Source organism: Phyllobates terribilis, unplaced genomic scaffold, assembly GCF_046119375.1.
Source record: "Phyllobates terribilis strain yellow unplaced genomic scaffold, ASM4611937v1 Scaffold_11__3_contigs__length_659146591, whole genome shotgun sequence".
Classification (NCBI taxonomy): Eukaryota; Metazoa; Chordata; class Amphibia; order Anura; family Dendrobatidae; genus Phyllobates; species Phyllobates terribilis.
The window spans coordinates 142,483,274-142,554,982 of record NW_027362771.1 but is presented as its reverse complement, the minus strand read 5'-3'; positions in this window follow the sequence as shown (position 1 = coordinate 142,554,982).

The following is a 71,709-nucleotide window of genomic DNA, read 5'->3' as shown; positions in this document are numbered from 1 at the left end:
TAAGCTACTGCAACCTCTACCACTTTTCCCAGGGACATTGATATTGTCTTTTTATACCACTGCGACCTCCACCATTCTTCCAAGGGTCAATAAAACCATCTTGTTAAGCTACTGTGACCTCCACATCTCTTCCAAGGGGCATTGATATTGTCTTTTTGTTCCACTGCGACCTCCACCATTCTTCCAAGGGTCATTAAAACCGTCTTGTTAAGCTACTGCGACCTTCACGTCTCTTCCAAGGGACATTAAAACCATCATGTTAAGCTACTGCAACCTCTACCACTTTTCCCAGGGACATTGATATTGTCTTTTTATTCCACTTCGACCTCCACCATTCTTCCAAGGGTCATTAAAACCATCTTGTTAAGCTACTGTGACCTCCACATCTCTTCCACGGGGCATTAAAATCATCTTGTTAAGCTACTGCGACCTCCACCACTTTTACAATGGGCTTTGATATTGTCTTCTTTTTCCACTGCGACCTCCACCATTCTTCCAAGTGGCATTAAAGTCATCTTGTTAAGCCACTGCGACCTCCACATCTCTTCCAAGGGGCAAGAAAACCGTTTTGTTAAGCTACTGCAACCTCCACCCCTTTTCCCAGGGGCTTTGATATTGTCTTTTTCTTCCACTGCGACCTCCACCATTCTTCCAAGAGGCAATAAAACCGTCTGCTTAAGCTACTGTGACCTCCACTTCTCTTCCAAGGGGCATTAAAACCGTCTTGTTAAGCTACTGTTACCTCCAACACTTTTTCCAGGGGCATTGATATTGTCTTTTTATTCCACTGCGACCTCCACCATTCTTCCAAGGGGCATTAAAACCATCTTGTTAAGCTGCTGCGAACTCCACGTCTCTTCCAAGGGGCATTAAAATCATCTTGTTAAGCTACTGCGACCTGCACCACTTTTCCAAGGGGCATTGATATTGTCTTTTTATTCCACTGTGACCTCCACCATTCTTCCAAGGGGCATTAAAACCATCTTGTTAAGCTACTGCGACCTCCACGTCTCTTCCAAGGGGCATTAAAACCGTCTTGTTAAGCTACTGCGACCTCCACGTCTCTTCCAAGGGGCATTAAAACCATCTTTTAAGCTACTGCGACATCCACCACTTTTCCCAGGGGCATTGATATTGTCTTTTTATTCCTCTAAGACCTCCACCATTCTTCCAAGGGGCATTAAAACCATCTTGTTAAGCTACTGCGACCTCCACGTCTCTTCCAAGGGGCATTAAAACCATATTGTTATGCTACTGCGACCACCACGTCTCTTCCAAGTGGCATAAAAACCGTCTTGTTATGGTACTGCGATCTCCACCACTTTTACAAGGGGCATTGATAATGACTTTTTATTCCACTGCGACCACCACCATTCTTCCAAGGGTCATTAAAACCGTCTTGTTAAGCTACTGCGACCTCCACCAATTTTCCAATGGGCATAGATTTTGTCTTTTTACTCTACTGCGACCTCCACCATTCTTCCCAGGGGCATTCAAACCGTCTTGCTAAGCTACTGCGACCTCCAACACTTTTCCAAAGTTCTTTGATTTTGTCTTTTATTCCACTGCGACCTCCACCCTATTTCCAAGGGGCAATAATACTATCTTGTTAAGCTACTGCGACCTCCACGTCTCTTCCAAGGGGCATTGATATTGTCTTTTTGTTCCACTGCGACCTCCACCATTCTTCCAAGGGGCATTAAACCATCTTGTTAAGCTACTGCGACCTCCACGTCTCTTCCAAGGGGCATTAAAACCATCTTGTTAAGCCACTGCGACCTCCACGTCTCTTTAAATGGGCATTAAACCGTTTTGTTAAGGTACTGCGACCTCCACCACTTTACCCAGGGGGCATTCATATTGTCATTTTATTCCACTGCGACCTCCACCATTCGACCAAGGGGCATTAAAAATATCTTGTTAAGCTACTGCGACCTCCACGTCTCTTCCAAGGGGCATTAAAACCGTCTTTTAAGCTACTGGGACCTCAAACACTTTTCCAAGGGGCATTAATATTGTCTTTTTATTCCACTGTGACCTCCACCATTCTTCCAAGGGGCATTAAAACCGTCTTGTTAAGCTACTGCGACCTCCACCAATTTTCCAACGGGCATTGATTTTTTCTTTTTAATCTACTGCGACCTCCATCATTCTTCCAAGGGGCATTCAAACCATCTTGTTAAGCAACTGGGACCTCCACCACTTTTCCAAAGTTCATTGATTTTGTCTTTTTATTCCACTGCGACCTCCACGCTATTTCCAAGGGGCATTAATACCATCTTGTTAAGCTACTGCGACCTCCACGTCTCTTTCAAGGGGCATTGATATTGCCTTTTTGTTAAACTGCGACCTCCACCATTCTTCCAAGGGGCATTAAAACTGTCTTGTTAAGCTACTGCGACCTCCACGTCTCTTCCAAGGGGCAATAAAACCATCTTGTTAAGCCACTGCAACCTCCACGTCTCTTCCAATGGGCATTAAAACCGTTTTGTTAACCTACTGCGACCTCCACCACTTTTCCCAGGGGCATTGATATTGTCTTTTTATTCCACTGCGACCTCCACCATTCTTCCAATGGGCATTAAAACTGTCTTGTTAAGCTACTGCGACCTCCACGTCTCTTCCAAGGGGCATTAAAACCGTCTTGTTAAGCTACTGCGACCTCTACCACTTTTCCAATGGGCTTTGATATTGTCTGTTTGTTCCACTGTGACCAGCACCATTCTTCCAAGGGGCATTAAAACCGCCTTGTTAAGCTACTCCGACCTCCACGTCTCTTCCAAGGGGCAGTAAAACCGTCTTGTCAAGCTACTGCGACCTTCACCTCTCTTCCCAGTGACATTAAAACCATCTTGTTAAGCTACTGCGACCTCCACCACTTTTCCAACGGGCATTGATTTTGTCTTTTAATTCCACTGTGACCTCCACTATTCTTCCAAGGGGCATTCAAATGGTCTTGTTAAGCTACTGCGACCTCCACCACTTTTCCAAGGTTCATTGATTTTGTCTTTTTATTCCACTGCGACCTCCACCATTCTTACAAGGGGCATTAATACCATCTTGTTAAGCTACTGCGACCTCCACGTCTCTTCCAATGGGCATTGATATTGTCTTTTTGTTCCACTGCGACCTCCACCATTCTTCCAAGGGCATTAAAACCGTCTTGTTACGCTACTGCGACCTCCACGTCTCTTCCAAGGGGCATCAATTCCATCTTGTTAAGCCACTGCGACCTCCACTTCTCTTCCAAAGGGCATTAAAACCATTTTGTTAAGCTACTGCGATCTCCACCACTTTTCAAAGGGGCATTGATATTATCTTTTTATTCCACTGCGACCTCCACCATTCTTCCAAAGGGCATTAAAACCGTCTTGTTAAGCTACTGCGACCTCCACGTCCCTTACAAGGGGTATTATAACCGTCTTGTTAAACTACTGCGACCTCTGCCACTTTTCCAATGGGCATTGATATTGTCTGTTTGTTCCACTGCGACCTCCACCATTCTTCCAAGGGGCATTAGAACCGCCTTGTTAAGCGACTTCGACCTCCACGTCTCTTCCAAGGGGCATTAAAACCGTCTTGTCAAGCGACTGCGACCTCCACCATTCTTCCAAGGGGCATTAAACAGATTTGTTAAGCTACTGCAACCTCCACCACTTTTCCCAGGGGCAATGATATTGTCTTTTTCTTCCACTGCGACCTCCACCTTTCTTCCAAGAAGCAATAAAACCATCTTCTTAAGCTACTGTGACCTCCACTTCTCTTCCAAGGGGCATCAAAACCGTCTTGTTAATCTACTGTGACCTCCACCACCTTTCCAAGGGGCATTGATATTGTCTTATTGTTCCACTGCGACCTCCACCATTCTTCGAATGGGCATTAAAACTGTCTTGTTAAGCTACTGCGACCTCCACCACTTTTGCAAGGGGCATTGATATTGTCTTATTGTTCCACTGCGACCTCCACCATTCTTCCAAGGGGCATTAAAACCATCTTGTTAAGCTACTGCGTCCTCCACCATTTTACCAAGGGGCATTGATATTGTGTTTTTGTTCCACTGCGACCTCCACCATTATTTCAAGGGGCATTAAACCGTCCTTTTAAGCTACTGCGACTTCCACGTCTCTACCAAGCGGCATCAAAACCATCTTGTTAAGCTGCTGCGACCTCCACGTCTCTTACAAGGGGCATAAAAACCATCTTGTTATGGTTCTGCGATCTCCACCACTTTTACAAAGGGCATTGATATTGTATTTTTATTCCACTGCGACCTCCACCATTCTTCCAAGGGGCATTAAAACCATCTTGTTAAGCTACTGCGACCTCCACCACTTTTTCAAGGATCAGTGATATTGTGTTCTTATTCCACTGCGACCTCCACATTTCTTCCAAGGGGCATTAATACCATCATGATAAACTACTGCGACCTACACGTCTCTTCCAAGGGGCATTAAATCCGTCTTGTTAAGCTACTACAACCTCCACCACTTTCCCATGGGCATTAATATTGTCTTTTAATTCCACTGCGACCTCCACCATTCTTCCAAGGAGCATTAAAACCATCTTGTTAAGCTACTGCGATCTCCACGTCTCTTCCAAGGGGCATTAAAACTGTCTTGTTAAGCTACTGCGACCTCCACCACTTTTCCAAGGTTCATTGATTTTGTCTCTTTATTCCACTGCGATCTCCACCATTCTTCCAAGGGGCATTAATACCATCTTGTTAAGCTACTGCGACCTCCACCTCTCTTCCAAGGGGCATTGATATTGTCTTTTTGTTCCACTGCGACCACCACCATTCTTCCAAGGGGCATTAAAACCGTCTTGTTAAGCTACTTCGACCTCCACGTCTCTTCCAAGGGGCATTAAAACCATCTTGTTAAGCCATTGCGACCTTCACGTCTCTTCCAAGGGGCATTAAAATCATTTTGTTAAGCTACTGCGACCTCCACCACTTTTCCCAGGGGCACTATTATTGTTTTTTTCTTCCACTGCGACCTCCACCATTCTTCCAAGGGGCATTAAAACCATCTTGTTAAGCTACTGCGACCTCCACCACTTTTCCAAGGGGCATTGATTTTGTCTTATTGTTCCTCTGCGACCCCCAACATTCTTCGAAGGGGCATTAAAACTGTCTTGTTAAGCTACTGCGACCTCCACCACTTTTCAAAGGGGCATTGATATTGTCATATTGTTCCACTGCGACCTCCACCATTCTTCCAAGGGGCATTAAAACCGTCTTGTTAAGCTACTGCGACCTCCACCACTATTCCAAGGGGCATTGATATTGTATTTTTGTTCCACTGCGACCTCCACCATTATTCCAAGTGGCATTAAACCGTCTTGTTAAGCTACTGCGACCTCCACCACTTTTACCAGGGGCATTAATATTGTCTTTTGTTCCACTGCGACCTTCACCATTCTTCCAAAGGGCATTAAAACTGTCTTGTTAAGCTACTGCGACCTCCACGTCTCTTCCAAGGGGCTTGAAAACCGTCTTTTAGAGCTACTGCGACCTCCACCACTAATCCAAGGAGCATTGATATTGTCCTTTTGTTCCACTGCGACCTCCACCATTTTTCCAAGAACCATTAAAACCGTCTTGTTAAGCTAATGCGACCTCCTCGTCTCTTCCAAGGGGCATTAAAACCATTTTGTTATGCTACTGCGACCTCAACCACTTTTCCAAGGAGCATTGATATTGCCTTTTAATTACACTGCGACCTCCACCATTCTTCCAAGGGGCATTAAAAACATATTGTTAAGCTACTGCGACCTCCACGTCTCTTCCAAGCTGCATTATCACCGTCTTGTTAAGCTGCTGCGACCTCCACGTCTCTTCCAAGGGGCATTAAAACCGTCTTAATAAGCTACTGCGACCTCCACCACTTTCCCAAGGGGCATTAATATTGTCTTTTTATTCCACTTTGACCTCCACCATTCTTCCAAGGGGCATTAAAACCATCTTATTAAGCTACTGCGATCTCCACGTCTCTTCTAAGGGGCATTAAAATCGTCTTGTTAAGCTACTGCGACCTCCACCACTTTTCCCAGGGGCATTAATATTGTCTTTTTATTCCTCTGCGACCTCCACCATTCCTCCAAGGGGCATTAAAACCGTCTTGTTAAGCTACTGCGACCTCCACGTCTCTTCCAAGGGGCATTAAAACCATCTTGTTAAGCTACTGCGACCTCCACGTCCCTTCCAAGGGGTTTAAAAACCGTCTTGTTATGGTACTGCGATCTCCACCACTTTTACAAGGGGCATTGATTATGTCTTTTTATTCCACTGCGACCTCCACCATTCTTCCAAGGGGCATTAACACCGTCTTGTTAAGCTACTGCGATCTCCACCACTTTTCCAACGGGTATTGATTTTGTCTTTTTATTCCACTACGACCTCCACCATTCTTCCAAGGGGCATTCAAACCGTCTTGTTAAGCTACTGTGACCTCCACCACATTTCCAAGGTTCATTGATTTTGTCTCTTTATTCCACTGTGATCTCCACCATTCTTCCAAGGGGCATTAATACCATCTTGTTAAGCTACTGCGAACTCTACCTCTCTTCCAAGGGGCATTGATATTGTCTTTTTGTCCCACTGCGACCTCCACCATTCTTACAAGGGGCATTAAAACCGTCTTGTTAAGCTACTTCGACCTCCACGTCTCTTCCAAGGGGCATTAAAACCATCTTGTTAAGCCACTGCGACCTCCACGTCTCTTCCAAGGGGCATTAAAACCATTTTGTTAAGCTACTGCGACCTCCACCACTTTTCCCAGGGGCACTATTATTCTTTTTTTCTTCCACTGTGACCTCCACCATTCTTCCAATGGGCATTAAAACCATCTTGTCAAGCTACTGCGACCTCCAAGTCTCTTCCAAGGGGCATTAAAACTGTCTTGTAAAGCTACTGCGACATCCACCACTTTTCCAAGGGGCATTGATATTGTCATATTGTTCCACTGCGACCTCCACCATTCTTCCAAGGGGCATTAAAACCGTCTTGTTGAGCTACTGCGACCTCCACCACTATTCCAAGGGGCATTGATATTGTATTTTTGTTCCACTGCGACCTCCATCATTATTCCAAGTGGCATTAAACCGTCTTTTTAAGCTACTGCGACCTCCACGTCTCTTCAAAGGGGCATTAAAACCATCTTGTTAAGCTACTGTGACCTCCACGTCTCTTCCAAGGGGCATTAAAACCTTCTTGTTAAGCTACCGCGACCTCCACCACTTTTCCCAGGGGCATTAATATTGTCTTTTTTTCCACTGCGACCTCAACCATTCTTCCAAGGAGCATTAAAACCATCTTGTTCAGCTACTGCAATCCCAAGTCTCTTCCAAGGAGCATTAAAACCGTCCTGTTAAGCTACTGTTACCTCCACCACTTTTCCCAGGGGCATTGATATTGTCTTTTCATTCCTCTGCGACCTCCACCATTCTTCCAAGGGGCATTAATACCATCTTGGTAAGCTACTGCGACCTCCACGTCTCTTCCAAGGGGCATTGATATTGTCTTTTTGTTCCACTGCGACCTCCACCATTCTTCCAAGGGGCATTAAAACCGTCTTGTTAAGCTACTGCGACCTCCACGTCTCTTCCAAGGGGCATTAAAACCGTCTTGTTAAGCTGCTGCGACCTCCACCACTTTTCCAAGGGTCATTGATATTGTCTTTTTGTTCCACTTCGACCTCCACCATTCCTCCAAGGGGCATTAAAACCGTCTTGTTAAGCTACTGCGACCTCCATGTCTCTTCCAAGGGGCATTAAAACCATCTTGATAAGCTACTGCGACCTCCATCACTATTCCAAGGGGCATTGATATTGTCCTTTTGTTCCACTGCGACCTCCACCATTGTTCCAAGGGGCATGAAAACCGTCTTGTTAAGCTACTGCGACCTCCACCACTTTTCCAAGAGGCAATGATATTGTCTTTTTATTCCACTGCGTCCTCCACCATTCTTCCAGGGGGCATTAAAACCATCTTGTTAAGCTACTGCGACCTCCATGTCTCTTCCAAGGGGCATTAAAACCGTTTTATTAAGCTACTGCGACCTCCACGTCTCTTCCAAGGGGCATTAAAACCATCTTGTTAAGCTACTGCGACCTCCACCACTTTTCCAAGGGGCATTAACATTGTCTTTTTATTCCACTGTGACCTCCACCATTCTACCAAGGGGCATTAAAACCATCTTGTTAAGCTACTGCGATCTCCACGTCTCTTCCAAGGGGCATTAAAATCATCTTGTTAAGCTACTGCGACCTCCACCACTTTTCCCAGGGGCATTGAGATTGTCTTTTTATTCATCTGCGACCTCCACCATTTTTCCAAGGGGCATTAAAACCGTCTTGTTAAGCTACTGCGACCTCTACGTCTCTTCCAAGGGGCATTAAAACCGTCTTGTTAAGCTACTGCGACCTCAACATCTCTTCCAAAGGGCATAAAAACCGTCTTGTTATGGTACTGCGATCTCCACCACTTTTACAAGGGGCATTGATAATGTCTTTATATTCCACGGCGACCTCCACCATTCTTCCAAGCGGCATTAAAACCGTCTTGTTAACCTACCGCGACCTCCACCACTTTTCCAACGGGCATTGCTATTGTCTTTTTATTCCACTTCGACCTCAACCATTCTTCCAAGGGGCATTCAAACCGTCTTGTTAAGCTCCTGCGACCTCCACCACTTTTCCAAGGTTCATTGATTTTGTCTTTTTATTCCACTGCGACCTCCACCATTCTTCCAAGGGGCATTAATACCATCTTGTTAAGCTACTGCTACCTCCACGTCTCTTCCAAGGGGCATTGATATTGTCTTTTTGTTCCACTGCGACCTCCGCCATTCTTCCAAGGGGCATTAATACCGTCTTCTTAAGCTACTGCGACCTCCACGTCTCTTCCAAAGGGCATTAAAACTATCTTGTTAAGGTACTGCGTCCTCCACCACCTTTCCCAGGGGCACTGATATTGTTTTTTTATTCCACTGTGACCTCCACCATTCTTCCAATAGGCATTCAAACTATCTTGTTAAGCTACTGCAACCTCCACGTCTCTTCCAAGGGGCATTAAAACCGTCTTGTTAAGCTACTGCGACCTCCAGCACTTTTCGCAGGGGCATCAGTATTGTCTTTTTATTCCACTGCGACCTCCACCATTCTTCCAAGGGGCATTAAAACCGTCTTGGTAAGCTACTGCAACCTCCACCACTTTTCCAAGAGGCATTGATATTGTCTTTTTGTTCCACTGCGACCTTCACCAATCTTCCAAAGGGCATTGAAACCATCTTGTTAAGCTACTGCGACCTCCACGTGTCTTCCAAGGGGCTTGAAAACCGTCTTGTTAAGCTACTGCGACCTTCACCACTATTCTACGGGGCATTGATATTGTCTTTTTGTTCCACTGCGACCTCCACCATTCTTCCAAGAGGCATTAAAACCGTCTTGTTAAGCTACTGCGACCTCCACGTCTCTTCCAAGGGGCATTAAAACCATCTTGTTAAGTTACTGCGACCTCCACCACTTTTCCAAGGAGCATTGATATTGCCTTTTTATTACACTGCGAACTCAACCATTCTTCCAAGGGGCATTAAAACCATCTTGTTAACCTACTGCGACCTCCACGTCCCCTCCAAGGGGCATTATTAAAACCGTCTAGTTAAGCTACTGCAACCTCCACGTCTCTTCCAAGGGGCATTAAAACCTTCTTGTTAAGCTACTGCGACCTCCACCACTTTTCCAAGGGGCATTGGTATTGTCTTTTTATTCCACTGCGACCTCCACCATTCTTCCAAGGGGTATTAAAACCATCTTGTTAAGCTACTGCGACCTCCACGTCTCTTCCAATGGGCTTTAAAACCGTCTTAAGCTACTGCAACCTCCTCGTCTCTTCCAAGGGGCATTAAAACCGTATTGCAAAGCTACTGCGACCTCCACGTCTCTTCCAAGGGGCATTAAAACTTTCTTGTTAAGCTACTGCGACCTCCACCACTTTTCCAAGGAGCATTGATATTGCCTTTTTATTCCACTGCGACCTCCACCATTCTTCCAAGGGGCATTAAAACAGTCTTGTTAAGCTACTGCGACCTCAACGTCTCTTCCAAAAGGCATTAAAACCATCTTGTTAAGCTACTGCGACCACCACCACTTTTCCAAGGGGCATTGATATTGTCATTTTATTCCACTGCGACCTCCACCATTCTTCCAACTGGCTTTGCATTTCCTCCTAATTTTAGTTAGCTTTTGCTTCTCAGTGCATATGCGAACACTAAGGGAGACCCACTCCCCAATAATGGGTAGAAGGTTTTTAGTATGCTGTAATCCACGTCTGTTTCCAGGGGCATTGCAGTGCCTCATAATTTTTTGAAAGCCTTCCATTCACTGCTTAGGCCAACAGTGCACAGGAGAACCAGTTTCTATAAATGGAAAAAACGGTTTAGTTAAGGCCCTCTGACCTCCATGTCAGAAGGCCTTAACATTGGAGTGCCTCGAAATTTTTGGTTGGCATTGCACTCACTGCATGCCCTATAACTGTGTAGGCAAATCGCTCCTTTTGGTACAGAAACATATCCTACAAGACATTTGTGGTTGACTGGCCTGATATTGATATGAATGGTCCGTGTTCCTCCGGCTCTTTCTCCTTTGCCACCACCTCATCCATCATTCATCACCTGAAGCTTTGTTTTAACTGGAGTCATAGAACTGGATTCATAGAACTGTGATAGTAGCAGGAAAACAGGAGGTAGGATATGCGCCAAAATTCTGACCACCTCAGGCCTAGCCGCTACTACATACATGCGCTTGCATTCCAAGAAAACAAAGCAGACGCTAACTTCTATCATTATCTTCATGCTCCTCACCTTGTCACTCTCAAGTCCCCTGATGGAGAAGCCAGGGCCCACCGGAGGAGTCTGGTTCTCTGGTGGGCTTTTCCAATGCTGCCCTAAAGCAGGCCAGGCTAAGAAATTTTTTGGGGAAGTTCCAAGGAGAAATTGGGGCGGCTGGGGACCGTTTATGGACACCCGGCCTGCCCCAGGCGGATGGGAAGCGTGTGTGGACAGGTATGAGACTCTTGACTAGAGGTAGCCAGAAGTGACACTTTTCCCCAACCTCACAGGAACCCTCTGGTACCTGATCTTGGTCAGTAATGGGTCCTGTTATCCCATTGGATGATGAGGGTCTAGAAGGCAGGGCTTTACCTAAGCACTCTGGCTGAGGGTGACAGCGGCTTCGTAAGCTGTCTCCACAAGGAATAACAACTAGTGTTGAGCGAGCACTGAAATGCTCGGGTGTTCGAAGCTCGGGCCGAGCTCGCCGTGATACTCGGGTGCTCGACCCGAGCTATGAGCCCAAAGTTAGTCTATGGGATACCCGAGCATTTTTGCGGCGGCACCCCCGGCAGTCTTTTAAAAACCTAACAAGTGCCCAAAACTATAGCGACAGTGCTCAAATGTCATGGGGAAAGCATGGGGATCGCCCCAGGAAGCATTTCTGACACCCAGGTCACTGCTGTCAACAACGTGGTCAGAGGAATTAAGCCACTTTTAAGGGCTCACAATAAAACATTCAAAAACGAAACTGAAACTGTTTTCCGGTGAAATATGTTAAGGAAGTTCCTTTAAGGGTAAAGACTTGTGTATAAGGTAAAATAAATAACCAAACAAAAAATACTCCTCCACACCTTGGGCTATGTTCACAAGTAGCATTTTTTATGCGTTTTTGCACTTTTGTATTGCTTTCAACCGTGACAAATGCATTCACCGGGAAATGTCATTTTAACATTTTACAACCTTATCTGGCCATGTGCTGTGTGACACATGCATACAGTGCTGAAAATACATGGGAACAGCATGGGGAAGACCCCTGGAAGCATCTCTGACACCCAGGTCACTGCCTAAAAGTGTGCCCATCAGAAGTCATCCTTGCCGCATCAGAAGATGCAGACTTGCAACTATCCCCGTGCAAGTTCTTGTCCCAGGGCAGTGTCAATTGTACCTCCCATATTCCTTGCAATGCAAGCACAAATATGCAGCCAACAACCCACCCACCCCCAGGCTGCAATACCATACTGCTTGCTTGAACTTGAAATTGGGCCTTTTAGGCATGTGGAGGCGGAATCTGGCCACCACGTCATGGCTGTGTTGGCGGCCTGGAATCCATACTCAGTCCCCAGCCGCCCGGTGGCCGGGTGTCCATACTCTGTCCCCAGCCGCCCGGCGGCTGGGTGTCCATACTCTGTCCCCAGCCGCCCCGGGGCCAGGTGTCCACACACGGTCCCCAGCCGCCTGGGGACGGCCGGATGCCCATAAACGGTCCCCAGCCACCCCTATTTCTCCTGTCAACTTGCCCCCACACACTTTTCTTAGCCCGGCCTGCTTTAGGGCAGCATTGGACGAGCCCACCTGAGAACCAGACTCCTCTGGTGGGCCCTGGCTTCTCCATCAGGGGAGTTGAGAGTGCCAAGGTGAGGAGCATGATGATGATAGTAGTTAGCATCTGCTATGTTTTCTTGGTGCATGTATGTAGTAGCGGCTAGGCCTGAGGTGGTCAGCATTTTGGCGCATATCCTACCTCCTCTGAGAATTGCTGGATGTTTTCCTGCTACTATCCCAGTTCTATGACTCCCGTTAAAACAAAGCTTCAGGTGATAAATGATGGATGAGGTGGTGGCAAAGAGAAAGAGCAGGAGGAACAGGGACCATTCACATCAATATCAGGCCAGTCAACCAAATATGTCTTGTAGGATATGTTTCTGTAACAAAAGGAGCGGTTCGGCTACACAGTTATAGGGCATACAGAGAGTGCAATGCCTACGAAAAATTTCGAGGCACTCCAATGCCCGTTGGAAATGACATGGAGGTCAGAGGGCCTTAACTAAACCATTTTTTCCATTTATAGCAACTGGGTCTCCTGTACACCGTTGGCCTAAGCAGTGAATGCAAGTCTTTCCAAAAATTATGAGGAACTGCACTGCCCCTTGAAACAGACGTGGATTACAGCGTACTAAAAACCTTCTACCCATTATTGGGGAGTGGGTCTCCCTTAGTTTTCGCCTTTGCATTGAAAAGAAAAATCTGACTAAAATTAGGAGGAAATGCAATGCCCGTTGGAAGAGTCTTGGTGGTTAGAGGTAATTAAAAACAACATTTCAATGCCCATTGGAAGAGCTGTGGAGTTCAGAGTGGCTTAAGAAGACGCTTTTAATGCCCCTTTGAAGAGACGTGGAGGTCACAGTAGCTTAGCAAGATGGTATTAATGTCCCTCGGAAGAGACGTGGAGGTCCCAGTATCTTAACAAGATGGTTTTAATGCCCCTCGGAAAAGTGGTGGAGGTCGCAGTAGCATAACAAGACGGATTGAATGCCCCTTGGAAAAGTGGTGGAGGTCGCAGTAGCTTAACAAGACGGTTTGAATGCCCTTTGGAAGAGACGTGGAGGTCCCAGTAGCTTAACAAGATGGTTTTAATGCCCTTTACAAGAGCCATGCAGTACAGCATATTACAAACATTATTCCCATTATTGGGGAGTGGGTCTCCCATAGTCTCTGCTTATGCCTTCCAAGCAAAGCTGCCCAAAATTAGGACAGAGGAATTTGCAATGCCCCTTACAAGAGCCATGCAGTACAGCATATTACAAACATTATTCCCATTATTGAGCAGTGGGTCTCCCATAGTCTTTGCTTATGCCTTCCAAGCAAAAGCTGCCAAAAATTAGGACGGAGGAACTTGCAATGCCCCTTACAACAGCCATGCAGTACAGCATATTACAAACATTATTCCCATTATTGGGGAGTGGGTCTCCCATACACTTTGCTTATGCCTTCCAAGCAAAAGCTGCCAAAAATTAGGAGGAAATGCAATGCCCGTTCGAGGAGTCGTGGAGGTTAGAGTTAATTAAAAACAACATTTCTCTTCCCCTTGGAAGAGCTGTGGAGTTCAGAGTGGTTTAACAAGACGCTTTTAATGCCCCTCAGAAGAGAAGTGGAGTTACCAGTAGCTTAACAAGACGGTTTTAATGCCCCTCGGAAGAGCTGTGGAGTTCAGAGTGGTTTAACAAGACGCTTTTAATGCCCCTCGGAAGAGATGTGGAGGTCCCAGTAGCTTAACAAGACTGTTTTAATGCCCCTTGGAAAAGTGGTGGAGGTCGCAGTAGCTGAACAAGACGGTTTTAATGCCCCTCGGAAGAGATGTGGAGTTCCAAGAAGCTTAACAAAACTGTTGTGATGACCGTTGGAAAAGTGTTGGAGGTCACAGTAGCTTAACAAGACTGTTTTAATGCCCCATGGAAGAGATGTGGAGGTCCCAGTAGCTTAACAACATGGTTTTAATGCCCCTTGGAAGAGCTGTGTAGTTCAGAGTGGTTTAGCAAAATGATTTTAATGCCCCTTGGAAGAGATGTGGAGGTCCCAGTAGCTTAACAAGACGCTTTTAATGCCCCTTGGAAGAGATGTGAAGGTCCCAGTAGCTTAACAAGACGGTTTTAATGCCCCTTCTAAAAGTGGTGGAGGGCGCAGTAGCTTAACAAGACGGTTTTAATGCCCCTTGGAAAAGTGGTGCAGGTCACAGTAGCTTAACAAGATGGTTTTAATGCCCCTTGGAAAAGTTGAGAGGTCCCAGAAGCTTAACAAGACGGTTTTAAAGCCTCTTGGAAGAGCTGTGGAGTTCAGAGTGGTTTAACAAGGTGCTTTTAATGCCCCTCGGAAAAGATGTGAAGGTCCCAGTAGCTTAACAATATGGTTTTAATGCCCCTTGGTAAAGCTGTGGAGTTCAGAGTGGTTTAACAAGACGCATTTAATGCCCCTTGGAAGAGATGTGGAGGTCCCAGTAGCTTAACAACACGGTTTTAATGCCCCTTGGAAGAGCTGTGTAGTTCAGAGTGGTTTAACAAGTCGCTTTTAATGCCCCTTGGAAGAGATGTGAAGGTCCCAGTAGCTTAACAAGACGATTTTAATGCCCCTTGGAAAAGTGGTGGAGGTCGCAGTAGCTTAACAAGATGGTTTTAATGCCCGTTGGAAAAGTGGTGAAGGTCACAGTAGCTTAACAAGATGGTTTTAATGCCCCTTGGAAAAGTAGAGAGGTCCCAGTAGCTTAACAAGACGGTTTTAAAGCCTCTTGGAAGGGCTGTGGAGTTCAGAGTGGTTTAACAAGACGCATTTAATGCTCCTCGGAAGAGATGTGGATGTCCCAGTAGCTTAACAAGACGGTTTTACTGCCCCTTGGAAAAGTGGTGGACGTCACAGTAGCTTAACAAGACGGTTTTAATGCCCCTTAGAAAAGTGGTGGAGGTCACAGTAGCTTAACAAGACGCTTTTAATGCCCCTTGGAAGAGATGTGGAGGTCCCAGTAGCTTAACAAGACGGTTTAGATGACCCTTGGAAGAGTGTTGGAGGTCACAGTAGCTTAACAAGACTGATTAATGCCCCTCGGAAGAGACGTGGAGGTCCAAGTAGCTTAGCAAGATGGTGTTGATGCCCGTCGGAAAGTGGTGGAGGTTGCAGTAGCTTAACAAGATGGTTTTAATGCCCCTCAAAAAAGTGGTGGAGGTCACAGTAGCTTAAGACGCTTTTAATGCTACTCGGAAGAGATGAGGAGGTCCCAGTAGCTTAACATGATGGTTTTAATGCCCCTTGGAAGAGCTGTGGAGTTCAGATTGGTTTAACAAGACAGTTTTAATGCCCCTCGGAAGAGAAATGGAGGTCCCAGTAGCTTAGCAAGGCGGTTTTAATGCCCCTTGGAAAATTGGTGGAGGTCATAGAAGCTTAACAAGATGGTTTTAATGCCCCTCGGAAGAGATGTGGAGGTCCCAGTAGCTTAACAAGACGGTTTTGATGACCCTTGGAAAAGCGTTGGAGGTCACAGTAGCTTAACATGACTATTTTATTGCCAATTGGAAGAGATGTGGAGGTCCCAGTAGCTTAGCAAGAAGGTTTTAAATCCCCTTGGAAGAGCTGTGTAGTTCAGTGTGGTTTAACAAGATGCTTTTAATGCCCCTCGGAAGAGATGTGGAGGTCCCAGTAGCTTAACAATACGGTTTTAAAGCACCTTGGAAAAGTGGTGGAGGTCACAATATCTTAACAAGACTGTTTTAATGCCCCTTGGAAGAGCTATGTAGTTTAGAGTGGTTCACCAAGATGCTTTTAATGCTCCTCGGAAGAGATGTGGAGGTCCCAGTAGCTTAACAAGACGGTTTTTCATGCTCCTTGGAAGAGCTGTGGATTACATAGTGGTTTAACAAGACGCTTTTAATGCCCCTCGGGAGAGAGTATGGAGGTCCCAGCAGCTTAACAAGACGGTTTTAATGCCCCTTGGAAAAGTGGTGGAGGTCACAGTAGCTTAACAAGATGGTTTTAATGCCCATTGGAAAAGTAGAGAGGTCCCAGTAGCTTAACAAGACGGTTTTAAAGCCTCTTGGAAGAGCTGTGGAGTTCAGAGTGGTTTAACAAGACGCTTTTAATGCCCCTCGGAAAAGATGTGGAGGTCCCAGTAGCTTAACAATATGGTTTTAATGCATCTTGTTAAACCACTCTGAAGTACACAGCTCTACCAAGAGGCATTTAATGCCCCTTGGAAGAGATGTGGGGGTCCCAGTAGCTTAACAAGACGGTTTTAATGCCCCTTGGAAGAGCTGCGTAGTTCAGAGTGGTTTAACAAGACGCTTTTAATGCCCCTTGGAAGAGATGTGAAGGTCCCAGTACCTTAACAAGACGGTTTTAATGCCCCTTGGAAAAGTGGTGGAGGTCGCAGTAGCTTAACAAGACGGTATTAATGCCCCTTGGAAAAGTCGTGGAGGTCACAGCAGCTTAGCAAGACGGTTTTAATGCCCCTTGGAAGAGCTGTGTAGTTCAGTGTGGTTTAACAAGACGCTTTTAATGCCCCTCGGAAGAGATGTGGAGGTACCAGTAGCTTAACAAGACGATTTTAATGCCCCTTGGAAGAGCTATGGAGTTCAGAGTGGTTTAACAAGACGCTTTTAATGCCCCTCGGAAGAGATGTCGAAGTCCCAGTAGCTTAACAATACGGTTTTAAAGCACCTTGGAAAAGTGGTGGAGATCACAGTATATTAACAAGACGGTTTTAATGCCCCTTGGAAGAGCTATGTAGTTTAGAGTGGTTCACCAAGATGCTTTTAATGCTCCTCGGAAGAGATGTGGAGGTCCCAGTAGCTTAACAAGACGGTTTTCATGCTCCTTGGAAGAGCTGTGGATTACAGAGTGGTTTAGCAAGACGCTTTTAATGCCCCTCGGGAGAGAGTATGGAGGTCCCAGTAGCTTAACAAGACGGTTTTAATGCCCCTTGGAAAAGTGGTGGAGGTCACAGTAGCTTAACAAGATGGTTTTAATGCCCCTTGGAAAAGTAGAGAGGTCCCAGTAGCTTAACATGACGGTTTTAAAGCCTCTTGGAAGAGCTGTGGAGTTCAGAGTGGTTTAACAAGACGCTTTTAATGCCCCTCGGAAAAGATGTGGAGGTCCCAGTAGCTTAACAATATGGTTTTAATGCATCTTGTTAAACCACTCTGAACTACACAGCTCTACCAAGAGGCATTTAATGCCCCTTGGAAGAGATGTGGAGGTCCCAGTAGCTTAACAAGACCGTTTTAATGCCCCTTGGAAGAGCTGTGGAGTTCAGAGTGGTTTAACAAGATGCTTTTAATGCCCCTTGGAAGAGATGTGGGGGTCCCAGTAGCTTAACAAGACGGTTTTAATGCCCCTTGGAAGAGCTCCGTAGTTCAGAGTGGTTTAACAAGACGCTTTTAATGCCCCTTGGAAGAGATGTGAAGGTCCCAGTAGCTTAACAAGACGGTTTTAATGCCCCTTGGAAAAGTGGTGGAGGTCGCAGTAGCTTAACAAGACGGTATTAATGACCTTTGGAAAAGTGGTGGAGGTCACAGTAGCATAGCAAGACGGTTTTAATGCCCCTTGGAAGAGCTGTGTAGTTCAGTGTGGTTTAACAAGACGCTTTTAATGTCCCTCGGAAGAGATGTGGAGGTACCAGTAGCTTAACAAGACGGTTTTAATGCCCCTTGGAAGAGCTGTGGAGTTCAGAGTGGTTTAACAAGACGCTTTAAATGCCCCTCGGAAGAGATGTGGATGTCCCAGTAGCTTAACAATACGGTTTTAAAGCCCCTTGGAAAAGTGGTGGAGGTCACAGTATCTTAACAAGATGGTTTTAATGCCCCTTGGAAGAGCTATGTAGTTTAGAGTGGTTTACCAAGACGCTTTTAATCCTCCTCGGAAGAGATGTGGAGGTCCCAGTAGCTTAACAAGACGGTTTTTCATGCTCCTTGGAAGAGCTGTGGATTACATAGTGGTTTAACAAGACGCTTTTAATGCCCCTCGGGAGAGAGTATGGAGGTCCCAGCAGCTTATCAAGACGAGATTAATGCCCCTTGGAAGAGCTATGGAGTTCAGAGTGGTTTAACAAGACGCTTTTAATGCCCCTCGGAAGAGATGTCGAAGTCCCAGTAGCTTAACAATACGGATTTGATGACCCTTGGAAAAGCGTTGGAGGTCACAGTAGCTTAATATGACTATTTTAATGCCAATTGGAAGAGATGTGGAGGTCCCAGTAGCTTAGCAAGAAGGTTTTAATGCCCCTTGGAAGAGCTGTGTAGTTCAGTGTGGTTTAACAAAACTCTTTTAATGCCCCTCGGAAGAGATGTGGAGGTACCAGTAGCTTAACAAGACGATTTTAGTGCCCCTTGGAAGAGCTATGGAGTTCAGAGTGGTTTAACAAGACGCTTTTAATGCCCCTCGGAAGAGATGTCGAAGTCCCAGTAGCTTAACAATACGGTTTTAAAGCACCTTGGAAAAGTCGTGGAGGTCACAGTATCTTAACAAGACAGTTTTAATGCCCCTTGGAAGAGCTATGTAGTTTAGAGTGTTTCACCAAGATGCTTTTAATGCTCCTCGGAAGAGATGTGGAGGTCCCAGTAGCTTAACAAGACGGTTTTTCATGCTCCTTGGAAGAGCTGTGGATTACAGAGTGGTTTAACAAGACGCTTTTAATGCCCCTCGGGAGAGAGTATGGAGGTCCCAGTAGCTTAACAAGACGGTTTTAATGCCCCTTGGAAGAGTGGTAGAGGTCACAGTAGCTTAACAAGATGGTTTTAATGCCCCTTGGAAAAGTAGAGAGGTCCCAGTAGCTTAACATGACGGTTTTAAAGCCTCTTGGAAGAGCTGTGGAGTTCAGAGTGGTTTAACAAGACGCTTTTAATGCCCCTCGGAAAAGATGTGGAGGTCCCAGTAGCTTAACAATATGGTTTTAATGCATCTTGTTAAACCACTCTGAACTACACAGCTCTACCAAGAGGCATTTAATGCCCCTTGGAAGAGATGTGGAGGTCCCAGTAGCTTAACAAGACCGTTTTAATGCCCCTTGTAAGAGCTGTGGAGTTCAGAGTGGTTTAACAAGATGCTTTTAATGCCTCTTGGAAGAGATGTGGGGGTCCCAGTAGCTTAACAAGACGGTTTTAATGCCCCTTGGAAGAGCTGCGTAGTTCAGAGTGGTTTAACAAGACGCTTTTAATGCCCCTTGGAAGAGATGTGAAGGTCCCAGTAGCTTAACAAGACGGCTTTAATGCCCCTTGGAAAAGTGGTGGAGGTCGCAGTAGCTTAGCAAGACGGTATTAATGCCCCTTGGAAAAGTGGTGGAGGTCACAGTAGAATAGCAAGACGGTTTTAATGCCCCTTGGAAGAGCTGTGTAGTTCAGTGTGGTTTAACAAGACGCTTTTAATGCCCCTCGGAAGAGATGTGGAGGTACCAGTAGCTTAACAAGTCGGTTTTAATGCCCCTTGGTAGAGCTGTGGAGTTCAGAGTGGTTTAACAAGACGCTTTTAATGCCCCTCGGAAGAGATGTGGATGTCCCAGTAGCTTAAAAATAAGGTTTTAAAGCCCCTTGGAAAAGTGGTGGAGGTCACAGTATCTTAACAAGATGGTTCTAATGCCCCTTGGAAGAGCTATGTAGTTTAGAGTGGTTTACCAAGACGCTTTTAATGCTCCTCGGAAGAGATGTGGAGGTCCCAGTAGCTTAACAAGACGGTTTTAAAGCCTCTTGGAAGAGCTGTGGAGTTCAGAGTGGTTTAACAAGACGCATTTAATGCCCCTCGGAAAAGATGTGGAGGTCCAAGTAGCTTAACAATATGGTTTTAATGCCCCTTGGTAGAGCTGTGTAGTTCAGAGTGGTTTAACAAGACGCATTTAATACCCCTTGGAAGAGATGTGGAGGTCCCAGTAGCTTAACAACACGGTTTTAATGCCCCTTGGAAGAGCTGTGTAGTTCAGAGTGTTTAACAAGACGCTTTTAATGCCCCTCGGAAGAGATGTGGAGGTCCTAGTAGCTTAAAAAGACCGTTTTAATGCCCCTTGGAAGAGCTGTGGAGTTCAGAGTGGTTTAACAAGACACTTTTAATGCCCCTTGGAAGAGATGTGGAGGTCCCAGTAGCTTAACAAGACGGTTTTAATGCCCCTTGGAAGAGCTGTGTGGTTCAGAGTGGTTTAACAAGACGCTTTTAATGCCCCTTGGAAGAGATGTGAAGGTCCCAGTAGCTTAAAAAGACGGTTTTAATGCCCCTTGGAAAACTGGTTGAGGTCGCAGTAGCTTAAGAAGACAGTTTTAATGCCCCTTGGAAAAGTGGTTGAGGTTGCAGTAGCTTAACAAGATGGTTTTAATGCCGCTTGGAAAAGTAGAGAGGTCCCAGTAGTTTAACAAGACGGTTTTAAAGCCTCTTGGAAGAGCTGTGGAGTTCAGAGTGGTTTAACAAGACTCTTTTAATGCCCCTTGGAAAAGATGTGGAGGTCCCAGTAGCTTAACAATATGGTTTTAATGCCCCTTGGTAGAGCTGTGTAGTTCAGAGTGGTTTAACAAGTCGCTTTTAATGCCCCTTGGAAGAGATGTGAAGGTCCCAGTAGCTTAACAAGACGATTTTAATGCCCCTTGGAAAAGTGGTGGAGGTCGCAGTAGCTTAACAAGATGGTTTTAATGCCCGTTGGAAAAGTGGTGAAGGTCACAGTAGCTTAACAAGATGGTTTTAATGCCCCTTGGAAAAGTAGAGAGGTCCCAGTAGCTTAACAAGACGGTTTTAAAGCCTCTTGGAAGGGCTGTGGAGTTCAGAGTGGTTTAACAAGACGCATTTAATGCTCCTCGGAAGAGATTTGGAAGTCCCAGTAGCTTAACAGACGCTTTTAATACCCCTTGGAAAAGTGGTGGACGTCACAGTAGCTTAACAAGACTGTTTTAATGCCCCTTGGAAGAGATGTGGAGGTCCCAGTAGCTTAACAAGACGGTTTAGATGACCCTTGGAAAAGTTGTGAAGGTCACAGTAGCTTTACAAGACTGTTTTAATGCTACTCGGAAGAGACGTGGAGGTCCAAGTCGCTTAACAAGACGGTGTTGATGCCCCTCGGAAAGTGGTGGAGGTTGCAGCAGCTTAACAAGATGGTTTTAATGCCCCTCAAAAAAAGTGGTGGAGGTCACAGTAGCTTAACAAGACGCTTTTAATGCCCCTCGGAAGAGATGTGGAGGTCCCAGTAGCTTAACAAGACGGTTTTAATGCCCCTTGGAAGAGCTGTGGAGTCCAGATTGGTTTAACAAGACAGTTTTAATGCCCCTCGCAAGAGATATGGAGGTCCCAGTAGCTTAGGAAGGCGGTTTTAATGCCCCTTGGAAGAGCTGTGGAGTAGTGTTGAGCCACCCCCGTAGTGTTCGAGTTCGGTTCGGTTCGTCGAACACCCGTGTGTTCGCCGAACTGTTCGTCGAACTGTTCGTCGAACACCTTCGAACACCGTTAAAACCAATGGCAGGCAAACAAAAACACATAGAAACACATAGAAAACACCTTCAAAGGTGTCCAGAAGCTGACAAACCGCTCAGAAGACATAACTAACACATGGAAAAGTGACAAGTACATATAGTCATGCGAAAATAAAAGAGGTGGAGGACTAAAAGGAGGGGGAGACACAGATATAGGCATGTCATGCCCTTCTAAAATCCAAAAAGTGAGAAGACGACACGGCCAGTCCGCTCCTGCCCGTGCCACCTCCGTGTCGCCGGGTTTGTGCCAGAGCCGCGGTGAACCCTGACGGCCAGCCCCCCTCTCCCAATACTGGTGCCTGTCCGCTGGTGGGTCGAGCGAGCCCCCCTGTGGTGGAGGCAGCTCTAAGCTTTTTAATTTAAATTGTCTCTCTAATTTGAATGAATACACTTTAAATCCATTTACAAGGATCTATTGGAGGGCAAGTCTCATGCCAGCAGCCGCGGTAATTCCAGCTCCAGTAGCGTCCACTAAAGCTGCTGCAGTTAAAAAGCTTTTATAAGGATCGAGCTCGGCTGTCCACCGCAAGGCATCCTACTGCCAGTCCCAGCCCCTATGCCTTGGGGTGCCTCCTGATGCTCTTCACTAAGTATCCCATGGTCCCGAAGCATTTCCTTTGAAAAAATTAAGTGTCTAAACTACAGGTGGTGCAGCTTGCTTAACAGCCGGGATAATCCGCTCACTAGCAGACACTGCTACTAGGCACAAAGTATTTCCTGGGCTAGATGCAGTTAAAAATTTGTAATTAGATACTCTCGTTGGATGCTGAGAAAGCATTCCATAGAGTCTCCTGGCACGCCATATATGATTCTCTTAAAAAGCTTGGGGTAGGGGTCTAGGGGACCCTTTTATAGCCAAAATCACGGCCCTGTATCGCAATACGTCACCTAGGCTGAAGATAAATGGAACTGTAGCACCCTGAGGGCTCGGTTGCTACAGACGTATTGCACCTCACCCAGAGGTGTGATATCTCACTCTCAGGTAAGGATGGAGTGTGGATCAGGACCCGACACCTGCATGCATTACACCACATTGCCGTGGGGCAGGGCGACCAATATGCCCCTGAGAGGGGCACGACAGTCCCTGTCCCTGGCTGGAGTGGGGGGAGGGAACACTGAGGAAGGGGAACCCTGTAGTGCAGGAGCAGGGAGGAAGCAGTTCCTGGGTGCATTGAGAAGGGAGTATAAAAGGTGGGCATCATCTTAGTTCAGTGCAGAGAAGTCTGAGCAGAAGTGGCAGGGAGCAGGGGCTCTGCATGAGCTCTGCTCCGGAGGCGGGCCTAGTAACAGAGGCCCAGGCCTGGAAGAGGGAGAAGGAAGGAAGAGGAGCGGAGAACGCTCCAGGAACGAGGAATGAAGGGATCCCAGGGGTGCGGATGGGCGAGTCGCCACCGCACGCCCGAATCCACCTGCGTGGAGGGGTCAGGCCAAAGGGGGAGACCGGTCCCCGAACTAGTGGAGGCAGGAAACGACCCTCAGCTAGAAACCGGAGGCTCTGACATTTTATGTGGCGCAGCCCCTCGCTACACCCGCTAGGAAGGCACCACATAGGGTCAGGGAAACTGGCGCCAAGTTTACCAAGAGGAGGCCTGAGGCAGCCGGACAGAAGTGTTGGTAAGAAAGGCCAGACAAAGGACACACAAAGGGGGTCCTGTGAAGTGCTCCAAAGTTATCTGGGAGTTGTCTGAGCCCCTCACCTGGTGAGCACAGTACGACGTGGGCAGCCGTTACCTGCAGACGTGGTCTGGATAATAAGAACTGTGAGTAAAGGCCCTGAACTGCATCACTGACTCCGTGTCGTTACTGCTGCTGCCCTGCACCATCACCCCCATCCTCCGCATACACTGCCCTGAGGCTATACTCCTCCCGTGGGGAGTTATGCTACGCTCTGCTGCACCCACAACACCAGCCTCAGTGGTCTGCCCTGTAGCGGCGGTTCACTCTGACGGCAATCCACGGGTGGCGTAGTCGGACATTTAAACATGAAAACCACATAAATAGTTCCGCCACTGGTTTGACTGCCCTGAGCCACGGAACTGGGTCGCCGCCACGAAGACTACAACCACTAGCATCCACCAAAAAGGGTCCGGCTCCGGGTGTCCCAAGGCCCAGGGGGTGCGTCAGAACATTTTCATCACCTTTCACAATCACCAATGGGACAAGGCAGTGATGTCCTCTGTCCCCTCTCTTATACATCCTAGTGACGGAGCACCTGCTCTCATCAATGCGCCATAACCCCAATATTAGGTGGATTGAGGTGGGAGGCACCGAGTACAAGTGCTCTCTATTTGCTGATGATGTCCTAGTATATATCACTCAATCACATATATCCATCCATGCTGTTATGGCTGAAATAGATCACTTTGTTACATGGTAAAATTTTAAAATCAATGCAGCGAAGTCTGAGGCCCTCGATGTCTCCCTCCCCAAATCCATATAGGATTCCATCCAGTCCAACTTTCCCTTTGCCTGGCCCTCACAGGGTATCAAATACTCAGGAATTCCTATTCATAGAGACCTCTCCCATCTATGTTATCTTAATTTTGGGCCCTTTATTGAACAACTCCATACAGACCACGGTTGGCAAGTTAGAACTGTAAGATTCACTACGTGAACCACTGGTGTTTTGTGGAAAAGCACATGTACACTGCGTTCCAAATTATTATACAAAAAGTGTTTAGGAGTGATAAGGGAAGAATTTGTTTGTTTGTCAGTTAAACTCATTGATGGTGATGTGTGTCAGGGCTCTTTATATCACTGTAAGCAATTGCAGACACCTGTGCTAATTAGTTTGGCAGGTGTGTCCAATGAAAGGCAAGACTACTTAAGAAGGCTCTCTCACATTATTAAGCAGCCTACATTTTCTGCCAAAATGGGAAAGAAAAAGGATGTGTCGGCTGCTGAGAAGCAACAAATTGTGGAGTGTTTAGGTCAAGGCATGACTACAATCAACATTGTGCGATGATCAGGATGAAGTGTCTTGGCAATCAAGAAGTATGTAGCTGATTCACAGTACACACGTGTGCGTGCTGATAAGGGCAAATTGAGGACTCTTTCCTACAGGAAATTACGTCAGGTTGAAAGAGCAGCGGCAAAAAAGCCTTGTCATAGCAGCAGACAAGTTTTTGAAGCTGCTTGTGCCTCCAACGTCCCCCGAACAACAAGATGCAGGGTCCTTCAGAGGTTTGCAGCTGTGCATACGCCATCCTGTCGACCTCCTCTATCCACTTCACACAAGCAGAAACGGCTCCAGTGGGCCAAACATTACATGAAGACTGATTTCAAAACTGTTTTGTTCACGGATGAGTGCCGTGCAGCGCTCGATGGTCCAGATGGATGGAGTGGAGGATGGCTGGTTGATGGACACCCCACGCAAACACGGCTACAGCGCCAACAAGGAGGAGGTGGAGTAATGTTTTGGGCTGGAATCATGGGGAGAGAGATTGTCGGCCCCTTTAGGATCCCTGAAGGCTCTAAAGATGAACTCCATAATGTATGTGGATTTTCTCAAACAGCACTTCCTGCCATGGTTCAAGAAGAAGAACCGTGTATTTCACAGCAAGATCATTTTTCTGCATGATAATGCACCATCTCATGCTGCACATAAAACATCTGCATCTCTGGCTGATATGGGCATAAAAGGGGACAAACTTATGGTGTGACCCCCATGCTCCCCTGACCTCTACCCCATTCAGAACCTTTGGAGCATCATTAAAAGGAGTGTCTATGATGGCGGGAGGCAGTTCACATCTAAGCAACAGCTCTGGGAGGGTATTCTGTCCTCATGCAAAACAATTGAAGCAGAAACCATCCAAAACCTGACAATTTCAATGGACGAGAGAGTTCAGAAGCTCCTTTCGAACAAGGGGTCCTATGTGAAAATGTAACATCACCTAGAATAAAGTTTTGAGTTGAAAACTGTTTGATTTCAGTTTCTAACAACCTGCTAATGCTTATAATTTCAAAAATGACCATTTTTTTGGTCTTTATTAAAATGAAAAGGTTGATCGAAAAGTTTGGGGGATCTAAGAGTGTGGCAACCCAGTAGTCATGATTACTTCGAATTCTGACAATATGAGGGTCATGCTGCAGGTAGTGCAGCAAGAAGGCACTTATGTGCCTTGCGCATCTCGGAGCCCCAAAATTATTTTCCGGGCTAGATGCAGCTAAAAATTATTTTTAATTTTAAATCTGGTGAAGCTTTAGTATAGATGGCCTAATAGGATCAGTGCTGCACACTGCTACAAAGCCCAAATTATTTTCCAGTCAAGATACAGATAAACATGATTAGTAATTTGAAAGCTTAAAACGGTTGGTAGGGTGATTTTAACCAATCATCAAGCTTTTACTCTCCCCAGGATGACACAGGGGTAGAAAAGTCATTTTGGATCCATGATTTGTTCATCTTTATGAACGTGAGTCTGTCTACATTATCAGTGGAGAGCCGCGTGCGCTTATCTGTCAGCCCACCACCAGCAGCGCTGAACACACGTTCAGACAGAACGCTGGCTGCGGGGCATGACAAGATCTCCAAGGCGTAAGTGGCTAGCTCCGGCCATTTATCCAGATTGGAAGCCCAAAAAGAGCAAGGGTCCAGTGACACAGTCGTGGCTTCAATGTTTACTTGGAGATACTCCTGTACCATCGTCTCTAGGCGTTGACTATGTGTCAGACTTCTTGTCTCCTGTGGCCTTGCAAAGGATGGGCTAAAAAAGTGGTGAAATGATTCCGCAAAATTGATGTTACCAGCAGATACTGTGGTTCTGTTACGGTTTGAGTGCTGAACACTTAACGGTCCCACGGTTGGCAAGTTGGAACTGTGAGATTCACTACGTGCACCACTGGTATTTTGTGGAAAAGCACATGTAAGATTCTGCAACAGTCTCTGCTGATACTCCTGCATGCGTGCATCCCTTTCTATGGCAGGAATAATTTCTGCAAATTTACTTTTGTACCGGGGATCTAACAGTGTGGCAACCCAGTAGTCAGGATTATTTCTAATTCTCACAATTCGAGGGTCATGTTGCAGGTAGTGCAGCAAGAAGGCACTCATGTGTGTTGCGCATCCAGGAGCACCAAGTCCCTGTTGTGTTGGTGGCGAGGTAACAATCATGCTTCCTTCCTCTGTCCTCTCCCCCCAACCTCGCACAACAGAAATGTGATCAAGGTCTCCCTCATCTGATGAGTCTTCCATCAGTTCGTCCTCCACTTCTTCCTGGGCTCCTGCACCTTCCTCACTAGTTTGGCTGCTACCATGCGCCCTGGTAAAACCATCTCCCCCACCCTCACATGCCTGCCGCCTTGGTGCTGCCGACCGTCTGGACCTTGCAGATGTTAGCCCTTCCGCATACAACTCCTCCTCCTCTACTTCCTCCACCTCCTCTTGTGCCACCACCTGACTCCGAATTCTGTTTAACATGTGCTCCAGCATGTAAATCACCGGAATAGTCATGCAGATAATGGCATCGTCAGCACTAAACATCTTCGTCGCCATTTCAAAACTGTGCAGAAGGGTGCATAGGTCCCTGATCTGAGACCACTCCTCCAGCGTGATTTGCCCCACCTCTGAATCTCGTTGGCCCAGGCTATACGTCAGAACGTATTGCACCAGGGCTTGTCGGTGCTGCCACAGTCGCTGCAACATGTGCAGAGTTGAATTCCACCGGGTAGGCACATCGCATTTTAGCCGGTGAAGTGGCAGGCCCAACGACTTCTGTAGAGATGTAAGTCGCTGAGCTGCGGGATGCGAACGGCGGAAGTGAGCACACAGCGACCGTGCCCTCTGCAGAAGGCCATCTAGTCTGGGATAGTGGGCTAAAAATTGCTGGACAACCAGGTTCAACACGTGAGCCATACAAGGCACGTGTGTGACATTGCCCCGGCGAAGGGCCGCACCCAGGTTTGCAGCATTGTCGCACACGGCCTTCCCTGGTTTCAGGTCCAGTGGAGACAACCATTCATGAAATTGGTTCTCCAGAGCTGACCACAACTCCTCAGCTGTGTGACTCACATTTCCCAGACATTTCAATGTAAAAACCGCCTGATGACGTTGAGCCCTACTGCCAGCATAGTAAGGAGGTGTGCAGGATCCCTTCTGCGCAGTTAGAAAGCTTGTGGCATGACCAGACAGGCTTTGGGTGCAGGTGGAAGACCGAGAGGAGGTTGAGGAGGCAGAAGCAGTGGAGGAACTTTGACATAAAGAGGATTGACGCACAACTCGTGGGGACGGCAAGACTTGGACAGCAGCCCCTTGTCCTGCTGTTACCATAGTTACCCAGTGCCCAGTCAGCGACATGTAACGCCCCTGTCCATGCCTACTCGTCCAAGTGTCTGTGGTGAAATGCACCCTGTCACACACAGAGTTTCTCAAAGAAGCGGTGATGTTGTGTGCGACATGCTGGTGGAGCGCAGGCACACCTTTCTTTGAGAAGTAGTGCCGACTGGGCATCTGGTACTGGGGCACTGCGACGGACATAAGGTCTCGAAAATCCTCTGTGTCCACCAGGCGGAAAGGCAGCATTTCTGTAGCCAAGAGCTTGCAGATGGTGAAATTCAACCTCTTAGCTTTCTCATGGCTAGGAGGAAATGGTCTTTTACTTGTCCACATCTGAGGGACCGAGGGCTGGCTATTGTGCTTAGACGGGGTTGATAAGGGTGTCCCCGGCAAACTGCCGGTCTGTGAGGAAGATGCAGGCGGACATGTTAGGTTGCCTTGATCCAAAGGTGGTGCTATCGATGTCGGACAGCGCTCAACACCAGCTGGTGTTACCACCTCCAAAGAAAATGATGACCTGCCAATCACGCTGGCTGTTGCGGGTAAAGAGGTGGCAGGTCTGCGCCCCAAAACAGGTGTGACTGCTGTCCCCCCAGTCACAGAGGATGAAGAGGCCGCGGATGCACAAGATATGGCAGACGGTGATTGGCCCGGCCGGCTAGGCCGCATTGTAGCACACTGAGCTTCCCACTGCAACTTATGCTTCATGTCCATGTGCCGGTTCATGCATGAAGTACTCAAACTGTGTATTTTTTGGCCTCTACTTAGCTTTTGCTGACAAATGTTACAGATAACACGAGTTGGGTCATCTTTATCGATCTGAAAAAATGCCCAGGCTATGCAAGGCTTAGCACCCATGCGACCTGAAGAGCCACCACGACTTGTGGTGAGAGGCAGAGTTGTGTTTGAGGATGCAGTTGTTGACGTGCTTCCAGTACTACGTCTCTGTCCAGGAAGGCGCAACCTGACCTCGTCGTCAATAGCATCTTCCTCCACCTCCTCTGCTGACCTCATCTCTTGGCTGACTGTGGGTTGACAGTAAGTGGGATCTCCGACCTCATCATCATCACCCTGTGCGTTATCACACCCGTCGTCCTCAGAGCCAACCTGTTCCTGCCCTGACAAAAAACTAAAGTTGTCGCTCCAATCAGGTATTTGAGTCTTATCATCGTCTTCCTCATTGTCTCCACCAACAGGAGTTACAGTTTGGGAATGAGGGTCTACATTATGGTCAGAACCTTCTGCGTCTGGTCCTGGATCCGACTCATAAAGATTCTGGGCATCAGTGCAGATCATTTCCTCGTCTGGATTCACAGAAGCGCTGGAGTCGACCTCTGATTCCCAGGCTATAGTATGAGTAAACAGCTCTGCAGACTCAACCATCTGTTCTACCTCATACTCAGACGGGCAGCTGGAGATTTGGGAGCTGTGAGGAAGCAAGTGCGATTTGGGTGACACCTTTGAGGACTGGAGTATTTGTGATGTTGAAGTTGATGTGGAGGAGAGCCCACTTAAAGGAGCACTTGATATCCATTGAAGCACCTGCTGTTTTTGTGCCTCATCTGGAATTTGTAGCGATTGGCGTGGCCGTAAGAAAGGGATCTTATCACATTGTCCGCTAAAAGAAGTAGACATTTTAGTTTGGCTGGAAGATGGTCTTTCTTCTGCAGATGTTACTGTTGCTTTAACACCTACCCCACGGACACAACCTTTTTTCCCCTTCCCAACACGCCTATTCCCCTTTCCACCAGCAGCAGGCCTTTTTCCACTCATTTTGGTGGTTAACTAATTCACAACTCTGGAGTTGTTTGCACAAAAAAACAATGGATGGTAACCGAGCAGAGCTGAGTGGCCAAACTGTGGTATTAGGCCAAAACTATTGGCTGGGTTAGATGCAGAAAAAAATTATTTTGAATTTGCAACCTGATGGAGGTCAGTATAGATGGACTAATACAAATAGTCCCACACACTGCTAGAAGCCCAAATATTTTTTCAGAGGTACTGTAGATGCAGATAAAAATTATTTTTAATTTGCAACCTGATGGAGGTCAGTATAGATGGACTAATAGACCAAGTCCCACACACTGCTAGAAGCCCAAATATTTTTTCAGAGCTAGATGCAGAAAAAAATTATTTTTAATTTGCAACCTGATGGAGGTCAGTATAGATGGACTAATAGACCAAGTCCCACACACCGCTAGAAGCCCAACTATTTTTTCAGAGCTAGATGCAGAAAAAAATTATTTTTAATTTGCAACCTGATGGAGGTCAGTATAGATGGACTAATAGACCAAGTCCCACACACTGCTAGAAGCCCAAATATTTTTTCAGAGCTAGATGCAGAAAAAAATTATTTTTAATTTGCAACCTGATGGAGGTCAGTATAGATGGACTAATAGACCAAGTCCCACACACCGCTAGAAGCCCAACTATTTTTTCAGAGCTAGATGCAGAAAAAAATTATATTCAATTTGCAACCTGCTGGAGGTCAGTATAGAAGGACTAATAGAACAAGTCCCACACACTGCTAGAAGCCCAAATATTTTTTCAGAGCTAAATGAAGAAAAAAATTATTTTTAATTTGCAACCTGATGGAGGTCAGTATAGATGGACTAATAGACCAAGTCCCACACACTGCTAGAAGCCCAAATATTTTTTCAGAGCTAGATGCAGAAAAAAATTATATTCAGTTTGCAACCTGATGGAGGTCAGTATAGATGGACTAATAGAATGATGCTATGCCCAAAAGATTTTACTTCACTAGGTGCAGTAAAAAAATTGGTATTCTATACACAGGTGTTATATCTTGCAACACAGATAGGCTACTCCACTGACTAACACACTCTGCAATAGGCCAAAAAGGATTAGCTTTGCTAGATTCAGCCAAATGCTGTGAAAAAAACTTGCACAGCACTGGCACAGACCTGCCTGGCAAAAACTGATAGGAACTCATGTAACCTAGTCCTGAAAAGGACTCCAATTACAATTAGTCTTTACTCCCACAACCTATCTATTTAAGAGCACAGACCTCCCTGATAAAAGTCGTAGGAAATGCTGTAACCTAGTCCTTAAAAGGACTGCAATCACAACTATTCCCTACTCCCAAGCTATCTGTATATTTGTGCGAAAATTGGCTTGAAATTAACAAGGTATAGCGCACACAGCAACAGCGGTGCCGTCTAACACGCAGCTGCAGCAGTGAGAAAATGGTGGCGACGGGGAAAATGGCTTGGTCTTATAGGGCAAGGACATGTGACATACACTGCCAATGACACATGCCCTTGCTTGTGTGAAAAAAAGCACTTCGCTCCGTGTGTGCGCTGCTGATAGGCTGACAGATTGCACCTCCCCACTGCAAATGCGGGAAAGAGAAAAAAAAATGGAGATCTTCATTGTTCCTGCAGAGATCCATCCCCTGCCCCTCCCCCCACCCCGCTGTACACTCAAACTGCGTATTAACATTAATTTTCATCATTACTGAGAAAAAATCCAGTTATGATTTTGGTGCACGAACAGTTATCGAACATGACCTCGAACAGCCGAATTTTTCTCAAATTGTTCGTGTTCGCCGAACGGCTCGAACACCGCCCAAAACAGCTCGAATTTGAGATTGGCGAACAGTTCGAGTAGAACAACGCTCATCTCTACTGTGGAGTTCAGAGTGGTTTAACAAGACGCTTATAATGCCCCTTGGAAGAGATGTGGAGGTCCCAGTAGCTTAAAAAGACGGTTTTAATGCCCCTTGGAAGAGCTATGTAGTTCAGAGTGGTTCAACAAGACGCTTTCAATGCCCCTCGGAAGAGATGTTAAGGTCCCAGTAGCTTAATAAGTCAGTTTTAATGCCCCTTGGAAAAGTGGTGGAGGTCGCAGTAGGTTAACAAGACGCTTTTATTGCTCCTCGGAAGAGATGTGGAGGTCCCAGTAGCTTAATAAGATGGTTTTAATGCTCCCTTGGAAAAGTGGTGGAGGTTGCAGCAGCTTAACAAGACGCTTTTAATTCCCCTTGGTAGAGATGTGGAGGTCCCAGTAGCTTAACAAGATGGTTTTAATCCCCCTTGGAAGAGCTGTGGAGTTCAGAGTGGTTTAACAAGAAGCTGTTAATGCCCCTCGGAAGAGATGTGGAGGTCCCAGTAGCTTAATAAGATGGTTTTAATACTCCCTTGGAAAAGTGGTGGAGGTTGCAGCATCTTAACAAGACGCTTTTAATTCCCCTTGGTAGAGATGTGGAGGTCCCAGTAGCTTAACAAGATGGTTTTAATGCCCCTTGGAAAAGTGGTGGAGGTCGCAGCAGCTTAACAAGATTGTTTTAATGTTGCTTGGAAGAGCTGTGTAGTTCAGAGTGGTTTAACGAGATGCTTTTAATGCCCCTCGGTAGAGATGTGGAGGTCCCAGTAGCTTAACAAGACGGTTTTAATGCCCCTTGGAAAAGTGGTGGACGTCACAGTAACTTAGCAAGACAGTTTTAATGCCCCTTGGAAAAGAGGTGGAGGTCACAGTACATTAACAAGACGGTTTTAATGCCCCTTGGAAGACCTGTGGAGTATTACAAAGTGGTTTAACAAGACGCTTTTAATGCCCCTCGGAAGAGCTGTGTAGGTCCCAGTGGCTTAACAAGACGGTTTTAATGCCCCTTGGAAGAGATGTAGAGGTCCCAGTAGCTTAACAAGACGGTTTTGATGAACCTTGGAAAAGCGTTGGAGGTCACAGTAGCTTAGCAAGACGGTTTTAATGCCCCTTGTAAGAGCTGTGTAGTTCAGTGTCGTTTAACAAGACGCTTTTAATGCCCCTCGGAAGAGATGTGGATGTCCCAGTAGCTTAACAATACGGTTTTAAAGCCCTTTGGAAAAGTGGTGGAGGTCACAGTATCTTAACAAGACGGTTTTAATGCCCCTTGGAAGAGCTATGTAGTTTAGAGTGGTTTACCAAGACTCTTTTAATGCCCCTCGGGAGAGAGTATGGAGGTCCCAGTAGCTTAACAAGACGGTTTTAATGACCATTGGAAAAGTGGTGGAGGTCACAGTTACATAGCAAGACGGTTTTAATGCCCCTTGGAAGAGCTGTGTAGTTCAGTGTGGTTTAACAAGACGCTTTTAATGCCCCTCGGAAGAGATGTGGAGGTACCAGTAGCTTAACAAGACGGTTTTAATGCCCCTTGGAAGAGCTGTGGAGTTCAGAGTGGTTTAACAAGACGCTTTTAATGCCCCTCGGAAGAGATGTGGATGTCCCAGTAGCTTAACAATACGGTTTTAAAGCCCCTTGGAAAAGTGGTGGAGGTCACAGTATCTTAACAAGATGGTTTTAATGCCCCTTGGAAGAGCTATGTAGTTTAGAGTGGTTTACCAAGACGCTTTTAATGCTCCTCGGAAGAGATGTGGAGGTCCCAGTAGCTTAACAAGACGGTTTTTCATGCTCCTTGGAAGAGCTGTGGATTACATAGTGGTTTAACAAGACGCTTTTAATGCCCCTCGGGAGAGAGTATGGAGGTCCCAGCAGCTTAACAAGACGGTTTTAATGCCCCTTGGAAAAGTGGTGGTGGCCACAGTAGCTTAACAAGATGGTTTTAATGCCCATTGGAAAAGTAGAGAGGTCCCAGTAGCTTAACAAGACGGTTTTAAAGCCTCTTGGAAGAGCTGTGGAGTTCAGAATGGTTTAACAAGACGCTTTTAATGCCCCTCGGAAAAGATGTGGAGGTCCCAGTAGCTTAACAATATGGTTTTAATGCATCTTGTTAAACCACTCTGCACTACACAGCTCTACCAAGAGGCATTTAATGCCCCTTGGAAGAGATGTGGAGGTCCCAGTAGCTTAACAAGACCGTTTTAATGCCCCTTGGAAGAGCCTTGGAGTTCAGAGTGGTTTAACAAGATGCTTTTAATGCCCCTTGGAAGAGATGTGGGGGTCCCAGTAGCTTAACAAGACGGTTTTAATGCCCCTTGGAAGAGCTGCGTAGTTCAGAGTGGTTTAACAAGACGTTTTTAATGCCCCTTGGAAGAGATATGAAGGTCCCAGTAACTTAACAAGACGGTTTTAATGCCCCTTGGAAAAGTGGTGGAGGTCGCAGTAGCTTAACAAGACGGTATTAATGCCCCTTGGAAAAGTGGTGGAGGTCACAGCAGCTTAGCAAGACGGTTTTAATGCCCCTTGGAAGAGCTGTGTAGTTCAGTGTGGTTTAACAAGACGCTTTTAATGCCCCTCGGAAGAGATGTGGAGGTACCAGTAGCTTAACAAGACGATTTTAATGCCCCTTGGAAGAGCTATGGAGTTCAGAGTGGTTTAACAAGACGCTTTTAATGCCCCTCGGAAGAGATGTCGAAGTCCCAGTAGCTTAACAATACGGTTTTGATGACCCTTGGAAAAGCGTTGGAGGTCACAGTAGCTTAACATGACTATTTTAATGCCAATTGGAAGAGATGTGGAGGTCCCAGTAGCTTAGCAAGAAGGTTTTAATGCCCCTTGGAAGAGCTGTGTAGTTCAGTGTGGTTTAACAAGACGCTTTTAATGCCCCTCGGAAGAGATGTGGAGGTACCAGTAGCTTAACAAGACGGTTTTAATGCCCCTTGGAAGAGCTGTGGAGTTCAGAGTGGTTTAACAAGACGCTTTTAATGCCCCTCGGAAGAGATGTGGATGTCCCAGTAGCTTAACAATAAGGTTTTAAAGCCGCTTGGAAAAGTGGTAGAGGTCACAGTATCTTAACAAGATGGTTTTAATGCCCCTTGGAAGAGCTATGTAGTTTAGAGTGGTTTACCAAGACGCTTTTAATGCTCCTCGGAAGAGATGTGGAGGTCCCAGTAGCTTAACAAGACGGTTTTAATGCCCCTTGAAAGAGCTATGTAGTTTAGAGTGGTTTAACAAGACGCTTTTATTGCCTCGAGAGAGAGTATGGAGGTCCCAGTAGCTTAACAAGACGGTTTTAAAGCCTCTTGGAAGAGCTGTGGAGTTCAGAGTGGTTTAACAAGACGCATTTAATGCCCCTCGGAAAAGATGTGGAGGTCCAAGTAGCTTAACAATATGGTTTTAATGCCCCTTGGTAGAGCTGTGTAGTTCAGAGTGGTTTAACAAGACGCATTTAATGCCCCTTGGAAGAGATGTGGATGTCCCAGTAGCTTAACAATACGGTTTTAAAGCCCCTTGGAAAAGTGGTGGAGGTCACAGTATCTTAACAAGATGGTTTTAATGCCCCTTGGAAGAGCTATGTAGTTTAGAGTGGTTTACCAAGACGCTTTTAATGCTCCTCGGAAGAGATGTGGAGGTCCCAGTAGCTTAACAAGACGGTTTTTCATGCTCCTTGGAAGAGCTGTGGATTACATAGTGGTTTAACAAGACGCTTTTAATGCCCCTCGGGAGAGAGTATGGAGGTCCCAGCAGCTTAACAAGACGGTTTTAATGCCCCTTGGAAAAGTGGTGGTGGCCACAGTAGCTTAACAAGATGGTTTTAATGCCCATTGGAAAAGTAGAGAGGTCCCAGTAGCTTAACAAGACGGTTTTAAAGCCTCTTGGAAGAGCTGTGGAGTTCAGAATGGTTTAACAAGACGCTTTTAATGCCCCTCGGAAAAGATGTGGAGGTCCCAGTAGCTTAACAATATGGTTTTAATGCATCTTGTTAAACCACTCTGCACTACACAGCTCTACCAAGAGGCATTTAATGCCCCTTGGAAGAGATGTGGAGGTCCCAGTAGCTTAACAAGACCGTTTTAATGCCCCTTGGAAGAGCCTTGGAGTTCAGAGTGGTTTAACAAGATGCTTTTAATGCCCCTTGGAAGAGATGTGGGGGTCCCAGTAGCTTAACAAGACGGTTTTAATGCCCCTTGGAAGAGCTGCGTAGTTCAGAGTGGTTTAACAAGACGTTTTTAATGCCCCTTGGAAGAGATATGAAGGTCCCAGTAACTTAACAAGACGGTTTTAATGCCCCTTGGAAAAGTGGTGGAGGTCGCAGTAGCTTAACAAGACGGTATTAATGCCCCTTGGAAAAGTGGTGGAGGTCACAGCAGCTTAGCAAGACGGTTTTAATGCCCCTTGGAAGAGCTGTGTAGTTCAGTGTGGTTTAACAAGACGCTTTTAATGCCCCTCGGAAGAGATGTGGAGGTACCAGTAGCTTAACAAGACGATTTTAATGCCCCTTGGAAGAGCTATGGAGTTCAGAGTGGTTTAACAAGACGCTTTTAATGCCCCTCGGAAGAGATGTCGAAGTCCCAGTAGCTTAACAATACGGTTTTGATGACCCTTGGAAAAGCGTTGGAGGTCACAGTAGCTTAACATGACTATTTTAATGCCAATTGGAAGAGATGTGGAGGTCCCAGTAGCTTAGCAAGAAGGTTTTAATGCCCCTTGGAAGAGCTGTGTAGTTCAGTGTGGTTTAACAAGACGCTTTTAATGCCCCTCGGAAGAGATGTGGATGTCCCAGTAGCTTAACAATAAGGTTTTAAAGCCGCTTGGAAAAGTGGTAGAGGTCACAGTATCTTAACAAGATGGTTTTAATGCCCCTTGGAAGAGCTATGTAGTTTAGAGTGGTTTACCAAGACGCTTTTAATGCTCCTCGGAAGAGATGTGGAGGTCCCAGTAGCTTAACAAGACGGTTTTAATGCCCCTTGAAAGAGCTATGTAGTTTAGAGTGGTTTAACAAGACGCTTTTATTGCCTCGAGAGAGAGTATGGAGGTCCCAGTAGCTTAACAAGACGGTTTTAAAGCCTCTTGGAAGAGCTGTGGAGTTCAGAGTGGTTTAACAAGACGCATTTAATGCCCCTCGGAAAAGATGTGGAGGTCCAAGTAGCTTAACAATATGGTTTTAATGCCCCTTGGTAGAGCTGTGTAGTTCAGAGTGGTTTAACAAGACGCATTTAATGCCCCTTGGAAGAGATGTGGAGGTCCCAGTAGCTTAACAACACGGTTTTAATGCCCCTTGGAAGAGCTGTGTAGTTCAGAGTGTTTAACAAGACGCTTTTAATGCCCCTCGGAAGAGATGTGGAGGTCCTAGTAGCTTAAAAAGACCGTTTTAATGCCCCTTGGAAGAGCTGTGGAGTTCAGAGTGGTTTAACAAGACACTTTTAATGCCCCCTTGGAAGAGATGTGGAGGTCCCAGTAGCTTAACAAGACGGTTTTAATGCCCCTTGGAAGAGCTGTGTTGTTCAGAGTGGTTTAACAAGACGCTTTTAATGCCCCTTGGAAGAGATGTGAAGGTCCCAGTAGCTTAACAAGACGGTTTTAGTGCCCCTTGGAAAACTGGTTGAGGTCGCAGTAGCTTAAGAAGACAGTTTTAATGCCCCTTGGAAAAGTGGTTGAGGTTGCAGTAGCTTAACAAGATGGTTTTAATGCCGCTTGGAAAAGTAGAGAGGTCCCAGTAGTTTAACAAGACGGTTTTAAAGCCTCTTGGAAGAGCTGTGGAGTTCAGAGTGGTTTAACAAGACTCTTTTAATGCCCCTTGGAAAAGATGTGGAGGTCCCAGTAGCTTAACAATATGGTTTTAATGCCCCTTGGTAGAGCTGTGTAGTTCAGAGTGGTTTAACAAGACGCATTTAATGCTCCTCGGAAGAGATGTGGAAGTCCCAGTAGCTTAACAAGACGCTTTTAATACCCCTTGGAAAAGTGGTGGACGTCACAGTAGCTTAACAAGACTGTTTTAATGCCCCTTGGAAGAGATGTGGAGGTCCCAGTAGCTTAACAAGACGGTTTAGATGACCCTTGGAAAACTGTTGAAGGTCACAGTAGCTTTACAAGACTGTTTTAATGCTACTCGGAAGAGACGTGGAGGTCCAAGTCGCTTAACAAGACGGTGTTGATGCCCCTCGGAAAGTGGTGGAGGTTGCAGTAGCTTAACAAGATGGTTTTAATGCCCCTCAAAAAAGTGGTGGAGGTCACAGTAGCTTAACAAGACGCTTTTAATGCCCCTCGGAAGAGATGTGGAGATCCCAGTAGCTTAACAAGACGGTTTTAATGCCCCTTGGAAGAGCTGGGAGTCCAGATTGGTTTAACAAGACAGTTTTAATGCCCCTCGGAAGAGATATGGAGGTCCCAGTAGCTTAGCAAGGCGGTTTTAATGCCCCTTGGAAGAGCTGTGGAGTTCAGAGTGGTTTAACAAGACGCTTATAATGCCCCTTGGAAGAGATGTGGAGGTCCCAGTAGCTTAAAAAGACGGTTTTAATGCCCCTTTGAAGAGCTATGTAGTTCAGAGTGGTTCAACAAGACGCTTTTAATGCCCCTCGGAAGAAATGTTAAGGTCCCAGTAGCTTAACAAGGCAGTTTAATGCCCCTTGGAAAAGTGGTGGTGGTTGCACTAGGTTAACAAGACTCTTTTAATGCCCCTCGGAAGAGATGTGGAGGTCCCAGTAGCTTAACAAGATGGTTTTAATGACCCTTGGAAGAGATGTGGAGGTCCCAGGAGCTTAACAAAATGTTTTTAATGCCCCTGGGAAGAGCTGTGTAGTTTAGAGTGGTTTAACAAGATGCTTTTAATGCCCCTCGGTAGAGATGTGGAGGTCCCAGTAGCTTAACAAGATGGTTTTAATGCTCCCTTGGAAAAGTGGTGGAGGTTGCAGAAGCTTAACAAGACGCTTTTAATTCCCCTTGGTAGAGATGTGGAGGTCCCAGTAGCTTAACAAGATGGTTTTAATGCACCTTGGAAAAGTGGTGGAGGTTGCAGCAGCTTAACAAGATTGTTTTAATGTCCCTTGGAAGAGCTGTGTAGTTCAGAGTGGTTTAACAAGATGCTTTTAATGCCCCTCGGTAGAGATATGTAGGTCCCAGTAGCTAAACAAGATGGTTTTAATGCTCCCTGGTAGAGCTGTGTAGTTCAGAGTGGTTTAACAAGACGCTTTTTATGCCCCTTGGAAGAGATGTGAAGGTCCCAGTAGCTTAACAAGACGGTTTTAATGCCCCTTGGAAAAGTGGTTGAGGTCGCAGTAGCTTAACTAGACGGTTTTAATGCCCCTTGGAAAAGTGGTGGAGGTCACAGATGCTTAACAAGATGGTTTTAATGCCGCTTGGAAAAGTAGAGAGGTCCCAGTAGCTTAGCAAGACGGTTTTAAAGCCTCTTGGAAAAGTGGTGGACATCACAGTAGCTTAACAAGACGGTTTTAATACCCCTTGGAGAAGTGGTGGAGATCACAGTAGCTTAACAAGACTGTTTTAATGCCCCTTGGAAGAGATGTGGAGGTACCAGTAGCTTAACAAGACGGTTTAGATGACCCTTGGAAAAGTGTTGGAGGTCACAGTAGCTTTACAAGACTGTTTTAATGCTCCTCGGAAGAGACGTGGAGGTCCAAGTCGCTTAAGAAGACGGTGTTGATGCCCCTCGAAAAGTGGTGGAGGTTGCAGTAGCTTAACAAGATGGTTTTAATGCCCCTCAAAAAAGTGGTGGAGGTCACAGTAGCTTAACAAGACGCTTTTAATGCCCCTCGGAAGAGATGTGGAGGTCCCAGGAGCTTAACAAGATGGTTTTAATGCCCCTTGGAAGAGCTGTGGAGTTCAGAGTGGTTTAACAAGACGCTTATAATGCCCCTTGGAAGAGATGTGGAGGTCCCAGTAGCTTAAAAAGACGGTTTTAATGCCCCTTGGAAGAGCTATGTAGTTCAGAGTGGTTCAACAAGACGCTTTTAATGCCCCTCGGAAGAGATGTTAAGGTCCCAGTAGCTTAATAAGGCAGTTTTAATGCCGCTTGGAAAAGTGGTGGAGGTCGCAGTAGGTTAACAAGACGCTTTTAATGCTCCTCGGAAGAGATGTGGAGGTCCCAGTAGCTTAATAAGATGGTTTTAATGCTCCCTTGGAAAAGTGGTGGAGGTTGCAGCAGCTTAACAAGACGCTTTTAATTCCCCTTGGTAGAGATGTGGAGGTCCCAGTAGCTTAACAAGATGGTTTTAATGCCCCTTGGAAGAGCTGTGGAGTTCAGAGTGGTTTAACAAGAAGCTGTTAATGCTCCTCGGAAGAGATGTGGAGGTCCCAGTAGCTTAATAAGATGGTTTTAATACTCCCTTGGAAAAGTGGTGGAGTTTGCAGCATCTTAACAAGACGCTTTTAATTCCCCTTGGTAAAGATGTGGAGGTCCCAGTAGCTTAACAAGATGGTTTTAATGCCCCTTGGAAAAGTGGTGGAGGTCGCAGCAGCTTAACAAGATTGTTTTAATGTTGCTTGGAAGAGCTGTGTAGTTCAGAGTGGTTTAACAAGATGCTTTTAATGCCCCTCGGTAGAGATGTGGAGGTCCCAGTAGCTTAACAAGATGGTTTTAATGCTCCTTGGTAGAGCTGTGTAGTTCAGAGTGGTTTAACAAGATGCTTTTAATGCCCCTCGGAAGAGATGTGGAGGTCCCAGTAGCTTAACAGGACGGTTTTAATGCCCCTTGGAAAAGTGGTGGACGTCACAGTAACTTAGCAAGACAGTTTTAATGCCCCTTGGAAAAGTGGTGGAGGTCACAGTACATTAACAAGACGGTTTTAATGCCCCTTGGAAGACCTGTGGAGTATTACAAAGTGGTTTAACAAGACGCTTTTAATGCCCCTCGGAAGAGCTGTGTAGGTCCCAGTGGCTTAACAAGACGGTTTTAATGCCCCTTGGAAGAGATGTAGAGGTCCCAGTAGCTTAACAAGACAGTTTTGATGACCCTTGGAAAAGCGTTGGAGGTCACAGTAGCTTAGCAAGACGGTTTTAATGCCCCTTGGAAGAGCTGTGTAGTTCAGTGTCGTTTAACAAGACGCTTTTAATGCCCCTCGGAAGAGATGTGGATGTCCCAGTAGCTTAACAATACGGTTTTAAAGCCCCTTGGAAAAGTGGTGGAGGTCACAGTATCTTAACAAGACGGTTTTAATGCCCCTTGGAAGAGCTATGTAGTTTAGAGTGGTTTACCAAGACTCTTTTAATGCCCCTCGGGAGAGAGTATGGAGGTCCCAGTTGCTTAACAAGACGGTTTTAATGACCATTGGAAAAGTGGTGGAGGTCACAGTAGCTTAACAAGACGGTTTTAAAGCCTCTTGGAAGAGGTGTGGAGTTCAGAGTGGTTTAACAAGACGCATTTAATGCCCCTCGGAAAAGATGTGGAGGTCCAAGTAGCTTAACAATATGGTTTTAATGCCTCTTGGTAGAGCTGTGTAGTTCAGAGTGTTTAACAAGATGCTTTTAATGCCCCTCGGAAGAGATGTGGAGGTCCTAGTAGCTTAAAAAGACCGTTTTAATGCCTCTTGGAAAAGTGGTGGAGGTCGCAGTAGCTTAACAAGACGGTTTTAATGCCCCTTGGAAAAGTGGTGGAGGTCACAGATGCTTAACAAGATGGTTTTAATGCCGCTTGGAAAAGTGGAGAGGTCCCAGTAGCTTAACAATACGGTTTTAAAGCCTCTTGGAAGAGCTGTGGAGTTCAGAGTGGTTTAACAAGACTCTTTTAATGCCCCTCGGAAAAGATGTGGAGGTCCCAGTAGCTTAACAATATGGTTTTAATGCCCCTTGGTAGAGCTGTGTAGTTCAGAGTGGTTTAACAAAATGCTTTTAATGCCCCTCGGTAGAGATATGGAGGTCCCAGTAGCTTAACAAGATGGTTTTAATGCTCATTGGTAGAGCTGTGGAGTTCAGAGTGGTTTAACAGAACGCTTTTAATGCCCCTCGGAAGAGATGTGGAGGTCCCAGTAGCTTAACAAGACGGTTTTAATGCCCCTTGGAAAAGTGGTGGAGGTCACAGTACATTAACAAGACAGTTTTAATGCCCCTTGGAAGACCTGTGGAGTATTACAAAGTGGTTTAACAAGACGCTTTTAATGCCCCTCGGAAGAGCTGTGTAGGTCCCAGGGGCTTAACAAGACGGTTTTAATGCCCCTTGGAAGAGATGTGGAGGTCCCAGTAGCTTAGCAAGATGGTTTTGATGACCCTTGGAAAAGCATTGGAGGTCACAGTAGCTTAACAAGACTATTTTAATGCCCCTTGGAAGAGATGTGGAGGTCCCACTAGCTTAGCAAAACGGTTTTAATGCCCCTTGGAAGAGCTGTGTAGTTCAGTGTGGTTTAACAAGTCGCTTTTAATGCCCCTCGGAAGAGATGTGGAGGTACCAGTAGCTTAACAAGACAGTTTTAATGCCCCTTGGAAGAGCTGTGGAGTTCAGAGTGGTTTATCAAGACGCTTTTAATGCCCCCCGGAAGAGATGTGGAAGTCCCAGTAGCTTAACAATACGGTTTTAAAGCCCCTTGGAAAAGTGGTGGAGGTCACAGTATCTTAACAAGACGGTTTTAATGCCCCTTGGAAGAGGTATGTAGTTTAGAGTGGTTTACCAAGACTCTTTTAATGCTCCTCGGAAGAGATGTGGAGGTCACAGTAGCTTAACAAGACGGTTTTTCATGCTCCTTGGAAGAGCTGTGGATTACAGAGTGGTTTAGCAAGACGCTTTTAATGCCCCTCGGGAGAGAATATGGATGTCCCAGTAGCTTAACAAGACGCTTTTAATGCCCTTTGGAAGAGATGTGGAGGTCCCAGTAGCTTAACAAGATGGTTTTAATGCCCCTTGGAAGAGCTGTGTAGTTCAGAGTGGTTTAACAAGACGCTTTTAATGCCCCTTGGAAAACTGGTTGAGGACGCAGTAGCTTAAGAAGACAGTTTTAATGCCCCTTGGAAAAGTGGTTAAGGTCGCAGTAGCTTAACAAGATGGTTTTAATGCCGCTTGGAAAAGTAGAGAGGTGCCAGTAGCTTAACAAGACGGTTTTAAAGCCTCTTGGAAGAGCTGTGGAGTTCAGAGTGGTTTAACAAGACTCTCTTATTGCCCCTTGGAAAAGATGTGGAGGTCCCAGTAGCTTAACAATATGGTTTTAATGCCCATTGGTAGAGATGTGTAGTTCAGAGTGGTTTAACAAGACGCATTTAATGCTCCTCGGAAGAGATGTGGAAGTCCCAGTAGCTTAACAAGACGGTTTTACTGCCCCTTGGAAAAGTGGTGGACGTCACAGTAGCTTAACAAGACACTTTTAATACCCCTTGGAAAAGTGGTGGAGGCCACAGTAGCTTAACAAGACTGTTGTAATGCCCCTTGGAAGAGATGTGGAGGTCCAAGTCGCTTAACAAGACGGTGTTGATGCCCCTCGGAAAGTGGTGGAGGTTGCAGTAGCTTAACAAGATGGTTTTTATGCCCCTCAAAAAAGTGGTGGAGGTCACAGTAGCTTAACAAGACGCTTTTAATGCCCCTCGGAAGAGATGTGGAGGTCCCAGTAGCTTAACAAGACGGTTTTAATGCCCCTTGGAAGAGCTGTGGAGCTCAGATTGGTTTAACAAGACGCTTATAATGCCCCTTGGAAGAGATGTGGAGGTCCCAGTAGCTTAACAAGGCAGTTTTAATGCCCCTTGGAAAAGTGGTGGTGGTCGCAGTAGGTTAACAAGACTCTTTTAATGCTCCTCGGAAGAGATGTGCAGGTCCCAGTAGCTTAACAAGATGGTTTTAATGCCCCTTGGAAGAGCTGTGGAGTTCAGAGTGGTTTAACAAGAAGCTGTTAATGCCCCTCGGAAGAGATGTGGAAGTCCCAGTAGCTTAACAAGACGGTTTTAATGACCCTTGGAAGAGATGTGGAGGTCCCAGTAGCTTAACAAAATGTTTTTAATGCCCCTGGGAAGAGCTGTGTAGTTTAGAGTGGTTTAACAAGACGCTTTTAATGCCCCTCGGTAGAGATGTGGAGGTCCCAGTAGCTTAACAAGATGGTTTTAATGCCCCTTGGAAAAGTGGTGGAGGTTGCAGCAGCTTAACAAGACGCTTTTAATTCCCCTTGGTAGAGATGTGGAGGTCCCAGTAGCTTAACAAGATGGTTTTAATGCCCCTTGGAAAAGTGGTGGAGGTCGCAGCAGCTTAACAAGATTGTTTTAATGTCCCTTGGAAGAGCTGTGTAGTTCAGAGTGGTTTAACAAGATGCTTTTAATGCCCCACGGTAGAGATATGGAGGTCCCAGTAGCTTAACAAGATGGTTTTAATGCTCCTTGGTAGAGCTGTGCAGTTCAGAGTGGTTTAACAAGACGCTTTTAATGCCCCTTGGAAGAGATGTGAAGGTCCCAGTAGCTTAACAAGACGGTTTTAATGCCCCTTGGAAAAGTGGTTGAGGTCGCAGTAGCTTAACAAGACGGTTTTAATGCCCCTTGGAAAAGTGGTGGAGGTCACAGATGCTTAACAAGATGGTTTTAATGCCGCTTGGAGGAGCTGTGGAGTTCAGAGTGGTTTAACAAGACGCTTATAATGCCCCTTGGAAGAGATGTGGAGGTCCCAGTAGCTTAAAAAGACGGTTTTAATGCCCCTTGGAAGAGCTATGTAGTTCAGAGTGGTTCAACAAGACGCTTTTAATGCCCCTCGGAAGAGATGTTAAGGTCCCAGTAGCTTAACAACGCAGTTTTATGCCCCTTGGAAAAGTGGTGGAGGTCGCAGTAGGTTAACAAGATGCTTTTAATGCTACTCGGAAGAGATGTGGAGGTCCCAGTAGCTTAATAAGATGGTTTTAATGCTCCCTTGGAAAAGTGGTGGCGGTTGCAGCAGCTTAACAAGATGCTTTTAATTCCCCTTGGTAGAGATGTGGAGGTCCCAGTAGCTTAACAAGATGGTTTTAATGCCCCTTGGAAGAGCTGTGGAGTTCAGAGTGGTTTAACAAGAAGATGTTAATGCCCCTCGGAAGAGATGTGGAGGTCCCAGTAGCTTAATAAGATGGTTTTAATGCTCCCTTGGAAAAGTGATGGAGGTTGCAGCAGCTTAACAAGACGCTTTTAATTCCCCTTGGTAGAGATGTGGAGGTCCCAGTAGCTTAACAAGATGGTTTTAATGCCCCTTGGAAAAGTGGTGGAGGTCGCAGCAGCTTAACAAGATTGTTTTAATGTTGCTTGGAAGAGCTGTGTAGTTCAGAGTGGTTTAACAAGATGCTTTTAATGCCCCTCGGTAGAGATGTGGAGGTCCCAGTAGCTTAACAAGATGGTTTTAATGCTCCTTGGTAGAGCTGTGTAGTTCAGAGTGTTTAACAAGATGCTTTTAATGCCCCTCGGAAGAGATGTGGAGGTCCAAGTAGCTTAAAAAGACCGTTTTAATGCCTCTTGGAAAAGTGGTGGAGGTCGCAGTAGGTTAACAAGACGGTTTTAATGCCCCTTGGAAAAGTGGTGGAGGTCACAGATGCTTAACAAGATGGTTTTATTGCCCCTCGGAAGAGATGTGGAGATCCTAGTAGCTTAAAAAGACCGTTTTAATGCCTCTTGGAAAAGTGGTGGAGGTCGCAGTAGCTTAACAAGACGGTTTTAATGCCCCTTGGAAAAGTGGTGGAGGTCACAGATGCTTAACAAGATGGTTTTAATGCCGCTTGCAAAAGTGGAGAGGTCCCAGTAGCTTAATAAGACGGTTTTAAAGCCTCTTGGAAGAGCTGTGGAGTTCAGAGTGGTTTAACAAGATGCTTTTAATGCCCCTCGGTAGAAATATGGAGGTCCCAGTAGCTTAACAAGATGGTTTTAATGCTCATTGGTAGAGCTGTGGAGTTCAGAGTGGTTTAACAGGACGCTTTTAATGCCCTTCGGAAGAGATGTGGAGGTCCCAGTAGCTTAACAAGACGGTTTTAATGCCCCTTGGAAAAGTGGTGGACGTCAGAGTAACTTAGCAAGACAGTTTTAATGCCCCTGGGAAAAGTGGTGGAGGTCACAGTACATTAACAAGACAGTTTTAATGCCCCTTGGAAGACCTGTGGAGTATTACAAAGTGGTTTAACAAGACGCTTTTAATGACCCTCGGAAGAGCTGTGTAGGTCCCAGTGGCTTAACAAGAGGGTTTTAATGCCCCTTGGAAGAGATGTGGAGGTCCCAGTAGCTTAGCAAGATGGTTTTGATGACCCTTGGAAAAGCGTTGGAGGTCACAGTAGCTTAACAAGACTATTTTAATGCCCCTTGGAAGAGATGTGGAGGTCCCAGTAGCTTAGCAAGACGGTTTTAATGCCCCTTGGAAGAGCTGTGTAGTTCAGTGTGGTTTAACAAGTCGCTTTTAATGCCCCTCGGAAGAGATGTGGAGGTACCAGTAGCTTAACAAGACAGTTTTAATGCCCCTTGGAAGAGCTGTGGAGTTCAGAGTGGTTTATCAAGACGCTTTTAATGCCCCCCGGAAGAGATGTGGAAGTCCCAGTAGCTTAACAATACGGTTTTAAAGCCCCTTGGAAAAGTGGTGGAGGTCACAGTATCTTAAGACGGTTTTAATGCCCCTTGGAAGAGCTATGTAGTTTAGAGTGGTTTACCAAGACTCTTTTAATGCTCCTCGGAAGAGATGTGGAGGTCACAGTAGCTTAACAAGACGGTTTTTCATGCTCCTTGGAAGAGCTGTGGATTACAGAGTGGTTTAGCAAGACGCTTTTAATGCCCCTCGGGAGAGAATATGGATGTCCCAGTAGCTTAACAAGACGCTTTTAATGCCCTTTGGAAGAGATGTGGAGGTCCCAGTAGCTTAACAAGATGGTTTTAATGCCCCTTGGAAGAGCTGTGTAGTTCAGAGTGGTTTAACAAGACGCTTTTAATGCCCCTTGGAAAACTGGTTGAGGTCGCAGTAGCTTAAGAAGACAGTTTTAATGCCCCTTGGAAAAGTGGTTAAGGTCGCAGTAGCTTAACAAGATGGTTTTAATGCCGCTTGGAAAAGTAGAGAGGTGCCAGTAGCTTAACAAGACGGTTTTAAAGCCTCTTGGAAGAGCTGTGGAGTTCAGAGTGGTTTAACAAGACTCTCTTATTGCCCCTTGGAAAAGATGTGGAGGTCCCAGTAGCTTAACAATATGGTTTTAATGCCCATTGGTAGAGATGTGTAGTTCAGAGTGGTTTAACAAGACGCATTTAATGCTCCTCGGAAGAGATGTGGAAGTCCCAGTAGCTTAACAAGACGGTTTTACTGCCCCTTGGAAAAGTGGTGGACGTCACAGTAGCTTAACAAGACACTTTTAATACCCCTTGGAAAAGTGGTGGAGGCCACAGTAGCTTAACAAGACTGTTGTAATGCCCCTTGGAAGAGATGTGGAGGTCCAAGTCGCTTAACAAGACGGTGTTGATGCCCCTCGGAAAGTGGTGGAGGTTGCAGTAGCTTAACAAGATGGTTTTTATGCCCCTCAAAAAAGTGGTGGAGGTCACAGTAGCTTAACAAGACGCTTTTAATGCCCCTCGGAAGAGATGTGGAGGTCCCAGTAGCTTAACAAGACGGTTTTAATGCCCCTTGGAAGAGCTGTGGAGTTCAGATTGGTTTAACAAGACGCTTATAATGCCCCTTGGAAGAGATGTGGAGGTCCCAGTAGCTTAAAAAGACGGTTTTAATGCCCCTTTGAAGAGCTATGTAGTTCAGAGTGGTTCAACAAGACGCTTTTAATGCCCCTCGGAAGAAATGTTAAGGTCCCAGTAGCTTAACAAGGCAGTTTTAATGCCCCTTGGAAAAGTGGTGGTGGTCGCAGTAGGTTAACAAGACTCTTTTAATGCTCCTCGGAAGAGATGTGTAGGTCCCAGTAGCTTAACAAGATGGTTTTAATGCCTCTTGGAAGAGCTGTGGAGTTCAGAGTGGTTTAACAAGAAGCTGTTAATGCCCCTCGGAAGAGATGTGGAAGTCCCAGTAGCTTAACAAGACGGTTTTAATGACCCTTGGAAGAGATGTGGAGGTCCCAGTAGCTTAAAAAAATGTTTTTAATGCCCCTGGGAAGAGCTGTGTAGTTTAGAGTGGTTTAACAAGACGCTTTTAATGCCCCTCGGTAGAGATGTGGAGGTCCCAGTAGCTTAACAAGATGGTTTTAATGCCCCTTGGAAAAGTGGTGGAGGTTGCAGCAGCTTAACAAGACGCTTTTAATTCCCCTTGGTAGAGATGTGGAGGTCCCAGTAGCTTAACAAGATGGTTTTAATGCCCCTTGGAAAAGTGGTGGAGGTCGCAGCAGCTTAACAAGATTGTTTTAATGTCCCTTGGAAGAGCTGTGTAGTTCAGAGTGGTTTAACAAGATGCTTTTAATGCCCCACGGTAGAGATATGGAGGTCCCAGTAGCTTAACAAGATGGTTTTAATGCTCCTTGGTAGAGCTGTGCAGTTCAGAGTGGTTTAACAAGACGCTTTTAATGCCCCTTGGAAGAGATGTGAAGGTCCCAGTAGCTTAACAAGACGGTTTTAATGCCCCTTGGAAAAGTGGTTGAGGTCGCAGTAGCTTAACAAGACGGTTTTAATGCCCCTTGGAAAAGTGGTGGAGGTCACAGATGCTTAACAAGATGGTTTTAATGCCGCTTGGAAGAGCTGTGGAGTTCAGAGTGGTTTAACAAGACGCTTATAATGCCCCTTGGAAGAGATGTGGAGGTCCCAGTAGCTTAAAAAGACGGTTTTAATGCCCCTTGGAAGAGCTATGTAGTTCAGAGTGGTTCAACAAGACGCTTTTAATGCCCCTCGGAAGAGATGTTAAGGTCCCAGTAGCTTAACAACGCAGTTTTATGCCCCTTGGAAAAGTGGTGGAGGTCGCAGTAGGTTAACAAGATGCTTTTAATGCTACTCGGAAGAGATGTGGAGGTCCCAGTAGCTTAATAAGATGGTTTTAATGCTCCCTTGGAAAAGTGGTGGCGGTTGCAGCAGCTTAACAAGATGCTTTTAATTCCCCTTGGTAGAGATGTGGAGGTCCCAGTAGCTTAACAAGATGGTTTTAATGCCCCTTGGAAGAGCTGTGGAGTTCAGAGTGGTTTAACAAGAAGATGTTAATGCCCCTCGGAAGAGATGTGGAGGTCCCAGTAGCTTAATAAGATGGTTTTAATGCTCCCTTGGAAAAGTGATGGAGGTTGCAGCAGCTTAACAAGACGCTTTTAATTCCCCTTGGTAGAGATGTGGAGGTCCCAGTAGCTTAACAAGATGGTTTTAATGCCCCTTGGAAAAGTGGTGGAGGTCGCAGCAGCTTAACAAGATTGTTTTAATGTTGCTTGGAAGAGCTGTGTAGTTCAGAGTGGTTTAACAAGATGCTTTTAATGCCCCTCGGTAGAGATGTGGAGGTCCCAGTAGCTTAACAAGATGGTTTTAATGCTCCTTGGTAGAGCTGTGTAGTTCAGAGTGTTTAACAAGATGCTTTTAATGCCCCTCGGAAGAGATGTGGAGGTCCAAGTAGCTTAAAAAGACCGTTTTAATGCCTCTTGGAAAAGTGGTGGAGGTCGCAGTAGCTTAACAAGACGGTTTTAATGCCCCTTGGAAAAGTGGTGGAGGTCACAGATGCTTAACAAGATGGTTTTATTGCCCCTCGGAAGAGATGTGGAGGTCCTAGTAGCTTAAAAAGACCGTTTTAATGCCTCTTGGAAAAGTGGTGGAGGTCGCAGTAGCTTAACAAGACGGTTTTAATGCCCCTTGGAAAAGTGGAGAGGTCCCAGTAGCTTAACAAGACGGTTTTAAAGCCTCTTGGAAGAGCTGTGGAGTTCAGAGTGGTTTAACAAGATGCTTTTAATGCCCCTCGGTAGAAATATGGAGGTCCCAGTAGCTTAACAAGATGGTTTTAATGCTCATTGGTAGAGCTGTGGAGTTCAGAGTGGTTTAACAGGACGCTTTTAATGCCCTTCGGAAGAGATGTGGAGGTCCCAGTAGCTTAACAAGACGGTTTTAATGCCCCTTGGAAAAGTGGTGGACGTCAGAGTAACTTAGCAAGACAGTTTTAATGCCCCTGGGAAAAGTGGTGGAGGTCACAGTACATTAACAAGACAGTTTTAATGCCCCTTGGAAGACCTGTGGAGTATTACAAAGTGGTTTAACAAGACGCTTTTAATGACCCTCGGAAGAGCTGTGTAGGTCCCAGTGGCTTAACAAGAGGGTTTTAATGCCCCTTGGAAGAGATGTGGAGGTCCCAGTAGCTTAGCAAGATGGTTTTGATGACCCTTGGAAAAGCGTTGGAGGTCACAGTAGCTTAACAAGACTATTTTAATGCCCCTTGGAAGAGATGTGGAGGTCCCAGTAGCTTAGCAAGACGGTTTTAATGCCCCTTGGAAGAGCTGTGTAGTTCAGTGTGGTTTAACAAGTCGCTTTTAATGCCCCTCGGAAGAGATGTGGAGGTACCAGTAGCTTAACAAGACAGTTTTAATGCCCCTTGGAAGAGCTGTGGAGTTCAGAGTGGTTTATCAAGACGCTTTTAATGCCCCCCGGAAGAGATGTGGAAGTCCCAGTAGCTTAACAATACGGTTTTAAAGCCCCTTGGAAAAGTGGTGGAGGTCACAGTATCTTAAGACGGTTTTAATGCCCCTTGGAAGAGCTATGTAGTTTAGAGTGGTTTACCAAGACGCTTTTAATGCTCCTCGGAAGAGATGTGGAGGTCACAGTAGCTTAACAAGATGGTTTTTCATGATCCTTGGAAGAGCTGTGGATTACAGAGTGGTTTAGCAAGACGCTTTTAATGCCCCTCGGGAGAGAGTATGGAGGTCCCAGTAGATTAATAAGACGGTTTTATTGCCCCTCGGTAGAGATGTGGAGGTCCCAGTAGCTTAACAAGACGGATTTAATGCCCTTTGGAAAAGTGGTGGAGGTCATAGTAGCTTAACAAGACGCTTTTAATGCTCCTCGGAAGAGATGTGGAGGTCCCAGTAGCTTAACAAGATGCTTTTAATGCCCCTTGGAAGAGCTGTGGAGTTCAAAGTGGCTTAACAAGACGCTATTAAAGCCCCTCGGAAGAGATGTGGAGGTCGCAGTAGCTTAGCAAGACGGTTTTAATGCCCCTTGGAAGAGCTGTGGAATTCAGCGTGGTTTAACAAGACGCTTTTAATGCCCCTCGGAAAAAACATGTCGAGGTCACAGTAGCTTAACAAGACGCTTTTAATGCTCTTCGGAAGAGATGTGGAGGTCCCAGTAGATTAACAAGATGCTTTTAATGCTACTTGGAAGAGATGTGGAGTTCAGAGTGGTTTAACAAGACGCTTTTAATGCCCCTTGGAAAAGTGGTGGAGGTCGTGGTAGCTTAACAAGACTGTCTTAATGCTCCCCGGAAGAGATGTGGAGGTTCAAGTAGCTTAACAAGACGGTGTTGATGCCCCTCGGAAAGTGGTGGAGGTTGCAGTAGCTTATCAAGACGGTTTTAATGCCCCTCAAAAAAGTGGTGGAGGTCACAGTAGCTTAACAAGACGCTTTTAATGCCCCTCGGAAGAGATGTGGAGGTCCCAGTAGCTTAACAAGACGGTTTTAATGCCCCTTGGAAGAGCTGTGGAGTTCAGATTGGTTTAACAAGACAGTTTTAATGCCCCTCGAAAGAGATATGGAGGTCCCAGTAGCTTAGCAAGGGCGTTTTAATGCCCCTTGGAAGAGCTGTGGAGTTCAGAGTGGTTTAACAAGACGCTTATAATGCCCCTTGGAAGAGATGTGGAGGTCCCAGTAGCTTAACAAGACGGTTTTAATGCCCCTTGGAAGAGCTATGTAGTTCAGAGTGGTTTAACAAGACGCTGTTAATGCCCCTCGGAAGAGATGTGGAGGTCCCAGTAGCTTAACAAGACTGTTTTAATGCCCCTTGGAAGAGATGTGGAGGTCCCAGTAGCTTAACAAAACGGTTTTAATGCCCCTGGGAAGAGCTGTGCAGTTTAGAGTGGTTTAACAAGACGCTTTTAATTCCCCTTGGTAGAGATGTGGAGGTCCCAGTAGCTTAACATGATGGTTTTAATGCCCCTTGGAAAAGTGGTGGAGGTCGCAGCAGCTTAACAAGATTGTTTTAATGTCCCTTGGAAGAGCTGTGTAGTTCAGAGTGGTTTAACAAGATGCTTTTAATGCCCCTTGGTAGAGATATGGAGGTCCCAGTAGCTTAACAAGATAGTTTTAATACTCATTGGTAGAGCTGTGTAGTTCAGAGTGGTTTAACAGGACGCTTTTAATGCCCCTCGGAAGAGATGTGAAGTTCCCAGTAGCTTAACAAGACAGTTTTAATGCCCGTTGGAAAAGTGGTGGAGGTCACAGTACATTAACAAGACAGTTTTAATGCCCCTTGGAAGACCTGTGGAGTATTACAAAATGGTTTAACAAGACGCTTTTAATGCCCCTCGGAAGAGCTGTGTAGGTCCCAGTGGCTTAACAAGACGGTTTTAATGCCCCTTGGAAGAGATGTAGAGGTCCCAGTAGCTTAACAAGACGGTTTTGATGACCCTTGGAAAAGCGTTGGAGGTCACAGTAGCTTAGCAAGACGGTTTTAATGCCCCTTGGAAGAGCGGTGTAGTTCAGTGTCGTTTATCAAGACGCTTTTAATGCCCCTCGGAAGAGATGTGGAGGTACCAGTAGCTTAACAAGACGGTTTTAATGCCCCTTGGAAGAGCTGTGTAGTTCAGAGTGGTTTAACAAGACGCTTTTAATGCCCCTCGGAAGAGATGTGGAGGTACCAGTAGCTTAACAAGACAGTTTTAATGCCCCTTGAAAGAGCTGTGGAGTTCAGAGTGGTTTATCAAGACGCTTTTAATGCCCCCCGGAAGAGATGTGGAAGTCCCAGTAGCTTAACAATACAGTTTTAAAGCCCCTTGGAAAAGTGGTGGAGGTCACAGTATCTTAACAAGACGGTTTTAATGCCCCTTGGAAGAGCTATGTAGTTTAGAGTGGTTTACCAAGACGCTTTTAATGCTCCTCGGAAGAGATGTGGAGGTCACAGTAGCTTAACAAGACTGTTTTTCATGCTCCTTGGAAGAGCTGTGGATTACAGAGTGGTTTAGCAAGACGCTTTTAATGCCCCTCGGGAGAGAGTATGGAGGTCCCAGTAGATTAACAAGATGGTTTTATTGCCCCTCGGAAGAGATGTGGAGGTCCCAGTAGCTTAACAAGACGGATTTAATGCCCCTTGGAAAAGTGGTGGAGGTCACAGTAGCTTAACAAGACGCTTTTAATGCTCCTCGGAAGAGATGTGGAGGTCCCAGTAGTTAACAAAACGCTTTTAATGCCCCTTGGAAGAGCTGTGGAGTTCAAAGTGGCTTAACAAGATGCTTTTAAAGCCCCTCGGAAGAGATGTGGAGGTCCCAGTAGCTTAGCAAGATGGTTTTAATGCCCCTTGGAAGAGCTGAGGAGTTCAGCGTGGTTTAACAAGACGCTTTTAATGCCACTCGGAAAACATGTGGAGGTCACAGTAGCTTAACAAGATGCTTTTAATGCTCCTCGGAAGAGATGTGGAGGTCCCAGTAGATTAACAAGATGCTTTTAATGCTACTTGGAAGAGCTGTGGAGTACAGAGTGGTTTAACAAGACGCTCTTAAAGCCCCTTGGAAGAGATGTGGAGGTCCCAGTAGCTTAACAAGACGGTTTTAATGCCCCTTGGAAGAGATGTGGAGTTCAGAGTGGTTTACCAAGACGCTTTTAATGCCCCTTGGAAAAGTGGTGGAAGTCGCGGTAGCTTAACAAGACTGTCTTACTGCTCCTCGGAAGAGACGTGGAGGTCCAAGTAGCTTAACAAGACGGTGTTGATGCCCCTCGGAAAGTGGTGGAGGTTGCAGTAGCTTATCAAGACGGTTTTAATGCCCCTCAAAAAAGTGGTGGAGGTCACAGTAGCTTAACAAGACGCTTTTAATGCCCCTCGGAAAAGATGTGGGGGTCCCAGTAGCTTAACAAGACGGTTTTAATGCCCCTTGGAAGAGCTGTGGAGTTCAGATTGGTTTAACAAGACAGTTTTAATGCCCCTCGAAAGAGATATGGAGGACCCAGTAGCTTAGCAAGGCGGTTTTAATGCATCTTGGAAGAGCTGTGGAGTTCAGAGTGGTTTAACAAGACGCTTATAATGCCCCTTGGAAGAGATGTGGAGGTCCCAGTAGCTTAACAAGACAGTTTTAATGCCCCTTGGAAGAGCTATGTAGTTCAGAGTGGTTTAACAAGACGCTGTTAATGCCCCTCGGAAGAGATGTGGAGGACCCAGTAGCTTAACAAGACGGTTTTAATGCCCCTTGGAAGAGATGTGGAGGTCCCAGTAGCTTAACAAAACGGTTTTAATGCCCCTGGGAAGAGCTGTGTAGTTTAGAGTGGTTTAACAAGATGCTTTTAATTCCCCTTGGTAGAGATGTGGAGGTCCCAGTAGCTTAACAAGATGGTTTTAATGCCCCTTGGAAAAGTGGTGGAGGTCGCAGCAGCTTAACAAGATTGTTTTAATGTCCCTTGGAAGAGCTGTGTAGTTCAGAGTGGTTTAACAAGATGCTTTTAATGCCCCTCGGTAGAGATATGGAGGTCCCAGTAGCTTAACAAGATGGTTTTAATGCTCATTGGTAGAGCTGTGTAGTTCAGAGTGGTTTAACAGGATGCTTTTAATGCCCCTCGGAAGAGATGTGGAGGTCCCAGTAGCTTAACAAGACGGTTTTAATGCCCCTTGGAAAAGTGGTGGACGTCAGAGTAACTTAGCAAGACAGTTTTAATACCCCTGGGAAAGGTGGTGGAGGTCACAGTACATTAACAAGACAGTTTTAATGCCCCTTGGAAGACCTGTGGAGTATTACAAAGTGGTTTAACAAGACGCTTTTAATGCCCCTCAGAAGAGCTGTGTAGGTCCCAGTGGCTTAACAAGACGGTTTTAATGCCCCTTGGAAGAGATGTGGAGGTCCCAGTAGCTTAGCAAGATGGTTTTGATTACCCTTGGAAAAGCGTTGGAGGTCACAGTAGCTTAACAAGACTATTTTAATGCCCCTTGGAAGAGATGTGGAGGTCTCAGTAGCTTAGCAAAACGGTTTTAATGCCCCTTGGAAGAGCTGTGTAGTTCAGTGTGGTTTAACAAGTCGCTTTTAATGCCCCTCGGAAGAGATGTGGAGGTACCAGTAGCTTAACAAGACAGTTTTAATGCCCCTTGGAAGAGCTGTGGCGTTCAGAGTGGTTTATCAAGACGCTTTTAATGCCCCCCGGAAGAGATGTGGAAGTCCCAGTAGCTTAACAAGACGGTTTTAATGCCCCTTGGAAGAGCTGTGGCGTTCAGAGTGGTTTACCAAGACTCTTTTAATGCTCCTCGGAAGAGATGTGGAGGTCACAGTAGCTTAACAAGACGGTTTAATGCCCCTTGGAAGAGATGTGGAGGTCCAAGTCGCTAAACAAGACGGTGTTGATGCCCCTCGGAAAGTGGTGGAGGTTGCAGTAGCTTAACAAGATGGTTTTTATTCCCCTCAAAAAAGTGGTGGAGGTCACAGTAGCTTAACAAGACGCTTTTAATGCCCCTCGGAAGAGATGTGGAGGTCCCAGTAGCTTAACAAGACGGTTTTAATGCCCCTTGGAAGAGCTGTGGAGTTCAGATTGGTTTAACAAGACAGTTTTAATGCCCCTCGGAAGAGATATGGAGGTCCCAGTAGCTTAGCAAGACAGTTTTAATGCCCCTTGGAAGAGCTGTGGAGTTCAGAGTGGTTTAACAAGACGCTTATAATGCCCCTCGGAAGAGATGTGGAGGTCTCAGTAGCTTAAAAAGACGGTTTTAATGCCCCTTTGAAGAGCTATGTAGTTCAGAGTGGTTCAACAAGACGCTTTTAATGCCCCCCGGAAGAGATGTGGAAGTCCCAGTAGCATAACAATACGGTTTTAAAGCCCCTTGGAAAATTGGTGGAGGTCACAGTATCTTAACAAGACGGTTTTAATGCCCCTTGGAAGAGCTATGTAGTTTAGAGTGGTTTACCAAGACGCTTTTAATGCTCCTCGGAAGAGATGTGGAGGTCACAGTAGCTTAACAAGACGGTTTTTCATGCTCCTTGGAAGAGCTGTGGATTACAGAGTGGTTTAGCAAGACGCTTTTAATGCCCCTCGGGAGAGAGTATGGAGGTCCCAGTAGATTAACAAGACGGTTTTATTGCCCCTCGGAAGAGATTTGGAGGTCCCAGTAGATTAACAAGACGCTTTTAATGCTCCTCGGAAGAGATGTGGAGGTCCCTGTAGCTTAAAAAGACGCTTTTAATGCCCCTTGGAAGAGCTGTGGAGTTCAAAGTGGCTTAACAAGACGCTTTTAAAGCCCATCGGAAGAGATGTGGAGGTCCTAGTAGCTTAGCAAGACGGTTTTAATGCCCCTTGGAAGAGCTGTGGAGTTCAGCGTGGTTTAACAAGACGCTTTTAATGCCCCTCGGAAAACATGTGGAGGTCACAGTAGCTTAACAAGACGCTTTTAATGCTCCTCGGAAGAGATGTGGAGGTCCCAGTAGATTAACAAGATGCTTTTAATGCTACTTGGAAGAGCTGTGGAGTACAGAGTGGTTTAACAATACGCTCTTAAAGCCCCTTGGAAGAGATGTGGAGGTCCCAGTAGCTTAACAAGACGGTTTTAATGCCCCTTGGAAGAGATGTGGAGTTCAGAGTGGTTTAACAAGACGCTTTTAATGCCCCTTGGAAAAGTGGTGGAGGTCGCGGTAGCTTAACAAGACTGTCTTAATGCTCCTTGGAAGAGACGTGGAGGTCCAAGTAGCTTAAGAAGACGGTGTTGATGCCCCTCGGAAAGTGGTGGAGGTTGCAGTATCTTATCAAGACGGTTTTAATGCCCCTCAAAAAAGTGGTGGAGGTCACAGTAGCTTAACAAGACGGTTTTAATGCCCCTTGCAAGAGCTGTGGAGTTCAGATTGGTTTAACAGGACAGTTTTAATGCCCCTCGAAAGAGATATGGAGGTCCCAGTAGCTTAGCAAGGCGGTTTTAATGCCCCTTGGAAGAGCTGTGGAGTTCAGAGTGGTTTAACAAGACACTTACAATGCCCCTTTGAAGAGATGTGGAGGTCCCAGTAGCTTAACAAGACGGTTTTAATGCCCCTTGGAAGAGCTATGTAGTTCAGAGTGGTTTAACAAGACGCTGTTAATGCCCCTCGGAAGAGATGTGGAGGTCCCAGTAGCTTAACAAGACGGTTTTAATGCCCCTTGGAAGAGATGTGGAGGTCCCAGTAGCTTAACAAAACGGTTTTAATGCCCCTGGGAAGAACTGTGTAGTTTAGAGTGGTTTAACAAGACGCTTTTAATTCCCCTTGGTAGAGATGTGGAGGTCCCAGTAGCTTAACAAGATGGTTTTAATGCCCCTTGGAAAAGTGGTGGAGGTCGCAGCAGCTTAACAAGATTGTTTTAATGTCCCTTGGAAGAGCTGTGGAGTTCAAAGTGGCTTAACAAGACGCTTTTAAAGCCCCTCGGAAGAGATGTGGAGGTCCCAGTAGCTTAGCAAGACGGTTTTAATGCCCCTTGGAAGAGCTGTGGAGTTCAGCTTGGTTTAACAAGACGCTTTTAATGCCCCTCGGAAAACATGTGGAGGTCACAGTAGCTTAACAAGACGCTTTTAATGCTCCTCGGAAGAGATGTGGAGGTCCCAGTAGATTAACAAGATGCTTTTAATGCTACTTGGAAGAGCTGTGAAGTACAGAGTGGTTTAACAAGACGCTTTTAATGCCCCTTGGAAAAGTGGTGGAGGTCGCGGTAGCTTAACAAGATGGTTTTAATGCCCCTCGGAAGAGATGTGGAGGTCCCAGTAGCTTAACAAGACGGTTTTAAAGCCCCTTGGAAAAGTGGTGGAGGTCACAGTAGCTTAACAAGACGGTTTTAATGCCCCTTGGAAGAGCTGTGGAGTACAGAGTGGTTTAACAAGACTGTTTTAATGCCCCTCGGAAGAGATGTGGAGGTCCCAGTAGCTTAACAAGATGGTTTTAATGCCCCTTGGAAGAGCTGTGGAGTACAGAGGGGTTTAGCAAGACGCTTTTAATGCCCCTCGGAAGAGAGTATGGAGGTCCTAGTAGCTAAACAAGACGGATTTAATGCCCCTTGGAAGAGATGTGGAGTACATAGTGGTTTAACAAGACGCTTTTAATGCCCCTTGGAAGACATGTGAAGGTCCCAGTAGATTAACAAGATGGTTTTAATGCCCCTTGGAAGAGCTCTGTAGTTCAGAGTGGTATAACAAAACGCTTTTAATGCCCCTCGGAAGAGCTGTTGAGTTCCCAGTATCTTAACAAAATGCTTTTATGCCCCTTGGAAGAGTGGTGGAGGTCACAGTAGCGTAAAAAAACGCTTTTAATGCTCCTCGGAAGAGATGTGGAGGTCCCAGTAGCTTAACAAGAAGCTTTTAATGCCCCTTGGAAGAGCTGTGGAGTTCAAAGTGGTTTAACAAGACGCTTTTATTGCCCCTCGGAAGAGATGTGGAGGTTCCAGTAGCTTAACAAGACGGTTTTAATGCCCCTTGGAAGAGCTGTGGAGTTCAGAGTGGTTTAACAAGACGCTTTTAATGCCCCTCGGAAGAGATGTGGAGGTCCCAGTAGGTTAACAAGACGGTTTTAATGCCCCTTGGAAGAGCTGTGGAGTTCAGACTGGTTTAACAAGACGCTTTTAATGCCCCTCGGAAGAGATGTGGAGGTCCCAGTAGCTTAACAAGATGGTTTTTATGCCCCTTGGAAAAGTGTTGCAGGTCACAGTAGCTTAACAAGAGGCTTTTAATTCTCCTCGGAAGAGATGTGGAGGTCCCAGTAGCTTAACAAGACGGTTTTAATGCCCCATGGAAGAGCTGTGGAGCTCAGAGTGGTTAACAAGACGCTTTTAATGCCCCTTGAAAGAGATGTGCAGGTCCCACCAGCTTAACAAGACTGATTAAATGCCCCTTGGAAAAGTGGTGGAGGTCACAGTAGCTTAACAAGACGCTTTTAATGCTCCTCGGAAGAGATGTGGAGGTTCCAGTAGCTTAACAAGACGGTTTTAATGCCCCATGGAAGAGCTGTGGAGCTCAGAGTGGTTAACAAGACGCTTTTAATGCCCCTTGGAAGAGATGTGCAGGTCCCACCAGCTTAACAAGACTGATTAAATGCCCCTTGGAAAAGTGATGGAGGTCACAGTAGCTTAACAAGACGCTTTTAATGCTCCTCGGAAGAGATGTGGAGGTCCCAGTAGCTTAACAAGACCCTTTTAATGCCCCTTGGAAGAGCTGTGGAGTTCAGAGTTGTTTAACAAGACACTTTTAATGCCACTCGGAAGAGATGTGGAGGTCCCAGTAGCTTAACAAGACAGTTTTAATGCCCCTTGGAAAAGTGGTGGAGGTCGCAGTAGCTTAACGAGACGGTTATAATGCCCCTCACAAGAGATGTCGAGGTCCCAGTAGCTTAACAAGACGGTTTTGATGACTATTGGAAAAGTGTTGGAGGTCACAATAGCTTAACAAGACTTTTTTAATGCCCCTCGGAAGAGACGTGCAGGTCCCAGTAGCTTAACCATACGGTTTTAATGCCCCTTGGAAAGTGGTTGAGTTCGCAGTAGCTTAACAATATGGTTTTAATGCCCCTCGGAAAAGTGGTGGAGGTCACAGTAGCTTAACCAAACGCTTTCAATGCTCCTCGAAGAGATGTGGAGGTCCCAGTAGCTTAACAAGACGATTTTAATGCCCCTTGGAAGAGCTGTGGAGTTGAGAGTCGTTTAAAAAGACGCTTTTAATGCCCCTCGGAAGAGATGTGGAGGTCCCAGTAGCTTAACACGACGGTTTTAGTGCCCCTTGGAAGAGCTGTGGAGTTCAGAGTGGTTTAACAAGACACTTTTAATGCCCCTCGGAAGAGATGTGGAGGTCCCAGTAGCTTAACAAGACAGTTTTAATGCCCCTTGGAAAAGTGGTGGAGGTCGCAGTAGCTTAACAAGACAGTTTTAATGCCCCTCGGAAGAGATATGGAGGTCCCAGTAGCTTAACAAGACGGTTTTAATGCCCCTTGGAAAAGTGGTGGAGGTCACAGTAGCTTAACAAGATGCTTTTAGTGCTCCTTGGAAGAGATGTGACGGTCCAAGTAGCTTAACAAGACGCTTTAATGCCCCTCGGAAGAGATGTGGAGGTCCCAGTAGCTTAACAAGACAGTTTTAATGCCCCTTGGAAGAGCTGTGGAGTTCAGAGTGGTTTAACAAGATGCTTTTAATGCCCCTCGGAAGAGATGTGGAGGTTCCAGTAGTTTAGCAAGATGGTTTTAATGCCCGTTGGTAGAGCTGTGTAGTTCAGAGTGCTTTAACAAGACACTTTTAATGCCCCTCGGAAGAGATGTGGAGGTCCCAGTAGCTTAACAAGACCTTTTTAATGCCCCTTGGAAAAGTGGTGGACGTCACAGTAGCTTAACAAGATGGTTTTAATGCCCCTTGGAAGAGCTGTAGAGTTCAGAGTGGTTTAACAAGACACTTTTAATGCCCCTCGAAATAGATGTGGAAGTCCCAGTAGCTTAACAAGACGGTTTTAATGCCCCTTTGAAAAGTGGTGGAGGTCACAGTAGCTTAACTAGACGTTTTTAATGCCCCTCGGAAGAGATGTGGATGTCCCAGTAGCTTAACAAGACGGTTTTGATGACCCTTGGAAAAGTGTTGGAAGTCACAGTAGCTTAACAAGACTGTTTTAATGCCCCTCGGAAGAGACGTGGAGGTCCCAGTAGCTTAATAAGACGGTATTAATGCCCCTCGGAAAGTTGTAGAGGTCACAGTACCTTAACAAGATGGTTTTAATGCCCCTCGGAAAAGTGGTGGAGGTCACAGTCGCTTTACAAGATGGTTTTAATGCCCCTTGGAAGAGACTTGGAGGTCCAAGTAGCTTAACAAGACGGTTTTAATGCCCCTCGGAAAAGTGGTGGAGGTCACAGTAGCTTAACAAGATGGTTTTAATGTCCCTTGATAAAGTGGTGGAAGTCCCAGTGGCTTAACAAGACGGTTTTAATGCCCCTCGGAAAAGTGGTGGAGGTCACAGTAGCTTAACAATGCGGTTTTAATGCCCCTCGGAAGAGTGGTGGAGGTCACAGTAGATTAACAACACGGTTTTTATGCCCTTGGAAAAGTGGTGGAGGTCACAGTAGCTTAACAAGACGATTTTAATGCCCCTTGGAAAAGTGGTGGAGGTCACAGTAGCTTAACAAGACGGTTTTAATGCCCCTTACAAGAGCCATACAGTACAGCATCTTAAAAATATTATCCCCATTATTGGGGAGTGGGTCTCCCACAGTCTTTGCTTATAGCTTCCAAGCAAAAGGTGAGAAAAATAAGGACGGAGGAACTTTCAATAATTGCATCATGAACCACGGTCACCCTGGTGGTATAGTGTTGGTGGCTGAGGATAAGGAGAAGAACATAAAACAGCCGAAATGAGGAAGCGTATACCCATGTGTGGGTGTGAAGCGGTGCATATGAATACACCTCCCGAAATAACACAGTGGATTTGACTTTATGTTACTCTGCTGTCATTTGGTGGTGATGAGAAGTCTGGCCCAATCCAGCCCTTGTTCATTTTGATAAGGGTCAGCTTGTCAGCATTGTCAGGTAACAGGCGAGTTTGCTTATCAGTTATAATTCCCCCAACGGCAATAAAAACACGCTCCGATAACACGCTAGCGGCAGGGCAGGCCAGGACCTCCAAGGCGTACAGAGCAAGTTCATTCCAAGTGTCCAGCTTGGATACCCAATAATTAAAAGGCACAGAGGAATCACAGAGGACGCTGGTACAGCCAGCAAGGTACTCCCTCACCATCATTTGAAACTTTCCACTCCTTGTGAGAGTACCCCACGCCTCAGTGTCTGTCTGAAGGGAGGGTCTCAGAAAACTGTCCCAGAACGTTGACAGTGCTCCCCTGCCTCTGCTGGATTGGAGTTGAGTCTCTCTCGCATGTAAGCCTGGGTTGGGCAATGAACTGTGACCTCTGCCGCTAGCGTGTTCAGATGGAAAAAATTTTAACAGTTCTGCAGCAATGGCCTTCTGGTACTGCCCCATTTTTGTAGACCTCTCCACCTCAGGAATAAGAGAGTGAAAGTTCTCCTTGTAGCGGGGGTCTAAAAGTGTCACCCACCAGTTATGACTGTCACCCAACATTTTGACAACGCGAGGGTCAAGGTTAAGGCAGCGTAACATAGTCAGCCATGCATGCCAGACTGGTAACGGGCAAGACTTCCGTGTCCTCACAAAGATGACGACTAACCATGCTCTCCTGCTCTTCCTTCACCTCCTCCCCCCTGTCCTCAGGCCACCCACGCTGAACCGACGGTATGACAGTTGTACAGGTACTAACGTCTACAGCGCATGATACAAGCTCCTGTTCTTCATCCTCCTCCTCCTCTCCCTCATTGTCCCCCAATGCACGTTGGGATGAGATGAGGCTGGGCTGTGTGTAATCGACCCCTACGGCTTCTTGATCCATCTCATCATACTCTGGCTGCAATGCATCCTCTTTAAATCTCTGCAGAGAGCGTTGGAAAAGACAGACAAGTGGAATGTTGACGCTAATGATGGCGTCATCGCCACTCACCATCTTGGTGGACTCCTCAAAGTTTGTCAAGATGATACATATGTCAGACATCCAGGTCCACTCCTGAGGTCTTATGTGTGGAGTCTGACCTGAATATCGACGGCCTTGTTGCAGCTGGTACTCCACAACTGCTCTCTTCTGCTCACAAATCCTTTGCAACATGTGGAGGGTAGAGTTCCAAAGTGTGGGGACATCACACACCAGTCGGTGCGACGGAAGCTGCAAACACTGCTGCAACAAAGCAAGGGCGGCGGAAGCTGTAGCCGACTTGCGAAAATGTGCTGACAGGCGGCGTACTTTGACAAGCAGATCTGGCAACTCGGGGTACGATTTAAGAAATCACTAAACCACGAGGTTAAGCACATGAGCCAGGCATGGTACGTGTGTGATCTCGCCTCTCCTCAGAGCCGCCACCAGGTTTCGGCCATTGTCACACACGACCATGCCTGGATGTAGGTTCAGCGGTGTCAGCCTCAGATCTGCCTGATCTTTCACAGCTGTCCACAACTCACAAGGAGTGTGAGGTTTCTCACCTAAGCTTAGGAGTTTCAGCCCAGCCTGTTGCCGCTTGGCGAAGGCAGTACTGCACTGCTTCCAGCTTGTAACTGATGTGGTGCTATCTGAGATGGAGGCTGAACATGAGGAGGAGGAGGAGGATGATGCGCCGGAGCTATACACTGTGGGGTCAACTCTGACTGACATAGGGCCCGCAATCCTCGGTGTGGGGAGGATGTGTTCCGTCCCAAGTTCCAACTGGGTCCCGGCTTCCACTTTGTTTACCCAGTATGCCATCAGGGAGATGTACCGTCCCTGGCCACAAGTACTTGTCCACGTGTCCGTTGTCAGGTGGACTCTCCCAGTAACTGCGCTGTTGATTGCACGGCAGATGTTTTGGGACACGTGCTTGTGTAGTGCGGGGATGGCACACCGGGCAAAATAGTGTTGACTGGGGACCGAGTACCGAGGGACGGCCACCGTCATAAGGTTGCGGAAGGATTCCATCTCCACCAGCCTAAAAGGCAGCATTTCCAACGCAAGCAGTCGTGAAATGTGCGAATTTAGGACTGTGGACTGTGGGGCGTTAGCTGCGAATTTCCGCTTTTGTTCAAAGGTCTGGGATATGGACAATTGAACTCTGCGGTGGGACGTGGACGTGGACGTTGATGCTGTTTCTTGAGAAACTGCCATAACAAGTGAAGACTGAGAGGAGGGGGCATCTTTGCATGCAGTATGGACAGGGGATTGTCTTGCACACACAACTGGGGGTTCTATTGCACGCACAACAGTGGAAGAAGCAGTGGTGACACCTGCTGACACTGGTCGTGGACCCTGGGGTTCACCCCACTAAGACGGGTGCTTTTGCTGCCATGTGCCTTTTCATGCTGGTGGTGGTGAGGCTGGTAGTTTTGTCACCCCTGCTGATGGTGGCATGGCAGGTGGTACAAATGACAGTTTTGGGGTTATCAGCAGAGTCTTTAATAAAATTCCAGACTCTGGAAAACCTACAGGTTGTACTGGCAATGTCCCTCATGTTGGTGTTACGGGGAACTGTTGCCTGCCTTCTGTGTGCGCCCACCACACTGCTTCTTCCTGCCTGTTGGGGTACTCTGCCTCCCTCACCCTGTGTGCTGCTGGCCTCGCTCTGCATGTCCTCCTGCCACGTTGGGTCAGTTACTAGATCATGCACCACCTCCTCCTCTTTCACTTGCGCACCACGATCCTCCTCCTCACTTCGTGGCAATTGTGTCTTGTCATCGTCCACCTCTTGTGACAAATTGCCAGCGTCGACTTCCTGTGGCCGTGGCTGTTCAAATATTTGGGCATCGCTACATGGGATCTCCTCTTCCACCACTTCAAGCAGAGCAGGCAAGGGGCACAAATCTGGAAATGGACCAGTGAACAGCTCTTCAGACTCAGTTGCTGTCTGACGACACTCGGCATGGTGGGAGGAAGTAGCATCAGGGTGAGGAGGAGTATGCGATTGAGACTCACGGCTACTAAGATTTGACCGTGTGGAAGACAGACCGGAGGTGGTGGTGCCCAGGTAACTGGAAGTATTATCTGCTATCCAATTAATATCCTGCTCACACTGATCAGTTCGCAATACTGGTGTTGTTCTGTGCTTCCCTAGTAATTCGGTCAAGAAGTGGGAGCAAGAAGATGTGGCTGTTGGTTGTGGCACATTTTCACCTTGGCCACGGCCCCGTCCTCTGCACGCACCATCACCAGAACGTCATGTTCCTCCTCCCCTTGCCACGCGCCTTGCCCATTGTAAAGGAAGTAAAATAGCATACACTCACACTATCAATGGAAAAAGGGTAAGAAAAAGTAGATTAGAACCGTGGAAGAGGAAACCACAGTTCTATTTCTCTGGCCTACAACCCGACTCTTTTAAACAATCTGAACAATGAGGGAGAAACTATTACTGTTTTTCTTTACGAAAAAAATAACAAAAGCTGGATAATAGAGATTTTTTACCGTGGAACAGCAAAACCACAGTTATAATTTACTGGTGTATACCAGACTTTTTTAAATATATATATTTGCAGCTGAAAAGTGAGTGACACACTCAAACTGTTTTTCTAAGATACAAAAGGCCCAAAAGTAGATAATACAGAGGTTTTAACCGTGGAACTGCAAAACCACACTTCAGTCTTTCTGGCCTACACCAGTCTATTTTCAACAGATATATTTGTGTCAGAAAAATCAGGGAGACACTATTGTTTTTTTTTTTACGGAAAAAAATGCCAAAAGCAGGATAATAGAGATTTTTTAACGTGGAACAGCAAAACCACACTTCTGTCTCTCTGGCCTATACCAGACTATTTTCAACTGATATATTTGTGTCTGAAAAATCAGGAGACACTATTAGCTTTTTTTTAACGGCAAAAAATGCCAAAAGCAGGATAATAGAGATTTTTTAGCGTGGAACAGCAAAACCACACTTCTGTCTCTCTGGCCTACACCAGACTATTTTCAACAGATATATTTGCGTCTGAAAAATCAGGGAGACACTATTAGTTTTTTTTTTACGGCAAAAAATGCCAAAAGCAGTATAATAGAGATTTTTACAGTGGAACAGCAAAACCACACTTCTGTCTCTCTGGCCTACACCAGACTATTTTCAACAGATATATTTGTGTCTGAAAAATCAGAGACATACTTTTTTTTTTTTGGGGGGGGGGGGGACACCAAAAGGTTAAAAAGACGGGTATTTGTACAGTGTGAAGGAGGAAAAAAAAAGAGGATTTAGATGAAAAAAAAGGATTTTTCCTGGCCCCCGAGACCTGGAGCTAAGTCCAGCAATTTCAGCAACAGGAGCACACAGGACTGTAATGCAGCGTTTGCTGGTATAACCACTGCGTCTCCTATACAGCCTGCCTGCCTGCCTGATATCTGGGATGGATATTAATCCTGAGAAGGACTGTTTGTTTGATCTGGCAGCCTTTACAGACCCTACACTAACTATTTTGCAGTATATATCTCTCCCTAAATCAGCAGCGCTGTCCCTACACTGTCTGATCCCAGCCGTCTGTGTCCAAGATGGCGGCACCCAGTTTTAAATACTCGAGGTGACGCTGTGCGGCCAGCCAATCAATGTAATGCCCACAAACAACATGGCTGCGGCATTACAGTGACTGGCTGGCAATCCCTGCATGTTCATTGGCTCTGTAAAGAGCGCCATACATGCAGGGCGGAGACCCGAGCTTCCGCCCGAGTAACCCGGAAATGCTCGGTGCTCGCTGAACATCCCGAGTTTTGTGATGCTCGGGCGAATATCAAGCAGTGTCGAGCATGTTTGCTCAACCCTATTCTTTAATTATACTTTTCTGTGGTTGATTTCTTGTTAATTAGAATTTTATTGTCTAATCTTTAGCATTGCTCATAACACTTTCATTGTGACATACTCATTTTTCCAACAGTCTTACATTAATTAGTTAGAAAAATTACTTTTTGGGCATGCAAAAAAACAAATCTATCCATATCAGTCCATCCCCTCCTATGCTCCCACGCTTACATACCATGGCTCAAGGTAATTTATGTACATAATCACCTTTGGCCATTTTTTAGACTTTTCATACCGCATGCTTTATTCAAGGCGTGATATAAGACTGTTATGTGCTGATCATTTGACCATATTATACCTTGTCATGCTGTACATATAACATACTTATTTCTGCACTTTAAGTACTATGCATTTTTTCAAACTTCTTCTGGACAATATATTGCTATTGAAACTCATGGACTGATCTCTGGGCCTGCATATATTACTTTGATCGCCCTCTTGTGGACACCATCATCAATGTCGTCCAAGCATACATTTTGAATATTAATTAGCTGACCCAGACTTCAGCCTGTGTGTCTATTTTTCTGTCCTTGTGTTATGGCTAGTACTTATATATTTGCACATCATTATTAATGAAAATGGGACTTTGCATTTATACAATATTTCTCAGCATAACCAGATTAGTATGATTTTTATGCAAATAATTGCTATCTTGATATCCTTATAAGGCTATCCTTTTTGGGAGCCCAGGATTGGGATTTTTTTGCCTCTTACAGTCCTGCTCTTCGTTATTGGCACCCATGACATTTAAGTACATAATGTGGAGTATCTCCTGAAAGAAAATTATCAAGTGAAACAAGTTTTTTTGTATAGAGCACTCGTGTTATAGAAAAAGAGAAAAAAAACAGTACTAGCAAACAATTAATATAATAGGGGTGCCAGACCTCCAGGGATATAGCAATCCTCAATATAATGACAGAGCACCTCTTTAGGAAAAATCAAATGGTGTTTTAATAGCCCATATGGTCTTCAGGCGACGTTTTGGCTTCAAGTGTGAGCCTTTTTCAAGCCTCGTGTTAAATGCCAAAGAGAAAATGATAAACAATAATTTAATACCAAAAACAACAAGAGAGAAAAATAGAAAAACCTAAAGTTTTCTGTAACACAGGTATTGGCACCCTTTACATTAATTTAGTAAGGAAACACTTTTGACTTGCCTGTGGTAAATCACAAAAAGAGATTCTCCTGTGATTAATTGTGAGTGCCCATGTGACATGAATTAGCCAATGAATTATGACTTCAGTGTTTTAAAAAGCCACATGGTAGGCCATGTTCCTTTGTCACAATGGTGAAGACAATTTAGCTGTCTGTGGACATCAGAACTCCTATTATTAGCAAACACAAGACTTCCAAAGGGTATAAGGACATCTCCACACACCTTGGTATCCCAGTTTCAATGGTGCACAATGTTATTAAGAAGTTTGCCAGGCATTGAACAGTCAAGAACCGTCCTGGACTTTGGGGAAAGAGGAAAATTGACAAGAGATGTCTTCTAAGATTGGTGCGAATGGTGGAAAAAACACCACGTCAAACATCCAAAGACCTGAAGGCCAACCTGGAACAGTATGGGATCATGGATTCAATAAGTACCATACGCCGCCCCCTAAGCCAAGCAGAGCTTTATGGGCAAAGGCCAAGAAAGAAACCATTGCTGAAGAAAAGACATAAAAAGGAATGACTGATCTTTGCCAAAGAGTACCTTGAAAATCCACTATCCTTCTGGGAAAATGTTCTGTGGACAGATGAAACAAAAATAGAGCTTTTTGGCAATGCAAAGCAACAGTTGTTTTACAGACGGCGCAATGAAGCTTATAAGGAAAAGAACACCTTACCAACAGTTAAGCATGGTGGAGGATCCATAATGCTGTGGGGTTGCTTTGCTGTGTCTGGTACTGGAGTCCTTGACCGCATCACAGGAATCATGAAATCAGAGAATTATCAAGAGATTTTAGAGCGAAATGTCCTACCTGTTATGATCTGCAACAAGTACTAAGGAAAGATAGGGGAAAGCTGTCTCTACAGAAAGACTAAGCTGAATCCCTACGATGTAGCGGGCTGCCTGTTCCTAGCGAACAGACCCACCTTAGTCCTCGGCTAGTCTGAATAAAGACCTATAGCATAAGGGGAGAGGTCCCTAAAAGAACTAAGGACTGGGACAAAAATGGGACACCTCCTAAATAGAGAAATTGTTGCAGAACACAAAAAGACAAACAGACAAAAAAGGTACTAGAGGTCCCAGAAGGACCAAACGAACTGACAGAGAAAGGCACAGAAGCACCTGGCTAGAGAAACAGTCAAACACTGAAGTCCAGCACAGCCAGTAGGGCGGAGCTGGAATATAAAGGCAGGTGGTCACGTGACCGCAAAACACAAGATGGAAAAACAAACAGGAGGGTTCTAACATTACCCAGTGTAAGGAAACTTGGTTTGAGTTGAAACTCATGTGTCCTCCAGCAAGGCAATGGCCCAAAGCACACATCCAAAAGTACACAGGAATGGTTGAAAAAGAAAAAATGCACTGTTTTAAAATGATCAGCAATAAATCCTCACCTCAATCCCATTGAAAATCTTTGGGGTGAGCTAAAATCTGCCATTGGGAAAAAGAACCCTGCAAAAATTCAAGAACTTAAACAAACTACAAAGGAAGAGTGGGAGAAAATTCCAGCTGAGAAGTGCAAGAAGCTTATAGATGGCTACAAGACACGTTTGGAGACTGTCATCAATGCTAAAGGGTGTGCAACCAAATATTAATTAGGGGTGCATTTATTGCTGCACATGCTGCTTATTCTGTTTCTTCTCTAAAATTGCAACATGGAAGTTGAAAAACAATGTTTTATTGTTGTTTTACTTTGGACTACTAATTAAAAAATCCTGAGGATATAACTTTGGTACATTTCCATTTATTTCTAAAGATATTGTACAGTCTATGAAAAAAATGAAGGGATGGCAATAATAGTGAGCAGCACTGTATCACAGGGACAAATTCTATTGCCGCCCTTTTTAGTTGTGCCTCTGTCCTTTTTCCAGTCACTTGTTTTAGTATTATAATAAATTTATACTTCTTGAATAAACTTTAGCATAATTTTCTCATCCCTTATGATTCTGAGTTTCTTGACTTATTATGGTATATAGGATTTTATACTTGATATTCCCTTATTTAACTAGAACAAACCTAATCTTTTTTGGTTATAAAATAACAAATCTTGTTTGCAATCAATGGCCCTCATTTGTGGGAGTATTCTATAGTATGGCATCCCGTAGAAAGTGTGATCTCTGAAAGATAACTACAGGTTTTCTGACAAATCTGTTGGGGTGCCATCATTTATGCTTTGCACTGTATATATGGTGCATTGTCAGATATCAAGTTAGTACTATATTTATTATGAAATTGGTATGGTATAAATTATTATTTTAATGTACTTTGCTTTTTGTGATATGTTGAAAATAATGTTTAAAGGAACAATGTGATCAGAAAAATGACCTATTGTTTAAATCATTTTTTTTCTTAAATGTATTTTTTATTTTGGATATTTTTTATTTTTCATTTGACAGGCTATATTAAAAAAAAATCTTGTCATTTTCATTCTGACTATTAGAACTGATAATAGACTCCAACTGGTTGCATGGTCATTAGCAACAATAGACTGACTTGTGTATTAGTGGGATTCTAATATAAAGTCTAATAGCCAGTGTAAAAATTGAATGATTTCTGATTTCTTTAAATGAAGATACTGATATGAAAATTTGAAAAAAAAAGTATAAAAGAATTTTAAAATTACATACCACATAAAAACCTGATTTAAGCAATAGCTAATTTTTGAGGACACACTCCCTTTACAAACTTGTCTGTCAATGTTATAACCTTCAGTACAGGATATTTCATTATCAAAAATAAAAATTAATAAATTGTAATTGTCACACGTGGCTGTTGGTTTATTCACAAACATATATTATATCAGTAAAGTAGCATCATTTTATTATACTTCACATTTATCTGTGTGTTATTTTTATTTTCCCATTACCAACACCACCTATAAATAAAACCCTGCATGTGAATGCCTAATTGTGCACAATGTCTTACAAGCCCAAGCATTTGCATTTCACACTCAAGAAAGCTGAGATCTCTTTGTGATAGGAAAATGAGCCTTTGTTGCCCATTTCCTTGGAGTAAAGTGTTTATTCAATGCAATTAAATTGTTTGAGAAACGGTGCTGGTTCTGCTAGCTGCAGCTTTCCACAGCTTAGAATTAATTACTTTTAGAAAATGTTTCATGTTATTGTTCAACAGTGAAGTACATTCAGCAGTTTTATTCCAATCATCAGCAAGTTTACATCAAGAAGGATAACCATAAAAGTGGTTTGACTGCATCTTCTTTAAGATCTCATACACATTAGACTAAAGTTGGCTAATGTGTATGGGGAGTCTCTCAACTTCCTCCACCCACCCATTTCGGGAGAGAGGGATACAGCTTGTTGGATTTCCATAGGCTGATCCTTGTGTTCTCCTGGAAATAAGGTGCTGTCAGAGAAACCTGGCAGTGGCTCTCTCATAAAGAACACAGGAACCCTCACGATCATTTGACTACAGCTATCTTATGTGCTTGTGGGCCTTATGTGTCCCAGTTATGGTTTCTGCTGGCTTTTTCTTTTTCAGACAGTTTGTAGCTTTTTCCCGTATCCTTGAAGATGCAATCAATTTCTTTCATTCTGGCCCTTTGATGTTCCATCTGACCCAGAGAAAGAGTGTTCACACCGTGCTTCCTGCATCACGTTTGCATCCCTCCCACTCCTAATTCGGGAATATTTACGCACTGTAATCAATATACCTTTCCCCTCTCACTACAGAAGGAATGGCCCCAGTATAATAATGAGCTGCACATGAATATAAGAAGCAGTTATTAGGCAAAACTAGACAGGTGGTTCAGAATAACGCTATGTTCACATGTCCAGTAATCATCCATTAGAATGGATCCAGCAGCAATCCATTGACAAAAAAGTCGTGCGGATGCAGCTTTGTTGTCCATCTACAATAACAGATTTCAACTGGATCCGTTTTTTTAACATTGAAGTCTATGGAAAATGGATTCGTTAATTAGCCATCCGTTTTTCTTCAACTTAAAAATAATCTGATTTTTGCTTACTGGATCAGTTTAAAATCACATTGGTTATTTAACTGATACTTTTTCCATAAACTTTAATGTTAACAAAATGGATCCAATTGAAATCAGTTATTTTAGATGGACAAAAAAAAATTATGTCTACACTACTTTTTTGTTAATGGATTGCCTCTGGATCCTTTCTAATGGGTGATTACTAGACTTGTGAACATATGTTAAATCTCTTTGGACACATGGATTGATAACATCTAGACATAGAAATGAGAGGGAGCAGTCAAGACAGAAGAAAACTACTGATATTTATACAATTTATACAATTCCTTTTTCGTAAAAATTACAGCTTTTTTTAGTAACATCTTATTTCATTAAAATAAAAAAGAATATTTGTTCTATACAGCGTGGATAACTGTCTTTTAAAAGGCTCAATAGTTTCTGGCTCATGTACAAGAGCCTAAGTCACACAAGCAGCAAATCTTTCAGTTATAAGCTCCAAGCAGTGGCATAACCGTTATTACCATATGTACTCCCATATGCTTTTTATAATACCTGTGTCTTCTGATGTAACAGATAGATCTTTGTGAAATTTT